This window comes from Peromyscus maniculatus, chromosome 20 (assembly GCF_049852395.1).
Source record: "Peromyscus maniculatus bairdii isolate BWxNUB_F1_BW_parent chromosome 20, HU_Pman_BW_mat_3.1, whole genome shotgun sequence".
In the NCBI taxonomy this organism is placed as follows: Eukaryota; Metazoa; Chordata; class Mammalia; order Rodentia; family Cricetidae; genus Peromyscus; species Peromyscus maniculatus.
Window position 1 is genome coordinate 24,348,612 of NC_134871.1, and position 71,734 is coordinate 24,420,345.

The 71,734-nt window shown below is 48.5% G+C and overlaps 1 protein-coding gene, 1 long non-coding RNA gene and 1 pseudogene across 2 annotated transcripts; 1 reads left to right on the forward strand and 2 right to left on the reverse strand.

Moving 5' to 3' along the window:
• LOC121826796 (uracil-DNA glycosylase pseudogene) overlaps positions 1–6,791 on the reverse strand; it is a 9,244-nt pseudogene extending 2,453 nt beyond the window's left edge.
• Positions 6,792–13,945: 7,154 nt separating this feature from the next.
• Positions 13,946–50,324, forward strand: LOC143269733 (uncharacterized). Its single transcript, XR_013046373.1, has 2 exons — positions 13,946–15,126; positions 47,187–50,324. It is a non-coding gene; the product is annotated as an uncharacterized LOC143269733 (long non-coding RNA).
• Positions 32,703–41,916, reverse strand: Odf1 (outer dense fiber of sperm tails 1). The gene is made up of 2 exons (XM_016001391.3): positions 41,455–41,916; positions 32,703–33,285 (listed from the first exon to the last, which is right to left on the reverse strand). Exons 1-2 carry the CDS (start codon positions 41,775–41,777, stop codon positions 32,835–32,837), a joined length of 774 nt encoding a protein of 257 aa, XP_015856877.1. The 5' UTR covers positions 41,778–41,916; the 3' UTR covers positions 32,703–32,834.
• Positions 50,325–71,734: the final 21,410 nt, after the last annotated feature.

The following is a 71,734-nucleotide window of genomic DNA, read 5'->3' on the forward strand; positions in this document are numbered from 1 at the left end:
AACATTTTTAAAAAAGGAAGACCAAACACAGATATGCATAACTTCAGCCATTTAGTACTCAACAAAGATGCCAAAAACATAAACTGGGGAGAAGAAGCATCTTCAAAAATGGTGCAGGGAAACCCGGTCCACACTAAGAAGAAGAAAACTAACTCTGCATCTCTACCACCTTTGCATGGAAACTAACTCTGAATGAGTCAGTGACTTAAACCTGAAACATTGAAACTGCTAGAAGAAAACACAGGCCGTTCCTGTGTGGTACAGGAATCAGAAGAGACCAGGACTCCATTTTCGGAGAATGAAGGCCAACAATAGACAAGTGGACTGTCTAAAACTGACACGCTTCTGCGTGGCTGAAAAGAGCACTGAACCACACGAAGAGGGAGCTCACAGAATGGGAGAGAATCTTTGCCAGCAGACATCTGACAGAGGAGGAAGATCTAGACTAGAAAGAACTCAAAAAACAAACCAACCAAACGACCTATTCAAAGAACGGGCCTGCGATCTGAACAGAGGGTTCTCAAAAGAAGACAACCATGACTAAGGAATACCTTCAAAAACGTGCTTTCTCCCCAGCAATGCGGGAAATGCAAATCGAAACAACTTGGAGACTTCATCTTAACCCAATCATAATGGTAAAGATCAACAAACTACTGCCAGCCAGTGCTGGAGGGGTCTGGGGAGAAGGGGCCTCACCTGCTGTGTGGGGAGAAGGGACCTCGCCTGCTGTGTGGGGAGAAGGGGCCTCGCCTGCTGTGGGCTCACATCTCTATCACTGCATGGCTCTGTCTGCACCAGCGCCACACTGGGCTCTGTCGTCTGCACCAGCGCCACACTGCTTCTCTTTCTGGCCCTGTAATAACTCTTGAGATCTGAAACATTCGCCCTGCCAGCGCTGTTCTTTTCGTTTATCTGTTTTGCTACTTCAAACTTTTTTTTTTACATTGATTTATTGTGTGTGCATCCTCCTGGATGCACAAGTTCATGTCTCTCTGACAGAAATATGGGCTTAGCCAGGATTTCAAACTGGTACAGACACTATGAAAATCAGTGTGGAGGATTTTAAAAAGCTAAAAATGAGTCTGCCGTATAACTATACCACTCCTTGGTGTATGCTCAAAGGACTCCACAGAGATTCAGTCAGCCATAGTCATCATCGCTCTGTTCACAATAGCCAGGAAATGGAACCTAAATAGTTCCTAAAATGGAACCTTTAACTGACAACGGATAACAAAAAAATGTGGTATACATCCATTGTGGAATAAAATACAGCTGTAAAGAAAGATGAAATCGTGAACTCTCCAGGTGAATGAACAGAACTAGAAAAGACCCTGTTGAGTGAGATAACCCAGACCCAGAAAGACAAATGCCACATGGTCTCTCTCATCTGTGTTTCCTAGCTCCACGTCTTTGGGTCTCATGAGTATATAACGTGGAGTAACTGCAGAAACCAGGAAAGTAAAAAGAGACCTCAGTGGGGGATAAGGGAGAGGGAAATAGCTGGGCGTGAGTGATCTGAAGGGAGATAAGGAAAACTCAGGGGGCTTGAATTAGGGATGGCAGAGGAAGATAAATATAGAAAGAGGACAAAATAAGAGTAAGAATTCTGGAAAAAAGTCAGACTCATACTATCAACTATCTACCTTAAAATACCTATAAACAATGTAAGTTGATATATAAATATGCAAATACAGTTTACATGAAACTTTCTCATCTGGGCTGATGATGCTCCCTTTAAGAATAAAAGATCACCTAACACCAGGTATGAGAAACACTCTCTTGAGTTGTTGGGCAGCATTGTCCAAGAGACTCCCAAAAATTACAGGCTATAGCCCTTGGTTGCCCTCTAAAGGTGGAAGGTAAGTCCTTACTGCTGAAGACACCATGCACCTTGGACACTGGGTCCAGAGCATACCTCTGCTCCCAACCCCAGCTGGACCTGACCTGAAAGTCTGGGGACTAACATTCATGGTATCAGAAGGCACCGCACAAGCTTACCACACAAGCTTCCAAAGGAAGGAAGCTACCGACAGTTCTCCCTAGCTATGCCACCTACGAACCACAATAAAAACCAGCATGGCACAGGAGCCTATGGGTGCCACAGTGGCACACATACCTTGGTGGAAACCAACAGTTCTCTAACTGTGTCATTCAACAAGAGGGAAATCATGCCTGGTACTGGAAAGCTAGCCAGCTACACAGAGCAAGAAAAGCCGTGGATCTTAACAGAGAACCTACAGCTGCCACTTTATAAACCAGCATAATCCCTAATTACATTCTAAATATTTGTCCTTTTATCTGCAGATAAGTGTCCCCATCACTCCTCATCAAGGACTCTGACAATGGACAGAGACCATTAATTATAAAAAAACAAAAAACTACAACCAATCAAAATACAGAGCTGTAGAGCCCGGTCCCAACTAATACATCTACAATGCAACTCTTATACCTAATGCTCAGGGATCACTGTGGAAGAGGGGGGGGGTTGTAAAGACAAAGGAACAGGGGGTTTGCTGTGAGATTGCCTCCTAGAAACGTCAGAAGCCACACCCATGAAGTCTCACCAAGAAGGCTGCCCACATATGACCTGAGTAAGAATGACATCGATGGACGCGCTAATGTCACAGGGCCTTCACACTAGACAAAGAACTACAGTAGAAACCGTGGCCTTACCCTCCGCACACACAGGAGAGCACACTGCCTCAGGCCACTCATACCTGGTACATAGATGGCAGCGCCTTTCTACATGAGGGGATCCGTAAAGCCAGCTACGCCATAGTGTCAGATACTGGGGTGGTAGAAGCACAGGCATTACCCCCACACACCACTAACCAACAGGCTGAGCTGATAGCTCTCACCTGTGCCTTCCAATTGGCACAGGGGCAATCCCTAAATGTTTACACAGACTCCAAATATGCTTTTCATATCCCCCTGTCCCACGCTGCTATTTGGAGGGAGCATGGGCTCCTTACAGCAAAGGGAGGATCCATATCTAACTCAGGCCAAATAATGGCCATGCTAAAAGCCTCCCATATCTCCAAGGCTATAGGAATTGTCCACTGCTGGTCTCATCAGACTGACAGCTCCATCATCTCTAGGGGAAACAACCGGGCTGACCAGGCAGCCAGGACAGCGGCCCTCCAGGGCCAAGTCTCACCCCACCCACTGCAGAGATCCATACAGTGCAGTCCACACCCTCACAGGCAGCTCCTGACACCAGGCGAATCCTGTCCTATCTACACCAGCTTTTTCACCCTAATGGGCAGGCTCTGTCTCAATTCGTAAAAGCCCACCTGCAGCCCAACTCTGAGGACCTACAGTTCTTAAGAACTATTGCTGCCTCTTGTGAGATCTGCCAAAGGACAAACCCCAATACAAGGTATAGAAGTCAGCCTTTTCCCACGCACCAGGCTAGAGGTTCCCTTCCAGGGACTGACTGGCAGCTCGATTTTATCCATATGCCCACCGTCAGGAATGTTAAATATCTCCTCATGTGGTAGATTCGTTTTCAAATTGGGTGGAGGCATACCTGGTTTCTAATAAATGGGCTCAAACAGTTGCAGATCTCCTTATCCAAGAAATTATTCCTTGGTTTGGGGTTCCTGCCTCTCTCCAGTCTGACAATGGTCTGGAGTTTACCTCCCAGATTTCCCAGACACTAACTAGCTAAGGCTCTTAATATTCCTTGGCATTTTCTATTGGACAAATTATTTTGGCCACTTCACATAGTTAAAAGGATATTTATTTAATGGTGTAACTCACAAATTAAGTAATGGGTAGGTCGCAGGGTTTGGGGAAGGAGTATTGCAGTCCAGCGGTGTTCTCTGGAGCTCTGCTCAGTCAATCTCCACCGTTCAGCGTCCCGGCACAGAGAGAGCGCACAAAGAGAGCGCTGGCCCATCCAGCTCTCAGGTCTCCTGGCGCCTCCCCTGGCCCCGCCTCGTAGGCGTGACAGTTGCCAGAGTCTCAATGGGGGTTGGAACTTCCAGATCCAAGCTGGAATGGCTACCCACTACAATTTTCATATCCCATACTGTCCTCAGTCCTCAGGGAAGGTAGACTAACCGGTCTCTAAAATCTATTCTTACTAAGATGTCACAGGAATTTGACCTTGACTGGATAAAATTATTGCCTCTAGCTCTTTTCAGGCTCAGGGCCCTTCCTAAGAAGCCTCTTTCAGTTTCTCCATTTGAACTGATGTATGGGAGACCAGCTCTAACACTGGGTCTTCTATCCAGACCTTCCCCCATTCCAGACAGCCTGTTAACTCCCTTACTCTGTCATCTCAGGTCTGTCCTGTGGAACTTCGCAGACCATTCCTTACCTCAGCCATGTGACAGTCCTTGCCCACCCCCAATCCACACTGGGGATCAGGTTCTTCTTTCCCCTACAGGCCAGTGTCCCTCACCTCTTTCCCCTAAATGGCAGGGACCCTTCAAAGTAATTCTTGTAACTTCTACAGCTGCTAAGCTCGAGGGCTTTCCTCACTGGGTCTACCTGTCTCATCTGAAACCTTTTTATCTCACCTCCATCCCTCATACACAGTGACACAGACAGGGCCCTGCTCTCTCAAGTTCCAGAGGACACCAGGATCCAACGCCTTGTCACCAATTCCAGAAGAATGAGGTATCACCCCACAAGCTCTTCCTTCCTGGTTCCCACTCCTAATTAACTACGTAGCTAATTATTACAGGACCACCATAGAGCTGGAGGCTGAGGATCATCAAATAAATATATCCAGGCAGGAAGGAACAATAACAGTCCAGAGGTATTTACAACCCAAGACCCAAAAGGGTCCAGACCCAGCAATTGATCACCTGTGTCTCCTGGATGCTAAACTAATAAAAGAAACAGGTGCCTTAAAATAATCTGTCTCAGATAAGGCTTATCTCAGGTAAAAATTAAAAACATGTTCTAAATCTCTCTCTTTCTCTTTTTCTCTCACTAACACAAACCAATATACCAGAGTACTAAACATTACAATGTCATGGTCACCAGCCCAAGGCTTTAAATTTCCCATGGCTGTTTCTTAAAGTTTAAAAATTCTTCCGAGTTCCAGAAACCAGCTTGAGTCCATTTGGACAGGTCAGAACTGCTTCAGATAAGTATAACCCAAACTTTCCTGGTCCCAGGATGCCCCCCTTTTTTCCTAAGCTTTTCTCTGTCTCCCCAGCACCCTCTCAGACACAAACAGCCAGAGTCCCAAGCCGAGAGAGATGGATGGTTCCAAAGCAGCAGGTGACAGCCCACCACCCCAGGACACCTGGCTACCTCAGAAGCCCCCTTCCCTAGCTCCCCAAGAGTCAACTGACACCCACCAAGTCAGCCAGAAGCAGTTTTCAGGAGAAACAAATGCCCCCATACCCACTCATCTGCCATCTTTTACAAAAAGAGTCAGGGACAACAGGAATTCTAGCCACGCCCCCATGACCGGGCATGCCCTGGAGAGACACTTAGTCATTTCCACCTAGTCATTTCCGGGCCCTCCGTCCTATGTAATCTGTGCACAGCATGATCATGTAATCTATGCACGTGTGTGGAGTAGCCACGTGGGCCCATGTGTGCATACGCAGGGTAGTCCTTAAAAGGTGGGTCCCATGTACCCTCCTCCTCCTCTCCCTCCCCCTCCTCCGCACCTGTCTTTTCAGCAGGCCTAACCACACATCCTGTCCTGTCCCTCCCTCCTCCTAATAAAACCATGATAGTGGGTTTTGTTGTGTTTCATGACTTTTCTTTGCAGGGTAAAAGCGCCGCGTAAAACCAGCAGTAGGCAGCCAAGGGATTCTGAGAGCAGGGGAAATGTCTTCCCTAGGAAGAATACACGAATTGGCTATTCAGATACAAGTCACATTATATCGGCTAAGAAGGCTGTATTTATGGATTTAGGAATATAATATAACATATATATTTAAAATGTACATAAATGTAACAACAATTAAAGAAAAAGAGACCATGAATTTGAAAGTGGGGGTACATGAGAAGTTTGGGAGGGAGGAGAGGAGGGAGAAAGGATGTAATTATAATCTCCCGGGAAATATTTTTTAAAATTTAAAGTAAGAACCGAAAACCACATGCAGCCAGTCAGGCACAGTGGCCACGTCACTGGTCCCACCTACTCAAGAGGCTGAGGTCAGGGGACACTCACTTGAGCCAGGAGTTCTGGACTAGGTTAAAAAACACTGGGGAAGTGCCACACTCCCCAGGGAGGGGTGCCACGCTCCCGGGAAGGGGTGCCACGCTCCCGGGGAGGGGTGCCACGCTCCCGGGGGAGGGGTGCCACGCTCTCGGGGGAGGGGTGCCACGCTCCCCGGGGAGGGGTGCCACGCTCCCCGGGGAGGGATGTCACGCTCCCGGGGAGGGGTGCCACGCTCCCGGGGAGGGGTGCCACGCTCCCGGGGGAGGGGTGCCACGCTCCCGGGGAGGGGTGCCACGCTCCCGGGAAGGGGTGCCACGCTCCCGGGAAGGGGTGCCACGCTCCCTGGGAAGGGGTGCCACGCTCCCGGGAAGGGGTGACTTGGCAGAGCTGTAGGAAAGAAGCAGTAGGGGGGGGGGGTCTGTTCTCAAAACATCTGGGCAGTGCCAAGAGCGGAGGGAAGCCAGCTTTTAAAAGACGGTCTGGAGTCCAGCTGAGGGACCGGCTGGTGCTTACCCAGCAAGGTCAGGGTGGTCAGCCCGGAGTTACCAGGCCCCACCACGATTGCCTTCGGTGTCTGGAGGAGCGTGGGGCACTGTGGCCAGAAGAAAACAGCGATCTCAGCCACTGTTCTTAGTCGCCCTGTGAGGCCTTTCATCTTTCCCAGTGGCCTGCGGGGGCTTCCTCGGGGCACAGCTCTCCTTTCCCTCCACTGCCACCACTGCCTCCCCATCTCCAGGACCGCCCGACCTTTCTCTTGTTCAGTCTGACTGGTCGCGGTGCTGGGTCAGACGCTGCCGCACTAGCTACAGGCTCCAGTCTGGATCCACGCCTGAAGCCACAGCCCTTTCCTGGCTGATAAGAACTGTAACAAAGGCTGGACGGCAGTGCCGGACTGAAGCCAACGCCACCGTGAGTCGCCGAGTCTGTGTCCTGCCCCAAAGACTGGAGGGGAATTAGTCACGTTCAGCTGAGAAACCACAGTGGCCCCGGGACTGTAAAGGGAGAAGTCTCTCCATTTCGGAGCATTTCTGAGAATTCCTAGACGTCTGGCCCTCTCACTGCCCCTCTGGCATCTTCTCCCTCCACACCTGCTCTCTCCCTCATGTTCTGAGCTGGGTTCCTCATTGAACCGCAGCCAGGCTGTCTACCGTGTGCATCACCTCGATAGGCTTTGGGCTTTATACACAACGCTGGCATCAAGTCCCATGGGCTCAGGAGGCAGGCATTTTACCCTCTGTGGTGGTTTGAAAGAAAATGTCCCCAAAGGGAGTGGCACTGTTAGGAGGTGTGGCCTTGTTGGAGGAAGTGTGTCACTGTGGGGGCAGGCTTTGAGGTCTCCTGTGCTCAGGATACCTCCAAGTGTCTTAGACTTTCTGTTGCCTGCTTCTCAGCTTCTCCTCCAGCACCACATCTTCCTGCACGCTGCCATGCTCCCAGCCATGATGATAATGGACTGAACCTCTGAAACTGTAAATGAGCCATTCCAATTAAATGTTTTCTTTGTAACAGTTGCCATGGTCATGGTGTCTCTTCACAGTAATAAAAACCCAACTAAGACACCCGATGAGCTACCAGCCCCAGATTATTTCCTCCTCCTCCTCCTCCTCCTCCTCCTCCTCCTCCTCCTCCTCCTCCTCCTCCTTCTCCTCCTCTTCCTTTTTTCCTTCTTCTTTGAGACAGAGTCTAATTATATATCCCTGGCTGGCCTGGAACTCACTATGTAGATTAGTCTGGCCTCAAACTCCCTGAGATCTGCCTCTATGTGCCACCAGGCATGGCCCAGAATATTTACCTTTTTGGTTGATTTAATTATTTTTGAGACAGGATTTCGCTATGTAGTTTAGGCAGATCTGGAACTCACAATTCTCCTGCCTCTGCCCCAGAGTGCTGGCATTACAAACTTGTACACCTGGTTAGAACAAAGTTTTTTTTTAAACAACCACTGAGCTGAGTGTGAGACAGAATATATTCAGATGGAAGCTTACTTCAAAGAATTGCTAAGACTAGGCCATAGAGAAGGAGAAGGGAGGAGAGGGAAGAGATGGAGGGCCTTGACTGCCCAGGTGGGGGTGGAGTCCATCTCCTGGAGCCGCTGCCCTCCTCAGGTGCCCTCCTGTGGTCTACCCCAGTAGTCACACTATGCGGGTTAGGACTGGCTGCAGCCACACAGCAAGCACACAATGTCATAGTCGCCCATGAGGAGAAGCATCCTTACAGCCTATCATCATCGAGTCCCTGATGATTGACAGCTTTGTGGGACATACCCCATCTCTGGCCACAGGAGGCCTTGCCAGTTGGGCAGTTGATAACTATCCCTCATTGCTCAGACATCTGCCAACCCAGGCACATGGCATGGGGGACTTTGGAGCGAGAGATGGAGAGGGTGAATCACGGGGTGGCAGGTAGACTGTTCGGGCCGTGTTCACACTCCGGCTGTGTGGCAATGAGTCATTTGCTCAATCTCTTTGAGTCCTGCTTCCCCCCTCTGAAAAGTAAGAAAATGTCAACAGCTCACATGGAGTGTGAGGATTTGATAAAATGACATTTCAAACACAGGAAACTTCTAAATGGATACATGCTCTTCCTGTAAGCAAGGTATAAGAGTTCTTGACTGGCTCCCGATGCCTAAAGGAATCCTGAGAAATGGCGCCAGTGTGGCTGCCATTTGGAAAATAGCAAACAGAAGCCCTGCTCCCTTCCCTTGGATAAGACCAGAGAGAGAAAGCATTCTCTTCTTCGAGCAGGGAAAGCCTTCCTAGTTGGACATGACAGAAAATCCAAAGCCTCAGAGGTAAAGAAGATCAATTTTCACAAAGATGAAAAATATTTGCCTCAGAGGAAGCTGTGGGAATAGTGGGTGAATAATGACAAATTGCAGAAAATCTCCACGACCATATCCCAAACACACAATTTCTATAAATTCCTATAAATCAATAAAGAAAAGGCCTAAAACAAGGGGTGGTGGTGTGCAGCTATAATCCCAGAATTCAAGAGGGAGAAGGAGGGGGCTCTAAAGTTCTAGGTTTTCCTGTAAGATTCTACCTGGAAAATGGCAAAGCAAAACAAAAATTATAATTGAATGCTGCTCTAATCCATTTTATTGCTGAGATAAGACACTATGACCAGCACTTCCAGGGAAGAAAGGGTTTATTTCCGCTCATAGGTTTCATAGGTCACTGGAGTAAGTCAGATGACTCCCGCAGGGACGGAAGGAGGGCCGGCTTGCTAGTCCACAGGCCTCACCTCCAGCAGAGGAGTCTCTTCCCAGCCAGAGAGGCACAGCAGGAATCACAGAGGCTGCTGCTCCCTGGCTGGCTTGCAGGCCAGCTTTTTCTCAGCTAACTTTCCCTGTACTGCCCAGGACCACCTACCCAGAAACTGGCGCTGGCCACAGTGGGCTCTGCCCTCCTCCATTAGTGAACAACCAAGATGATCGCCCACAGACCATCCACAAGCCAGTCTGATCTGGGCAAACCTGACTTTAAGCCTCCCTTTCCAGGCATCCCTAGGCTGGGTCAAACCCTTTCATATCTGGGGCCAGTGAGATGGCTGGGTGGATAAAAGCTTCCCACAAAGCCTGATGGCCTGAGTTCAATTCCCAGAACCTACATGGTAGGAGAGACCCATTTCCCATAAGTTGTTCTCTGACCTCCACAAACATGCTCACACACATATCCACATACACACATAATAAACACATATGCACAAAACAAACAAGTAAATAAATGTAAAAACAAAAAACACCCACAACCTTCAAGTTGATGAAGACCCCAACTTTGGTCATACCATTAGTAAAGTCCGGGGAGACACATTTTCCCGTACTGGGATGGAAGTTAAAAACACGTTCACTCTTTATAGAGGGCAATTTTGTAAGTCTGTCAAAACCTAAATTCCATATTTTTTGCTTTAGCAGTGACTCTTTGGGACTTTATACTTTATATAAAAAAGCCGAGAATTACCAGCACCTGCACCCTGTGGACGACACAGAGCGATAGTGTGATCACACCACACCAGTGAGTTCGGGGTGGCTTTGCACGTGGTAATATGGAAAGCATCTGCTGATGTGAGGACGGAGCAGTGACCACGTGCTCTCATTAGTGTTTTAAATGAATAAGAAGGACCATTTCCACGCTCCCGCTGGCCGCTGCCACTCACAGTCAAAGTGTTGTTTGAAGTCTGGACCAGGCCAAGATGTCTCTTCTTGCTGGTCCTAAAATCCTGTGGTTGGCAGGGAGATCAGGACCTTACACTCTAGCCCGGACTGCCCCGGAACTCACTATATAGCCCAGGCTGGCCTCAAATTCCTTACAGCCTTCCTACCTCAGCCTCAGAAATGCTGAGATTACAAGTAGGAGCCACCATGCCTAACTAAAATTCAAAGTCTTGCACTGCGCCCCAAACCTTCCAGGTTAAACTGGGTTTTCCCACTCCTCCACACTCTCCCCACTTTGTTCGTGTTCAGACCTAGACTGAGTGCCATCTCCTTCCTCCTGTGAACTCTGAAGTACTTTAACCATTTCATGGACTCTTTGGGGTGAGCTCTGACGGGAGGAAAGGGGAACGGAAATTGATAGTGTGGGACTACTGTGTGTCTGGTATAACATGGACTTTCTTCTAGTTTTCTAAGTATTTATGATTCTACCGAGCAGCATCCATCGAGAATAGGATCCAGGGGAGGTTTCTGTGGAGCTCTTCAAAGGCTCTGTGCATCCAATGCAATGACTCGTGGACCTCTCTGACCCATAGGATTTCTGTGTGGTGCCGGCCAGACCAAGGCAAGCGGGGCAGGCCCTCCAGTCTTCTCTCTGCTGGGTTGCAAACTGCATGACCTCAAGGCCCACACGATCTAAAGAGGTGAGTGGATGAGGCCGGCAGCCTACCTCCTGTTCGCCAGGGCCAGCCGCTAGGGGGTGATGGCGCTCTCCTTTGAATTCTAAATAAAGCCAGCCGACTGACAGCTCCCAGGACTCTCTGCTCCATCCCCACAACGTCAAAACACAACACAAGAAACATTCAGAAAGGAATGCAAGCCATGCAGATGGCATGGTCTACACCCATTTCCAGGTAGAGTGAACCAAAACAGAAATCAAACCAGAACCCCCACTCCAAAGGTAAGAGATCGCGTGTCTCTATGCTACTGTCTGCTCTCCATGAAAATGCTCCTCTAATAATGGTCCGCAGAGCCCCGGAACCTTGCCTAGTAGCCGTTTATTCTCCAGGAGGCATTTGACCAGGAAAAGGCAAAATGCTTTCTTTTCTCACTCCCTCCGCAATCTCTTTTATTGTATTTGTCACGTGCTTTAAGGTCTAAATTAAGAAGTATAAATCCCTGGCACGACAATTAGCATGGCTTCCAGATTCAAAGGATCACGGTGGTGCCCCCTAGCGGCGGAGCCACAGACTGGGTTATGACCGCGCCTTTTCCCCTTTGGCAAGACAATCTAGTTTTTACCAGAACTGAAAATGCCCCCAGCTTTCTGTGGGGCTCTCAGCTCTTTCTGTGAACGTTCAGTTTATCCCGTCTTTAAAAAGTAAACGCTCCAGTGTGTCTTCATACCGACCCGGGAATGGTGGTTCGTTTTAAAAAGCCCTTCTTCCTTCTGTGTGGGCCTACCTTGACCATAAGGTGAGGAGGAACCGAGTCGTGCCTGCCCTTGGCCTGCACCTCTCTGTCCCCCACACACCACATGCTGCTTCCATGCACAGGGAGAAGGCCATGGTGGGCAGAAAAGGCCTTGTTTGAGTCCTACGATCCTGGCTTGCTTGGCAGACATACCACCGCCCCTTGGGGAGAGTACTAGGGGGGATGGGTAGAGCTAAATCTGAATTTGCTGTTCAACCCCCCTCGGGGGCTGCTGTGTACAGTCACGTTTCACACCCCCTATTTCCTTAACTTCCGGCACTGTCTCTCTTCCGCAGTTCTGTCCAGTGTCTACACCTGGCCCCTGGTGGAGAAGGACACGCTCAGGCAAAGTGCTCAGAATGGGATCAGATCCCAAAGTGCAGGGAACACACTCCAGCCCCTCCCAGCGTCCCCTGAAAGCTTTCTTGGCTAGCTGATGGGATGGGGTCCTTCCAGCTCACCACTAGCTGCTCCTACCACCGGAAGCATCTCCTTGGATGAGGGATACAGACAGATAGTTTCCTGGTCTCTCCAAGTCGTGCATGGTGTGTGTGTGTGTGTGTGTGTGTGTGTGTGTGTGTGGTGCATGTACATATATATGTCTGTGCACATGGAGACCAGAGCAGAAACCTCAGCTGGTGGTCCTCTTGCGCTGACCACTGACCATCTCTCTCTGGTCTGGTGCTTCAACGGTAGGCTAGGCTGTCTGGCCAGGGATTCCCAAGGACCCATCTGTCTCCAGCTCCCCATCATGGGATTACAAGTAAGTGCCTCCACACCTAGCTTTAAATAAATAAATAAACAAGTTCTGGGGATCAAATTCAGAAATCCAGGTCCCCAGGCTTGAGTGGCTTCCCCGACAGTGCTGTCCCAGCTCCCCCCAAGTCTGGTTCTCTTCTGCCCGCACCCAGACTTCCCGCTGAACTGCTTTATCCTAACCATTGTCCGCCACCTTAGTTTCTGCTGTTATGGAGCGAATCAGACCTCTCCCCAAATCACATGTTCCAGTCCAAACTCCCATACTTCAAAACACGACTGTATTTAAAGACAAGTTGTTGTTGTTTGTTTGTTTGTTTGTTTGTTTGGAGAAGATTTCATGTAGCCCAGGTTGTCCTCGAACTCACTATGTAGCTGAGCCTGGCCTTGAATTCATTTCTTAAAAAAATATTTTATGTGCATGGATGTTTTGCCTGCATATATTTCTGTTCACCACATGTGTGCAGTGTGACCCTAGAGGCCAGACGAGGGAATGGGGTAACCTGGGACTAGTGTAACAGAGAAGCAATTCAGGCACCTGTAGCCTGTGCCTCTGCTCCAGACTCCCTCCCCAAGCTGCTGCCAAGATGTCCTGTGGGACTGTGGTCATCTAGAGACTCCACTGAAAAGGATCTGCTCCCAGGCTGCCTGTGGCTGCCGAGCCCTCAGGGATGAGTGGCCAGAGCTGATGTCAGTATCTCCAGGGGGCAGTCCTCGGGGATAGCTGATTCGCCTCAAGCTAAGGAACGGATGGGCTCGGTAGAACACAGTCTTTTAATTTTTTTCACTTACTTATTTTATGAGCTGAGTATGGATGTGTGGGTGCTGGGCAAACACTACCACTGAGCTACATGACCGACTCAATCTTCTTATATCCCAATGTCATAGTGGCAACCATGACATTTGGGATATTCTACTCAGTAGAGGCAAGTCAACACCCGAGGGAAGGAAAGCTCTCTCTCTCTCTCTCTCTCTCTCTCTCTCTCTCTCTCTCTCTCTCTCTCTCTCTCACACACACACACACACGCACACGCACACGCACACGCACACGCACACGCACACGTACACGCACATGCACACACGCACACGCACATGCACACATACCCATACCCACGCACACATGTCCTCGCTCACACACATTTCGAGACAACTCTGATCCCCGGGTGCTGGCTGCTCAGCAGTGCAGAGCATCCCACATAGGAGCTTCTTGGCTCACTTAGCGCTAAGGTTAGTTTTTTTATCATGATGTCCTCAATCAAAACAGGATCAAGGAGCCGGTAACTGTTCTACTGCACTAGCAAGAGCGGAGGCAGAGTGTGGGCTCACATCTTGACAGATTTGGCAGCGGAAAGGGAACAGGATGTCTCGATGGTAGGAAATGTGGTCGCTAGCTAGAACTGAGTCATCTAGGGTGTGACAAAGATGGCAAACTGAAACGAAAAGCCACATTCCCTGGGGTTCCCCTTTCAGTTCTTAGAGTGGCCCGGCCAGGAACTACATTTCCCAGAATCCTCTATACCCGGGGCACCACGTGAGTAGTTCTTGCCAATAGGGTTGGCGGAGGGTGACCCACAGCGTTTCCTGGCCAGGGAGAACAGGAAGCAAGCGTCGTCTCTTTCTGCGTATAGGGGGTTCTGAGGCTTCAGGAAGGGGTCACAAGAAAAAAAGGCACCAACCAAGAAGACCCGCTCTGGGTTTGTACACGGGCGAGGAACAGGCGTGATTTCTGACGCCACTGTGAATGCAGTTCGATGGTGGCAGCAGGTGGCGTCACCCCAACAACCCCATCTCATGGACTAGAAACTGGAGAAACAGCACACGCCAGCCGACGAGCGGACACAGCTGCTGTCAGTGGGCCTGAGTCTCAGCGACGTCGTCAGGACCCTGGGAAGGCGACCCTGGCGTGGTTCCATAGCCAGGGATGGGCGAGCTGCCTAACAGTGGCCGCAGGGCCCCAGTACAACCCTAAGAGAAGGGAACCCTGAAAATGGCTGGACCTGGACTTCCTGCCACACACAAACAGGTTGGACATGACTGTGGTCGTTCTTACGAATGCCAGCGGCAGCGCGCATTCTCCACCTCTGCAGCCCGGCAGGTCAGCAGAAGGTCGGTTCCAGGGCTGCTGCCTCCTGTCCTCCAAGTCGCACGGCTCAGACGAGGGCAGGCCTGTCTTCTGATTCCGCATGAGCACTGGCCACCGGAAGGAGCCACCAGGGGCTGCCCCTGCTTTCTACTCGGCAATGCTAAGAATCTGGCCAGTTTCCCTGACTTCTTGGGAAACCCACCACCTTTAGGGCGGACGGACACACACACACACACACACACACACACACACACACACACACACACACACACACACTGCCCAGGACATACTTTTGAGGCTGAGTGTTGAACGAGAGCCTCCCACATCTCTGGGAAAGCACAGCCTTGGTGAGCACCTGCTCCCGCGGGATAAAGCTCCTTTGGAGCAAAGGGTGAGCGCAAACCCGAATGACCTGTTCCAGGGGTGATAAACAGCAGCGTTGGAGGCACAGGGAAGCACCCCAAGGCCGCCTGGGCCAGCATGTCAGCATGCCCGGTTGGCGACTGTTACCTGTAGAGATCTTTTCAGGTAATGAAGTCTGTCCTCTGTCTTCCTCATCCCTCGACCTCATCGCACAAAAGTTGAGAGGAATTGAGTCAAAAGTTTCCGACAAGTCCTAGCTCAACCCTACCAACCTCCCCGTTTACTTCTTACTCCACCCCACCGCACTCCGTTTACTTCTTACCCCACCCCCACCTCACTAGTTACCCTCTCATCAAATGAGAGACGTCTCTAGTTCCCAGACACTTGGCAAAGTGGAGAGTCTTGGCAGCTGTGCATACACATCCTCCAGATGTTGAAACCTGTCACACCCGGGCCACGCCTCCCACAGGGTTTTTCCCGGCCAATGAGAGGGCGTGGCAGGGTTACGGAGGTGACTGAAGGAGCCGGGCAGGTGTGGGTCCTATGCCTCCTCACTCAGCCTCTCTGCCTGCCTCCCGGGCTCCCCTCTGAATTTCTTATGCATATGTATCACGTCTGCTTCTGGGTCTGATATATACTCTGATATACTCTGTTCTCTTGTGTTTCCTCTTCAGTAAGAAAGCAACTAGTAGTTGAACTGGCTTCCTGTATTTAGACTACATGTAGGAAATGTTTGAAGCATATCTTTTCTCCTTCCTTTTTTTTACAATTCATTTTGTCTGGCCTTAAACACACTGTGCAACCAGTGATAATAACCTGATCTTCCTGCCTCCACTTCCAAAGTTCTGGAGTTACCACGCGTGAGCCAACAGGCCAGGTCTATGCTGTCCTGGGGACTGAACTCTGGGCTCTGAGCAGGCCTGGCCAGCCTACCAACTGAGGTACACTTCGAAGCTTGTTGTAAAAATGTCTTAGGAAATTATAACCCTTGGTAGAGTGTGGTGCCAGACACTTTTAATCCCAGGCATACAGAGGCAGGTGGATCTCTGTGAGTCTGAAGGTCTACACAGTGAGCTCCAGGTCAGAGCTCACAGAGCTACACAGGGAGACCCTGTCTTAAAACAAGACATGGGGGTGCAAGCATTTAAACCCAGCCCTCTGGAGGCAGGGGCAGGACAATCTCTGTGAGTTCAAGGCCAGCCTGGATATATATAGGAAGACCCTGTCAAAACAAGAAACATACAACCAAGCAGAAGTATAATCCTCTCCAAGTGGCTCACATCTCTAATCCCAACACTGTGCGAGACTGAGGCAGAATTGGCATGAGTTCAAAATTAAATGAAACAACAACAACAAAAAGAGAAAAGAATAAAAGCAAGATAATTTAAAAAGCGGGGAAGGAGAGCTGGTGAGATGGTTCAGCAGTCGAGAGTCCACACTGCCCGCGCTGGGGACCTGAATTCGGTTCCTGCCACATCAGAGGTCACAGGACCTGCTTACTATAATCCACCTCCAGGGCGGCTGACGCCCTCTTCTGGCCTGTGTGGGCACCCGCACTCACGCGGACACACATCCACATGATTCCCCTTAAGGAACCACTGAAGTCTCCTTCCGCCCTTGGAGCACCAACTCTTCTTCAGCTGCAGTTTAAAGTAGATTTTTGCGCAATTTAGCACCTACAGCCATTTGTTATGAGCTTTAAAATCGTAAGCAGCTGCTAAATTCTTTCAAGGCTCTTAATTCTCCTTAGAAATTCAGAACATCCTAACAAGAACCCATGGCATTACGACATACAAAAAGCAATAATGACCATAAAAGTGGTCACAACTGGGCAGGGTGTTGTAAACACGTGACCCCTGCACTTGGATAGCTGAGGAGCTCTAGACCAGTCTGGGCTTTCTGGTGAGACCCAGTCTCAACAGCAAAGGAAAACACACACACACATGCATGCACACATGCACGCACGCATGCACACATACACGCATGTACACACACAGGTACCAGTAAGTTTTTCCCACAATAACATAGAAGCTGCCTACCGTTTTAAGGATCAGTGTTTCCCCTGCTTCTTACTCTGTCCATAGCCCCATTCTGTAGAAGGCTGTGGGTTTTTTGGTTCGTTTGGTTTGGTTTTTTGAGACAGGGTTTCTCTGTATAGCCCTGGCTGTTCTAGACAGAACTCTCTCTGTAGATCAGGCTGGCCTCAAACTCAGAGATGCACCCTCCTCTGCCTCCTGAGTGCTGGGGTTAAAGGCATGTGTACTGCCACACCCAGTTTAGAAGGTCGTTTAAGCTCTGCCTGTGATAGGCCTGAGCTATCGGCTTAGAGGCACATCAGTGTCACCTCCCAAGTATTTAAAGATGGCTGAGGCTCTAACCTGAGCTCTGCCTTCTCTGAAATACAGTTTTGGGGCTGGAGATCTGGCTCTGCCGTTAAAAGCACTGGCTGCTTTTTCAGAGGTCCTGAGTTCAATTCCCAGCAACCCTGAGGTGGCTCACAACTATCCATAACTCCAGTTCCAGGTAACCAGACACCCTCTTCTGAGCTCTGCGGCCACCAGGCACATATGTGGTACACATGTACACATGCAGGGAAAACACCCAACACATGAAGTAAAGAAATGTGTCTTTCCTTTTGGTAGCCCTGGTGCAGAACTGCATGGGTCAGACTGCTCAAATGGGGTGATGCTAAGTTCTTTCACAGGATCTCCTTATTTTATGTATTATTTCCATAAGACATGGTCTCATCTTCATTCTTAGCCTCTTGCTGTGGGTTGCTCCACAGATTTGACACGTCTGAGATGTGCATTGATCCTTACACATATATAATGTTACTTAGGTTATTTTTTTTAACTTTATTTGCATTTATTGGATGCTTGTGCTGGCTAGTTTTATGTCAACTTGACACACGCTAAAGACACCAGATAGGAGGGAGCCTCCATGAGATCAGGCTACAGGCAAGCCTGGAGGGCGTTTTCTTAATTACTGATTGATGGGAGAGGACCCAGCCCATTGTGGGTGGGGCCATCCCTGGGTTGATGGTCCTGGCCATATAAGAAAGCAAGCTGAACAAGCCATGAAGAGCAAGCCAGTGAGCAGCCCCCCTCTGTGGGTTCTGCATTCTCTCCTGCCTCCAGGGTCCTGCCCTCTGTGGGTTCCTGTCCTGACTTCATGATGAACCGTGGTGTGGAAGTGTAAGCCAAATAAACCCCTTCCTCTCCAAGGGACTTTCATGGTGTTTCTTTACAGCAACAGGAACCCTAACTGAGACAACGCTGGATGTATTCCCATGCCGTGATGTTGGTTCTGCAGTTTCTCAAGGATGTCTATTTCTTCTGCTCAGCCTCCCCTTCTGGCTTTGGAACAGTTTGTTCTGTCTTAGCGAGGATCATCTCACGGTGGTGGGAGTTCATGCATGTGTTAACCAGCTCTCAGTTGAATGGCTCATCTTAGGGGCTTTGTCTACCCGGATATGTTCAGTGACTAGAGGATCTGCACCCTGAATCCGTAAATTCAGCATTACTCTCTGCATTTCTAAGCATGTGCAGCAAAAATCGGCAGTCTTTTTGGGCCTGGGCCACCAACCCCTGTGTCCACCCTTTATTTATACATACATTACTTCTTTTTTCTAAAATTCTTCTATTCATTTTACATACCAACCACAGATTCCCCCTCTCATCCCTCCTCACACTCCCCGCCCCATACATTACTTCTTCTTTTTTTTTTTTTTTTTTTTTTTTGGTTTTTCCAGACAGGGTTTCTCTGTGTAGCTTTGCACCTTTCCTGGATCTTGCTGTGTAGACCAGGCTGGCCTCGAATTCACAGAGATCCGCCTGCCTCTTGCCTCCTGAGTACTGGGATTAAAGGCGTGTGCCACCACCGCCCAGCACATTACTTTTTATTTCCCCCCCACACCCCCGAATTAGTTATTTTATTTTATTTTAATTTTTTGGTTTTTCGAGACAGAGTTTCTCTGCATAGCTTTGGAGCCTGTCCTGGAACTCACTCTGTCGGCACATTACTTCTTTAAAGTGACATTGTTCAGACACTTGGTTGTTTTGAATTTCTAAATGGTCTTATTAAGTAAAAAACACGGAGCCAAATATAGTAGTGAAAGCCTTAGAGAGATCAGGGAAATAAGAATAGCCACCAGCCAACCTTACTTCACCAGCTCTGCAGCTTCCAAATGTGAGCTACTTCCTGTCTTACCTGCACCTTTATTGCCTTGCTTTTCTGCCATCTCATTGGCTCTTAGCCCAGCTACCTCACTTCCTCGTCACTGTCTGTCTATACAGACCTCCAGGTCTCTATGGTTGGTACTGGGATTAAAGGCATGTGTCACCATGCTTAGCTCTGTTCCCTAGTATGGCCTCGAACACACAGAGACCCTGCCTGTGATCCTGTGATCGGATTAAGGTTTTGTGCTGCCTGACTTCGTTTATTTAAAGTGGCTGGACTTTTCCCCTGATCTCCAGGCAGGCTTTATTTATCAAAGCACAAATAAAATATCACATTTCAGCACAAATAAAATATCACCACACTTGGTGGCCTTTTGGATATGCATACCGTACCATTGATGGCCTGGGCAATTTCACAGACATTCTTAAAGTGAACACATAGATTTAAATCTATTGATTTTTGTGATTTCTGTAGGGTTTTGGTGATTAAGAGAGCAGTGAACCTTTTTCATAGGTCACCTTGGGCCTCTTACAAGAAGATGTGTGTGTGTATTTTTTTAATGGATATTCTGTTTCTGTTTTTAGTTTTAAAGACAGGGTTTCATGAATCCCAGGATGATCTTGAATTTCTGATCCTCCTCCCACTGGGATTGCAGACTTGAGTGAGCATGGCACCCCTAGGCTCATCTATTTGAATGTCTGGTTCTCAGTTGCTCTGTGTAGGAAGGATGAGGGGTGTGGCCTTGTCAGAGGGAGCCTGTCACTGGGGATAGACTTCGAGGTTTCAAGAGCCCTTGTCTCTCTGCCTCAATCGTGCAAATCAGATGTGAGCTCTCAAGTCCTGCTCCAGCGCTATGTCTGCCTGCATGCCGCCATGCCGCCATGCCGCCATGCTTCCCACCGTGATGATCATGGACTAACCCTGGGACTGGCCTGTATCTAGCTGAAATCTGAGGCTCTCTGGCTACTTTTACTCCACACAAATCTCACTTCTGAGCCTCAGAATTGCTAAAGAAGAAATGAGGGGGTCCTCTTGCAAGAAATTAAATGAGTCTTTTTTATCAAGTACTATGACACTTGTGTTTAGGACAAGGAGTTCAAATCTATTATCTCCCCACCTAGTAAGACTTTTGTGTATCAATCTACCCCACCCCAGTAAAACTTCTGTTTGTACAAAGACCCCAGCTGTATTCCTGGAATTTGACAGCCTGGAGCAGAACCTTTCCCTTCCTTCTCTGTCTCCTGGGCTCCATTCTTTTCAGACTAGCCAATTGAGTAAGATTGTGAGGTGGACCCCAGCCAGGGGGAAAAGACAGCTACCACCTGAGTTAGAATAAAAACCAAATGTGCTTCCAACCTCTGTGCGTCCGCTAGGTCAAGAGCAGAGTTTGCCTTGTCTAGACGCTTCCACTGGAGAGACATTCTCGTTCTTTTCTATGGCACACTTGTTTCTAACACTGGTTTACTGGATCATGGACCTTAGATGATGTCTTGCGTTCATTTTCTGTTGTTACTATAGCAAAAGGCCACACATTTAGCTCATTTATTTTCTTCTATTTCACCAGCATGCCAGAGTCCCCTTCGCAGACTCTTGGTGGTAGGGTGCCTTTCCTTGCTTTTCCCAATTGCTGAAGTCTACCTCTGGTTTGTGACCTTCTGGGTGGGATTACTTCAGTCTCTGCTTGTCACGTCCCTGTCTCTGGATGGACCCTCTTCCCTCCCTTTACTTAAGGATCGTATGATTGCACGGGTCCACATGGATGATACCTGGTAACCCTCAATCTTAAAATCCTTCCACTAGAATGTGGGCCTCTTGGGGAGGGATGTTGGTCAGACTGTGAACTAGACTCTAGTGCCTAGGCACCACTACTGTGACTCCACCCACTGAGAGGCGTTGTGGTAATTTGTCACAGTCTGCATTCTGTCCTGATACCCCTGTGAGGGGGTTCTACAGGTCCCCTGATAGGCAGGCAGATAGGGAGAAGGGCCATAACTAGGTAACAAAAAATAGCAAGCTTCCAAGATGGCTTCTTCCTCACCCTCCTGACCTGAGACAAAAGCCTGGCAGCTTAAACAAAGGCCTGGAAGCTTTTTCTCCTTTTAGTAAGGTCCCCTGCTGATGACCGGGCTCAAAAGCTCAAGGCTGGATTAGGGCACATTTATAGCTGTGTTGGGCCAGTCGGCCATCCTGTCTTTCTTCAGACTGACCAACCCTAAACTGGGAGGAAGACCCTTCAGAGTTTAAAAACTCCCATCCCTCAGGAAGACTTCCGCCTCTGCTTTGTGGAGAGTCCGCCTCTGTGTGACTGCTGCATGTGTGTCTCCTCACCCCTAACAACAGCTTCTCTTCAACTGCTCACCTGTCAGCTCCTCCGGGCTGTCTTTTCCATTGTTCTGCTGCTACCTGCCATGCTCAAGGTTTTTCCTGCCTTCTAACTCCTTCACTGGCAGAGAAAAAACGAACCCACTCAGGACCCCTGGATGGTGGCTCCTGAACCTCCTAAATGAGCTGTGAGCTCATGTGTGTGCACTGTGCATGCACATGTGTATTTGTGTGGATGCATGTATGTATGTGCACATGTTGAGGCCAGAGGCTATCCCGAGTGTCTTCGTTAGTCACTCCATGTTTATTTAACGAGGTGCAACTTCTTACTGAACCCGGAAATCACTGGTTCAGTTAGGATAGCTAGCTACCCAGCTTCCCTCAGGGATCCTGTTTCTGCCTCCCGAACACTGGGATCACAGGCTGCTTACCACATGGGCCTAGCACTAGAGATCCAAGTTCTGGTCCTCACGTCTGCGTGGAGAACTCTAACACAGAGCCGTCTTGCCAGTCTCGCAATGACTTTCTAAAGGTTTGTACACATTAGGTTTGTCTATGCCGTAAAGTTCTGTGTGAGTGTGTGTGCAACGTGTGTGTAGCAGGCTTTCTCAGACCACCAGCCCCAAATCATGACACAGAAACTTATCCAAATCATGACATGGAGACTCATTATTAGTTATGAATGCTCGGCCTTATGCTTGTCTGTAGATGTAACCAACCGTCTTATTAAATAAGAAACACAGAAACAATGTAAAAGAGAAAGCCAAGAGGTCAGAACTCAGAGCTAAAATCTCACCCTTCCTCCTGTGGTGTCCCAGCTTCCCGAAAGAGAGCTATTTCCTGTGTGTAAGTCGTTTTTCTAGTCATTCTGCCTTCTCATTGGTTGTAAACCCAAACACGTGACTGCCTCGTCACTGTCTGAATGTACAGCCCCCTAGGTCTTAAAGGCATATGTCTCCAATGCTGGCTGTATCCCTGAACACACAGAGATCTATGGGATTAAAGGCGTGTGCCACCACCGCCACACTCTGTCTATGGCTCTAATAGCTCTGACCCCCAGGCAACTTTATTTATTAACATACAATCAAAATCACATTTCAGTACAATTAGATTACCACCACACTTGTCCCACTAGCTCTTATAATTTATTTTAACCTGTTTTTATTCATCTGCTTTTTGACTTGGGGCTTTTTACCTTTCTTTCATTCTGTGTGTCCTCCTTTCCTGCTTCCTCTGTGTTTGACTGTCTGGCAGCTGCCTGGCTGGCTGTCTCCCTCTGTTTCTCTCTCAATCTCTTGAGCCCAGACTCCTCCTCCTACTTATTCTCTCTGCCCACCCCCCACTTATTGCCTAGCTATCAGCCATTCAGCTTTTTGTTAGACCAATCACATGCCTTAGGCAGGAAAGATAAAACAAACGCAATGCATCTTTACATAGTTAAACAAATGCAGCATAAACAAATATCCTATTCCACAACATGTGTGTGAATGTGTATGTGTGTGTGAGTGTGTATATGTGTGAATGTGAGTGTGTGTGAGAGTGTGTACATGTGTGAGTGTGTGTGTGTGTGTGTGTGTGTGTGTGTGTGTGTGTGTGTGTGTGTACCTGTCTATGTATTTAGAGGCCAGAGGAAGATTTCAGGCACCCTGCTCTGTCTCTCTCTGGTTCCCCAGAGTTGGGGTCTCTCACCAAATATAAGACAGTGATCCTCTTGTCTCTCCTCACTCCCCAGAGCTGGGGTTACAGCCTTGTGCAGCACCCGGATTTTCCATGGACACTGGGGACCCTACCTGGGGTGCGCAGGCTTGTACAGCAAGCGTCCTTCACCCACCGGGTCGTCTCCATGGCCCCGTTTGGGTTTTCACAAATGTACGGTGTCCTGTGGGATATTAAAAGCTACACAGTCTTTACAGTTTGGCCCTTTCCGGAATGTCAAGCAATGACATCACAGACCACTGCCTTTCATTTCACAGCGTGGCTCATTTCCTTGTCACATTATTTCCCTGAATATGTGTGTGACCATTTTGTTAGTCCATTCACTTAATGAAGGACATCATTTTTGCCTGGTTTCTGAAGAATGAATAATAAAGATGTAATGTAGCTGGAGATTTCTCCAGTCCTGCCCAGCCCCACGGACCCCACAACCGCTTATAAAATAATCACTCAGAATATTAATTGACCTGTTCAGCCATTAGCTCAGGCCTACCACTGTCTAGCTCTTACACTTAAACTCAGCCCATTTCTATTAATCTACACCTTGCCATGTGGTTCGTGGCTTTACCAGTATCTTACATCTTGCTCCTCATGGTGGCTGCTGGCAGCGTCTCCTGACTCAGCCTTCCACTTCCCAGCATTCTCCTCTCTCCTTGTCCCGCCTACACTATCCTTCCTGCCTGGCTACTGGCCAATCAGCATTTTATTTATCAATCAATCATAGCAACACATATTCACAGCAGACAGGACATCCCACAGCAGATGCAATGGCCATTCTTGTCCATTTTAAAGTTGTTTTTTTCTCTTCAACTTGTCTACTAAGGATATAGACTGAAATCTCAGCTAATTTTTGTTGTTAATATAAGATTTCTCTATTTATAGATTTTGCTTCACAATATATAGAAATGTAATTGAAAACATCCGTTTTCTGTCGTGGCTTCCTGGTGTCTTGTCTCGACAGACTGTTTTCCTGGTAGGGGCTGCTTCTTCAGCATTGAGCGAGCGCCTCCGGGAGGGAGGGGAAGCCATGAAACTCACGGGGAGCTAACAGGACAGGGGGAGACTTTAGTGGAGGTGTCTGCAGGTAGCATTCTGGAGTTGTCGCCCACACTGGGTGGACTGTTAGGTGTCATCTGAGTCACCTGTGCTCTTTCATGTAGCCCCTCCGTCATGCTCCTGTAACTAACCAAGACTCAGGCATTTCCTTGGTTTGTGATCGGTGTCCCAGCTGGAGTGGGAATGTTAGTTCTGTCTTCACCCAACGGGCCGTCCTTCTGGGAGGCTCAGCATCACTTCACAGCTCAGCTCTTGTCAAGAAGCCCCTGTCCGGGGTTCCAGCATCCACTTAGCATCTATTGCCACCTTGTCCCTGTCTCTGAGATCAAGTGTGAGAGCAGCTCCTGTCTGTGGGCAATGGTGGTGTCAGCACCCTTTGTCACTCACTTGGGTAAACTTTTCCACACCTCTGTGAAGTCACTGCACTCAAAACACCTTCAAAAATTCTGCCTATTTGCCCTGAACTCAGATCCCTAAGGGAGAGAAACTATGATAAGAAGCAAACAAAACCTGGGACCGTAAGGGGCTTCTCAAAAAGCTGAAAGGAATCCAGAAGGACTCAAGCCCCCAGGAACTAAGGAACAAATTCTATTAGAGTTTGTTTGAGACTTGCTAAGACTCAGTAATGACATGGTCCACGGTACCCATGACCCTGTATTGCTCTGTGTTTTGAATCTTTCATAGGGTAGAATGGTCACTCATCAGCTTATGTGTCCTTATCCTCATGGGGTTGGGAACATCCAATAGGCAAATATTTCATTTTGGTCATTTCTGCATCCTGCCTCTCTTCTCTGTGGACATGGTCTGTACGTGAGCTCATGATGCAAGCAAGGCGCAGTGAAGCTACTGACCTGGACCACTCCACGGGTAGAAAGAAAACTTTATTTGGGGGAATCAAACTGCTGGGCTGCCTCTCAGGGGGCAGAGAGCAGCAGGTGGCAGGGAAGGTCTTGTCAGTTTTAAGGGGGGTGGGGTAGCCTCAGGAGGAGAGGTGCAGGCTGGAATAGCTTGGGATTTAGCATGGGAGCTTGGGTCTGTAGCAGGCTGTTCAGAATCTCACCGCCCTGGCCCAAGGTAGTTGACTGTTGTGGGTGGAGAAGGGAAGTGATGTCTTTTCTGGCAGACAGAAATTCAGCTTCCTTCTGTTTGCCCGGTCGGGGTCCTTCTGTTTGGGACATTGTCCGAAGCACTACCATTTGGGGGCCCTGCTTTGGACTTAACTCGGGGAGGAAGAAACAAAAGCTTCTACAGTTGTTTGGGTCTACCCTTCTCGAATTCACATTCGTGTGAGGTAGACCCTCCTCACAGGCCCGCAGTGAGGCTGTGAAGGCTGACACACATTTCTGATGCCAATGACACAGGAAGGTAGAGACTCAAGGAGACCTCTTCACTGGGTGTGCTGGTATACACTTAAAATCACAACTACTTGGCATGCTGAGGAAGGAGGTCAATGAGTTAGAAGCCAGTTTGAGCTATATAGTAACCCTCCTCCCTTTAAAAAAAAAAAAAACAGTTTGGGTTAATATTGACAACTGGACAGGACCTAGACTTACCTAGGAGATGGGCCTCTGCGTACCCTGTGAGAGAGCGCATAGACTAGGTTAATCAAGGTGGAAAGAGCCACCCCTTGACTGTGAGTGGCCGCATCCTATGGGCTGGGGACCTGGGCTGAACAAAGGAGAAAATGGGCATCTATCACTCCCTGCTTCAGCGATGGACACAATGTAATCCTGAGCAGGCTCAGGATCCCCCTGCCAGACTGCCCCACCATGACCCACTGTGTCCTGGAACAGTGGGGTAGACTAAAGGCTTCCTTTCTTCATTACATAGCTCAGTGCCTTTGTCAGGGATTTGTTGCAGCAATAGTAACTGATACAGAGTATCAAACAAAGGAAGCCTCCTCCCAGATGCAGCCTGACCTGTGTCAAGTTGTTGTTTGGAGGATTCTGGGCTCCCACGTTCTGACTGTTAGGCTGTCTTCCTCAGGCTGCCAGTTAGTCCCAAATGTCTTTTGTGTCCCTCCCTCTTTCTCCTGCTGCTCTCAGGACTTCCGGAGGGGTCTGTGCTAGCTCCTTACCCCTTTCCTCAATCTTGACGTCACACAGGTGACCCATGGGGACCACATATTCTTGTCCCAAATCACCATGCCACTGAGATCTGGTTGTTCCTGAAAATCTAGGGTGTTCATTGTACCTGTAGAAATATTTCGGCTGGGCAGTGGTGGTGCACACCTTTAATCCCAGGAAGCAGAGGCAGTCCGATCTCTGTGAGTTCAAGGCCAGTCTGATCTAGAGAGTGAATTCCAGGACAGCCAGGGCTATTACACAGAGAAACCCTGTCTCAAAAAAACACAACAACAACAATAACAAAAATCAATGAAAATGGTTTTAATAACTATAAACATATTTTTTAAAGAACAAAGTTTGTTTATGTCTGACTTTGTTTCCACAAACATGGTAATCATATTCCTTCTCAAGAGATATTAACTACAAAAGTTGTCAATGAAAATGGCCTTAATGTTCTATGTTTGTTGTGATTCTTTCTATATTCCATCTTAAATAAAAATGCTCCTTTCTTTCACACACACACACACACACACACACACACACACACACACACACACGTTTTATTTTGAGACAGGAACTTAACCCTGTAGATCAGGTTGGCCTTGAAGTTGAATTCTCCTGCTTCAGGCCTCCCGAGTGTCAGACACAAACCCCCAACCCAGAAAAAGTAGTTCCTTTATATATAATAAAGTGTGTGTTTTTGTACCACTGTTAGACTTTTCACTGAAGATCACAGGCCAGATCCACCTTGGATACACACAGGTGCAGGACAGGGAAGAAGTCTTAGAAGCTTCTAGGTGCTCAAATGAGGACAAGGAACTCAGCAGCCAGCCAGAGGGACGCGCTGCCTGGCTCTTTGCTGAGTTTGGTGTATGAAATGCAGTTCCCACTGGAGTTTGAGTTGAAGAGGATACTGTGCAGAACCTTAACTGGAAATCCTGGCCGGATTTAAACACCAGCCTGGTGTCCTGGATCCAGAACCCTCTGACGCAGACGCTCAGAAGCACACTCGGGCTCTCGTGCTGATCACAGACCTTGCCCTGGCTGAAGGTCAAGGCTTACGAGCCTCCAGTGTGTGGTGGCATGTGGGCCAGGTTTGCAGACATTTGTGCCCCTAACACTGGAAGAAGGGCTTGATGTAGCTTAGAGGGAGAGTAGTTAAGTCTGATAAATTTTATCTAGACACCTATGATGGATGGGTTCTGGTTTTGTGTTTGTGATGTTTGAAAGAAAATGGCCCCCAAAGGGAAGTGTGTCACTGTGGGGGTCAGCTTTGAGATCTGTTTTTCTCAAGCTTCCCTCAATGTGACAGTTGACTTCCTGTTACCTGCCAAATGTAGCCCTCTCAGCTCCAGCACCATGTCTGCCTGCAGGCTTCCACACCGTCCTTCATGGTCATAACGGACTGAACCTCTGAAACTGTAAGCAAGCCACTCCAATTAAACTCTTTGTAAGAGTTGCCGTGGTCATGGCGTCTCTTCGGAGCACTAGTAAACTCTAAGACAGTGTTATATCTTGTTTTGTTTTGTTGTGTAGGGTCTTCTTATGTAGCTTAGGCTGATCTTCAACTCCGAGTTCTCTGCTTAGCTCTTTAATGGCTGGGGTTGCTGGGAGCACACCACATACCTGGTTTTATTTACCAAACCTCTCCAAACTGGAAAGATGCATTTCTTTCAAGGGTCATGTACACTCTCCTCATGACCATAAGTCATGTGACACCCAAGCATCTGAAGGCCCCGCAGAGTCATGGGAGTTAATCTGGGTCACCTAGCAACACCCTCCCCTGCCCCCAGTTTCCTTTAAAATCACTCTTTCTGGGTTAGTAGGAACTTCTGACATCATTTTACATTGTTTCCTGAGCTAAAGGGTTAAATCAGAGTCAAAAACTTGCCTAGTCTGTGACACTCATGTGCAGGAGAGAGGAAGACAAACACAAAGAGACAGAGGCAGAAAAAAGAAGTGGTAGAGAGCTACATCCCCAGTCCCAGAAATTAAGATATTTTTTCTGTGAAGTTCACCAGTTCTAGATATAGGAACAGTTTCACCAAATCAAACTATTTTGGGAGAGAACAGTCAACTGAAGGGGATTGTTAGCACCACTTGTTATAGATTTATTTTTAAGCGTATGAATGTTTGCTTCATGTATGTATGAGCAGCACATCTGTGCTGTGCCCCTGGAGGCCAGAAAGGTGTGCTGGGTGCCCTGCAACTGGAGTCAACAGCTGTGAGCTGCCATGTGGGTGCTTGGAACCGAACCCCGGTATTCTGCAGGAACAGCAAGTGCTCTGAACCGCTAAGCCATCTCTCTAGCCCCTTTAATATCATTTTATTAGACATTTTATAAAACCATGTAGGTTTTGAAAGAAATTAAGCAGTACTAGGGAAAGACGACCTTCAGTACTAGGCCTGTGAAAGTTCTTATTCCTGACTCAGTTAAAAAACTCTTTGGCTCTAGAATATACTCCATGAACACTAAGAAGTTCAGGCACCTTCATCTCCAACCTTGACAATGCTTGGTGACCATGTTCATGTTCAGAGGTTGCACATTTACCTGGTTTATACATCCACTCATTGCACACACATGGACTGTGAACTCGGGCCTCTCTCACCTGTCAGTTGTAGCTGTGACCATTAGTGCAGTGAACTTGAGAGGATCTTGAAACATCTAGAAGATGGGCCTCTGGGCATGCTTGTGGGCATTGTGTTCACTGAGGTAGGAAGATCTGCCCACTGTGGGCGGTACCGTTCCCTGGCTGGGGTCCTGGACTGTGTAAGAGGAGAAAGGCAGCTGAGCAGCCGCGGGCGTTGATCTCTCTCTGCTTCCTGATTGTGGGTGTGATGTGACCAGAGGCTCTAGGCTCCCGCTGCCTTCATTTCCTTCTGTGATGGACTGTACCCTTGAACTTTGAGTTGAAATAAACCTTTTCCCCTTGAGGTACCTCTATCAGAGTAGTTTACCACAGCAACAGGAAAAGAAACTAACACCATCCAAGCTTCTTTCTTCCTCTGTCCATTCCAGCCTCTTTCTTGTCCCCCTCTCCCTTCAGGAATACATGAAGTAGAGTATTAAGTATTTTGCACTCTGTTCTACAAAACTGCTTTCAAGACCATGGTAGAGCTGTGCAAGCCCAAGGCTCCGTGAAACCATCCAAACACAACTTTGGAAATGGCAAATGCTTGTTTTCTCTATTATCCATTTCCTCCCTGGTCTCTACTAGTTCATGGAGAAGGCCGTACCACATGCCTTTGCCAAGGCCCCAGGTGAGGCTCACACATTCTCCCCTCTCCTCTGACTTCACCCCACACATTCTTCTCTGATGTCAGAGGTACACGGACAATGCCTTCTGAATACACAGTCAAGCATTTCAAAGTATATTGTGGGCACCAGTCTTGCCTTCTCTACAGAAATTTCCAGAAAGGTATCTATTAACAATAGCTCTTGGCACTGTACCTCAACTCAGGGCAAGTACTCAGTCTATAAACCCTTGTCTTCTTAAAACTTTGTTTTATTATGTTCCTTTAGTGGGTGTGCACTCGTGCGTGTGTGCCCTGGCATGTATGCGGAGGTCAGGGGAGACTTGGTTCTCTCCTTGCGCCATGTTTGTCTCAGGTTGTCAGGCTCAGTGGCAAATTCTCCATCCACTGAACCATCTTGCCAGACCCAAACTCTTATTTAAGGTTGTTTTTCCCCCTGTGCTGATGGTGAGCAAACAAAGATGGCTAGTAGTTCTCCTGAGGCCGGGTTCAAGGCAGTGATGTTCACAGCACCCACCATGGCAATGTTGGGGACTGGTCTGAAGCACTCTGGCCTTTCCTACGCATCGTAAGTGTAATGTTTTCGGCATCTCCCCAATCTCCACCTCGTACCCTTCTGATGCGCCCTCCTTGAGTTTACCACCCCTGTGAAAGTGTCTTTTTCTCCATTCACTGTGGAGCAGAGTATCTGGCGTGTCTGGCCAGTGGGCTGGTAAATGAGTGGGTGAATTACTGCATCAGCAGGAGAAATAAAAGCGTGACTCACTCCACGAGTCCTGGAGTAGTGCCCTTGGGAGGGCTGAGGTTGCTGCTTGTTCAAGGGGTCACATCCCATGGGATAAGCTGAATAGGTGAAATTTTTTCAAAGGCATTTTCAAAAGTTTATGACTTAGAAACTAGAATATATATGTCAACATTTAGTGAAAACTTGGCAAGACAGAGGGGTGAGGATAGAGTTTGGTACACTCAAATGGATAGCTGTTAGGTAATTGACTTTGGAAATGGCTCAGTGTTTTTATTCAACGTTTATATTAGAGGCCAGTCCTTCCCTCGGCTGAAAGCCAGATATGTCTGCTGTCACTCTTAGAATTCTCAAACCTTGAACTTGAAGGAGGCTTTGAAAGAAAGGCTTGCAGAGCTTTATGAATGCCCAGAGCTTCTAGCTATAAGGTACATACTTGAATTACCTGGGGAAACTTTTAAAGATCTTGCTGCCCAGGCTGTCTCATGAGTTGATTAGCATTTTAATCTCTGGAGAGATTGATTGCAGGGAGAAAGATTGTACAGACCGGACTCTGGGTCCTGATCATGTGAGGCAAGCTCTACCACTGGACATACATGAACATTTAATGTGTGTGTGTGTGTGTGTGTGTGTGTGTGTATGCATGTGTACTGTGGTGCTGTATATGTGTGGTGTGGTGTGTATTGTGTATGCACATGAGTGTAGGGATGTGTGTCTATGTGTGCATGCGCAGAAGCCTGAGGAACACAAGGGTGTCTTCCCTTGTTCCCCACTTTACCTCCTTTAGAGAGGTGTCTCTCACTGTCACGGCTAATCTTGGATGTCACCTTGACTGGATTTGGAGGCAGTTGGAAGGCAAGCATCTAGGCTCACTTGTGAGGGCTTTTCTCCATCTGTTATGTGGAGTGTGGGGACCCACCCCACACATGGGCTGTGGCCTCTGGTGGCAGTCCAGAAAAAAAAGTCCAATAAATAAGCTTTGCTTTCGAATGCTTGCCTTTGCTCTGGCTGGCGCAGTCATGTGCGCTGGCTGCCACTGTCCCCGCCATGTTTCCTCACTGACGTCAGAACCCTGCTGCTGGGGGGGGGGGGACCACCTTCCAACAGGGGCTGAAGACCACAGGCTCCCCAGGACCCTTCAGACTTTAGCATCTGAATGGGAGTGCTGAGACAGTAAGCCTCGTGGACTGAGAAATGGCCGCGTTCTCTGCGGCTTTGGTGTGAGGCAGCCATGTTAGACACCCAGACCGTATTGTGTAAGCCAACTGAATATGTTTCTTCAAATGTGTACTCACTCTCCCGGTTCTGTTCCTCTAGAGAACCCCAGTTAATACACTGACTGCACTGGGAGCTCATTACTTAGGCTAGGTCAGTGCTGGGGTCACAAGTCATGCCCAACTTTGAGTGGGTCCTGGGGATTTGAACTCAAGTCCTCACACTTGGGCAGCCGGCATTCTTACCCACTGAACCATCTTCTTAGCCTGGCATCCATATGTTTACAGCTCCTCAAGTAACTCCCAAGTGCAGCTCACACTGGGAAAACGAATCCACAGGCAACGACAGGACTCAGCTTTGCAAACAGGAGTTTGTGTTTCCTCTAAGAATCTGAGACCAGCTTCAGCCAGTTCCTCCTCCCCAGCATCCCTTCATTCTTCCTTCATATGTCCCTTTTCCCTAGCCATCAAGAGCCAGGCGTGGTGGCACATGCCTGGCCTTTAATCCCAGCACTCAGGAGGCAGAGACAGGTAGACTTTGTGTGTTTGAGGCCAGTCTTATCTTATATAATGAGTTTTCCAGACAGTCAGAGTTACACAGTAAGACCAGCCTCAAAAACAAACAATGGCTCTTGAGCTACGTCAGTAAGGACCCCAATGCAAGTGAACCACACCATCAGTTGCTGAAGCTGTACTCTCCTGCTCCTGAACTTTGCATTGACCGTCTGCCTAAAACCGGTTTCAAGACTTAGAAAAAGAGAGTTGCAATAAATCCCCAGGAGGCTGCAAACGACCTTGAGCCGAGGGGGAGAGTCGAAACTACGGGAATGCGGAAACACTGAAGTTCAATGGCTGCCCTGCTCTCGGACCTGCGGACGTGCCGCACATTGCTCTGTTCTTTTGAGGGTTGTCTGGTCCCCAAGTAAAATCCACAGTCCTGGTGGGCTTGGGAAGGAGGTCACATCACCACCAAATCCTCACTGAGGGTTATCTTCCTCCTAAGCTACTCTAAGAGTGCTCTTTCCAGGCAGGGCCACTTCACAGGATTACTTACTGTCGAGGGACGTCTGTGAGTTTAGAGGTTGCTAGGGATGAAGGATGTGGAGGGCAGATCTCATCTTCCATCCTGTCCTTCAATCCTTCAGTCAGCTAACTCTGGAGGGGGTCACAGCAAAAGACTAGCACACAATGGCGTCAGATTGCAGTTGTGTATTCAGTTTCCTACCTACTTGAACCACACGGGCTATGGGAAGGGGAAGAGAGGTGCCTAAGAGCTGCCTGGCTGGAGAACTGACTTCTGCTAAGACATAGGTTCCTACACACGCCTTACAAGATCATCTTCCTACAGGAGAATCGGCTTCCACAGGGGTAGCAGGGGTTACAGGGGTCACAGGGGCCACAGGGCCCGCAGGGGCCGCAGGGGCCGCAGGGCCCGCAGGGGCCGCAGGGGCCGCAGGGATTGCAGGGATTGCAGGGAGATGTGCAAGGGTAGCATGGGGACTCGATCTTGACGCAGCTGCCGAGCCCGTAGGAGTAGGTCACGTCTTTCTCATCCACGCATGGCGGCAAGCTGAACTCCTTGCAGATGTTCATGTAACTGTACTTTTTGGATCCGAGGCAATCATACCTGTTCTCCCTCTCGGCTGACACACAGACTTTGCCATCCTTCACTCGCACCTTGACTTGATCAGGCTCAAAGCCGCACACGTTCACTGACCCTAAAATGTTGCTGCTGCAGCAAGAGGAGGCCAGAATTCTGTTGGTCGTCCTTCTGAGTCTGTGGTTGGAAGGGGGGGAAGGGAGAAGAGAGATTAGACCTCTGGACCACACACAGCCCTACCCCCACCCCTTTTCGCCTCAAAACAACCCGATGGAGATCCGTTGGCCGTTCGGGTCTTTCTCTAATGCTGCTGTAAGTTGCGGACACTTGGCCTGCCCCTGAGCCTCCCTAGCCTCCCTGTCACCGATCAGTGCCCTTCCCTGGGATAATGGTGCTAATGCATCACAACACGGACGGAGGGCTAAATGAGATGATGATGTTTTACTCAGCACTGCGCTTGGTTCATGAAACATCTTGCTTGATTACCACCGTTAGCATTCCTGTTATTTCATCATGTAGTTTTGGTTTTCTGATGCTGAGGTTTGGGCCTCATCCATGATAGGGAAGCAGTATCAAGTAGGCTACACCCCAGCTCAAGGCTCTTTTTTTTTTTAAATGAGACACAACCAGTAAGCTAGCATTTGAACGCTGCATCTTAAAGATCAAAGCCAGATCCAGCAGATCTGCAGATCCAGCTATCCAAGGTGAGGCAGGAGGATTGCTTGAGCCCAACAGCTGAAAGATAAGCTGGACACCAAAGCACGATCCTTCCTTTTAGACCATCGTGGGGCAGACAGACAGACAGACACCCCACCAGAAAGCTCATTGGCAAAGGACAAGGCAAGAGAGCTCTGGCCTGGTTCTTCCTTGGGCCGGGAGAGACCCTGGACAGCTCCTGTCAGTGGAAAACCAGTTGTCCGGCTGCCAGTGTGGATCAGATTGCAGTGATCTCCCAGGGGCGTGCTGCAGCGATCCTATCTTCTTGCGAGAGTTTGCTGTGTGTGTGTTTCCCCAGCTCCTCATTCATCAGAGGGACATTCATGCCGGGGTGAGTGGAGTAAGCTACAAACTGGAGTCTGAAGAGCTGGCTGCTGTGTACATCCTTATTACCAGCAGCTCACACTAACTGAGCAGTTAGGATACACCAAGAGATAGGGAAGCTGGGCTGGACAGTCTGCTCAGCAGGTAAGAGCACTTGCAGCTCTTCCAAAGGACCCAAGTTCAGTCCCCAGCACCCTGTCAGGCAGCTCGCACCCCCCTGTAGCTAGCTCCAGGGGATCTGGCGACCTCTTCTGGTCCCTTTGGGCACCTGCACTCATGCACTCATGCTCACACAGAGATAAACACATAAATAAAAATAACTCTTTTTGAGAGGAAGGGGCAAAGTACCCAACCCGAGCAGTGCCCCCAGAACTGGGCTCTCTTCCCTCACACCTCGGCTCTGCTGTGCAGACAAGTTGTTGAGCTTCCTATGCCTCAGTTACACTGGGAGAGTAACGAGTAACCCACCTCCTGGATGGTTGTGCTTACCCGAGGCATGGAATGCATTTAGTGTTGCTTGACACCCAACCAGGAGGGGAGGCCTTTGTTTTCTTTGTTCTTAAAATGCTCCTTCCAGGTGCTAAGGGTGCCAGAGGTTGTGTTTTGTTTAAACTTCACTACAACCCTGTGGTGAGATTATCATTGTAGCACTTCAAATTTTTTTTGAAGATTTATTTTTATTATATTTTAACTATGTGTAGGGGTGTGTGTGTGTGTGTGTGTGTGTGTGTATTTGTGAACATGAGTGTAACTATCTGAAGAGGCCAGAGTCATCAGGTACCCTGGAGCTGGAGTTACAGATGATTGTCAGCAGCCTGAAGTGGGCACTGGGAACTGAACTCAGGTCCCCTGGAAGAACACCAAATGCTCCTAACTGCTGAGTTCTCTCTCCAGCCCCTGTATCCCTCTTTATACTGAATTTTATTTAAATACATTCTTCTTTTCTTAAGTTACACAACCTCATTGTAGAAGATACAGGGTATATAGAGAAACTAAAGTATTTTTTTAATTTATTTTATAATTAGTTTAATTTTACATATCAGCCATGGATTTCCCTGCCCTCCCTCCTGCAGCCCACCCCCACCTCCCCCAAGCCCATCCCCCATTCCCATCTCCTCCAGGGCAAGGACTCCCCTGGGGATTCAGCTCAGCCTGGTTAACTAAAGTATGTTTTAAACACTCTAACACATATAAATATTTTTGTTAGATTTTTCTCGTGTGTGTGTGTGTGTGTGTGTGTGTGTGTGTGTGTGTGTGTGACAGAGAGAGAGAGACAGAGATTTCTACATACACATATGTACATTTATGAGTGTTCTTATGGAATCATGCTATACATACTGCTTTTTTGTTTTTTTTTTTTTTTGTTTTTTTTTTTTTTTTTGTTTGAAACAGGATTTCTCTGCGCAGTTTTGGTGCCTGTCCTTGATCTCACTTTGTAGACGAGGCTGGCCTTGAACTCACAGAGATCTGCCTGGCTCTGCCTCCCGAGTGCTGGGACTGAAGGTGTATGCCACCACCGCCTGGCTTACATACTGATTTAATTTGTATTTCTCACTTGATAAAATTTCATGGGACTGACTTAACGATGTGAATTACCACTCTTGTATTGAAAATTACAAACTAAGACTCGGCTAATTACAAAATGACTAATAGAACTCCTTTCTGGAAGACGTCAAAGCAAACAACCTGAGCAATAGATCAGATGACGCAGCCAGAGTCCTTCCTTCATCTCCCTTCTCCCCTGGCCCTGGGGAAACTGAGGGCAGCATGGTAGTCCTCCTTGCCCTGTGTGTGCCAGAGTACCTTAGGTCATACCAAAAAGAAAGGAAGAAGGCTGGCCTCTCTGAAGTCACTGTATCTGTGAGATAACTAGACTCGGCCCCATCTCCCTGGGTGGGTGGAGATCTCACAGAGGTGTGGGGAACTGGCCTAGACACCAGTCCTCTCTAGCTGGACCATGGCTGGAGAAGCAACCAAACACTATGTGAAGGGCCTCTCAAGACTCATTTATGGGGGGTGTGTGTGTGTGTGTGTGTGTGTGTGTGTGTGTGTGTGTGTATGTGTGTGTGTGTTTGTGTGTGTGTATGTGTGTGTTTGTGTGTTTATGTGTGTGTGTGCTCGTGCATACAACACAGGGAAAGTCAGTCTTGTTTAGATGAGAAGCATGGGATCCTGACATTAATGATAGTGATGGTGGGCTAGGACTAACAAAAGCAAGCCAGCCGAGAATCCCAAGCAGGTTCCCTAAGCCTCAGCTGATTCTTCTAGGAAAAGCTTGGCCTGTTCACCACAGGAGCTAGAGCCTAACCTGGGAACCTGACTCGTCAATCACAGCCAACTTTCAGATCTGTGTCCTCTTAGACACCTGAGTCCCAGCTACAGTCAGATGTATTCTATTGCTGGCCCTCCCTGCCTTCCTCTGTTCCTATCACCTCGGCTCCTTTGGCCTTGCAGTAGCTGTCCAGGGGTCCCTAGCTGTCCAGGGGCCCCACACTGTCCAGGGGCCCCACACCATCCAAAGGTCCCACACTTTGAGTCTTCAGAAGACTGCCTAAAACTTTCAGCCAGGCCAGGTTTCTTATCTTTTCTACATTAATGATTATGAGTAGGAATGTGTGGTTGTAGGAGAATTTGCTGGGGCCACATTTGACTCATCAAACTCAACTCTGAACTTGGGACATGCTTCTTGCCTGGTGGGTTACCTACAACCTCAAATGGGTTTTTCCATGACTGTAAGGTTCTGATCAGGGGACGGGGCCTCCTGTGCCCTGCCCCCTTGGATTAAGGGGAGCTTGCCAGCTTGTGGGGGAACTACGCCCGTGCACAGAGCTCCCCTCTTTCCTCCTGGTCGCGGCTGTATTCACTCCCATGTCCAACCACACTCGAATGCAAAACACCCTGCCTTTCTTGTAGAGCTATATACTCAGCTGTTTCCAGAAAGATCAGTTCCAACCCAGTGAGGGAGAACGTCACAAAGACGTGACTCTGAAGAGCACAGAGCCCTCTAGACTTCACTGGAACATTCTTTTTCTCTTGATTTTAAACCCATTCCAAAGAGCTACCTAAACTCCGCTCCTCACATCTTTATCTTCAGCTGCCTCCTTCTGCCCCTGCCCGGTGGGTGTGCACATGTTTGTGTGTGTGCACATGTTTGTGTGTGTGCACATGTGTGAGTGGAGGCCAGGTTGACATCGGGCAACCTTAGATTTAGACAGGGTCTCTCTCTGAATGTGGACCTCACTGATTAGACTGCACTGGCTGCCAGCACCCTGAGCTCCTCCTGTCTCTACCTTCCCAGTGCTGGGGCTCTCGATGCCACAGCACCCAGCTTTACGATGTGGGTGCTGCAGATCTGAACTCGGGTCTCCGTGCTTGTGAGGCAAGCACTAGCCACTGAGCCGTCTCCTCAGCCCCTCTCTGCTCTCTTTTCCCGCTTTCCTGCTTTCCTTAGACTTGTGGAGTAGACGAATGTCACTCTGCAGCAGGGGGCAGGTTGTGGGGTGCAGGGGCATCCTTCTTCCAGCAGGGCTCACACAACACAGTGTCTGGCTCCCGCTGAGCTCTAGCTTCCCTGGGTTCGTATAGAGCTGAGACTCTGCCTGTCTAGTAAGTTCCGGGTGATGCCGCTAACACTGGTTCAGGGTCACACTAAAAACTGATAGGTTGCTATGCACATGTGCTCTGGACTCCGGCAGGTGTGGCTTTCTTGGCTCTGCCACCTCCTAGTCATCAAGAACACTGCTCCTTAATGTTTCATTGTCAGAAAGTGACAACAGCCGACCAGGGCATTAGGGATATGAAACAGGAAATGCTAGGTATCTGGTGTTTACTCCATGAGCTCTAAGTCCTCTTTATCAGGCTATGTAGGCTCTACCTTAACAGCTTTACCGTAAGTCTGAGACCTTCAGTGAACAACTCCCAAGCCTGTATCATTAAAGAAAAAGGTTAAGCCAAATAACACTCATCTAAGACTGGAGGGTAATTCAGTGATAGAATACTTACTTAGCATACACAAGGACCTCGGTTTTATTTCTAGCACAGAAAATAAAATTAAAAGCTGCATTTGACCTACATGGGCATCAGCTCTCCCCTGTGTAGTCAAATGATGAAGGATTCTGAGACCTAGGGGTTTGAAAGAGTAGAACAGACACTGAAGAGGCAGCTTACTCCCACCTATCAGTGGACCCAGAAGCAGCAAGCGGAAGGGGAAATCGACTTTTTGGTAGCCATAAAACCTCTGCCTTGCATCAGCCTCATTGACTGAGTAGATTCGGTGAAAACCTCAAACTCATAGTGTGAAAGTAAAAGAGAAGAGAAATAGTTGAGGTTTTAAGATGGCATATTTTGTGTGGGGGATTTTCCAGGGAATTTCTTATTAAGAGTCAGGCTAACCACAGATGCTTGGGTGAGCGGATGGAAGGCCGTCTTGGGACTGGTCTCTAGGAGAGGGCACAGAGGTGGAGCCCAGTGCAGCTCAAGGGCACAACTGCCAGCTGAGGTGCACCAGCTGGCAAGGACCCAAGCCAGGAGTCAGCGGCACCACGAGCGTCCAGCCGTTAGACAGGACCGAGGAAGGACAGGGTTTGTTAGTTTCTCTAGCTTAAGCACAAGAGACAGGGAAGCCCACGAAGTGTGGATGTACAAGCTTAACTCAGGCTGGTGGCATGGCTTCATGAAAGAAAACCCAATTGTCACCACCATCCCTTTGAATCCAAAAGTGAGGGAAGAGACAGGCCACTGCCAGAGCTTGGAGTGCAACAGGCGAGACCAGGAAAATCGGGAAGTGGCTAAGGAGACAGAAGAGCTGAGTCTGGTCCCTGCTAAGGAAGACACTGTCTTTTAAAGTAGCTGCTTAAGAAACAATAGTAGTGAGCAGGACTTTTAAATCCTTGTCTAAAAACAGCCCACTGCACACACACATCCATCCAACAGCAGATACTTGTGGAGGGCGTTTTAAAACTGTAATTCAGTCATCTTGACAAGGAGACACTGGAGACATGGAAGACTTGCACACAGAGGAAAAAAAGTCCAATATAGCTGAGGCAATTACAGATCAAGAGAGAGAATCTTCTGGACAACATAGTCAGACATCTGAAAAGACATGTCACAACTCACTGATGCCCAGTCATCCAGTCATTCTTTTTTTTTTTTTTGGTTTTTCGAGACAGGGTTTCTCTGTGTAGCTTTGCACCTTTCCTGTAACTCGCTTTGGAGACCAGGCTGGCCTCAAACTCATAGAGATCCACCTGGCTCTGCCTCCCAAGTGCTGGGATTAAAGGCGTGCGCCACCACCGCCTGGCACCCAGTCATTCTTTAAAGGGGCAAAAGGTCAGGCAAACATGAATTCTAAACTCAAAAAGCCTTGAGCACAGTTTCACACCAAAGATGGTTTAAAAAAACAAAACAAAACTGAATGGAGATTGATTATTTTGAGACCTATTCAGCCACAGGTCAGGAACTAGATTAAAGATAAGAAAAAAGAAGGCAATTCATTGGAAGAAAAATTGGTCATGAGTCCTTTGGGATTGGAGCTCAGATCTGGGCTTTCCTGCTTTTACCTCCATCAGGAAAACTGAAGCTGTAGGGTTGGAGCTGACACTGAGTCCTTCCAGACAGTGAAAGGTCAGGCTGATGGAAAGAGAGCGCAGGACTTTTTCAAGGTGGCGTGAACTGGAAGAAAAGTGCTGGGGAAGAAAAGAGAATTGGAAGATAAAGGAGGGCAAACCTGAGGGTCACAGGTCCAGGAACTAAGTAAGGGCACCGCCCACTTCACACAGGGAAAGTACCGCAGGCCGAGAAAGCGCGGCTCTCACAGGCCGGAGAAAGCGCGGCTCTCACAGGCCGGAGAAAGCGCGGCTCTCACAGGCCGAGAAAGCTTGGCCCTCTCTGGATCACTCTACTGAGAGTAAGGCTTGAGGCCGAGTCTACTGTGTGCCAAGAAACAGCCCTGTGAAAAGGCAAGAGGACACAGTGGGCAGAAAAAACATCTGCCCTGGAAGTGGGGGCAGTCAGATGACATAGAGCCATGGAGAGAAGACACAGACCAACTCACAAAGAGCAAATAGTAACTAGACCCTATTTCACAGTGTGAATGTAAGAACTTGACATCCTGAGGAATAAAAATAAACATTGGTTCAAATTTGTAAATAAATTTGCGACTACTCCATCCCAGATTGTCAGGTAGGTCTGCTTCTGACCTTGTAACTGATGACATCAGCAGCAATTGTCCCATTACCCTTCTCAATAAAACATCACAGTCACTGTTGTCAAGGGCTTTGTCCAGGCACACACCCATTAATCCTTCCATTCATCCATCTGTTCATCTTCCTATGTATCATATCTGTTTCTGCTCTGTTTTTAAGACTAGTCCCTTATTAAACATGATTTTTCTGCCTCTGGCCTTTTCACTTAATGTATCCATATATAAAAGAACTTTCCAACTTTTCAATCCCATTTTAAAAAAATTTTTGAAACAGTCTCACATAGCCCAAGCTGACCTCATACTCTATGTATCAGAAGCTGGCCAAGAACCTGTCATCCTCTTGCCTCCACCTCCCAAGTGCAAGGATCTACAGGAATCAGCCATCCACCTGGTTCTTTAATCCTTTCTCCGTATTCAGTAAACAGTGTACAGTCATTTACATAACCAGGGGCAGTGCCCCTCATCTATATAGGATGTAGGTATATGTGAAAAGTTGGGAAAGGGTTAAAGAAACATACCAACTCCCCCGTTAAATTACCCAGTTCAGTGAAAACCCCATTTGAATCTTCTGTGAAGGCTGTCACACATCCTTTCTGAGACTGGAAAGGGAGGCCAACAGAGCAGCCCTGAGACTGGATAAGTGAAAGGTTTCCACGCACAGAGGAAATGCCTCTGGCGTTCAGTCCACTCTCTACTCCTGAGGTTTCTGGCAAACATTAAGGGTTTGGTCAATGATTATGACTTCTCCTGCAGTCATTTCTGCAAGCCCAGAAATACTCACTCCAGTCATACCCAGAAGAAACGTTGAGCTTGCTGCTTCCAATAGCTTTTTAACGACACCTGCCACTTCTCTCCCTCATTGAGACCACCTTCTCCATCACACTGGCACTCTCGCTGTAGACGCCCACCAATTTTGCCAGCCCACCGCCTCACGCCGCCTCTGGAGAACCTTGATATTCCCCCCAGGGACCCACCTTTCTTACGCCTCGCCTGGATCCCTTTTCCCGTCTGCTCAGCTGTCCCCGTCCCCTCCGCCCCCCTCCTCCCCGCTGCTGCAGCTGCTGCGCTGGCTGACTACGCAGGCCTAGATCACACCCTCTCACTTGGCCAACGCTCTTTTCTCATCCTCAAGGGCGCGGGTAGCTTTCCTCTCTAAGCTGCGGAGTGACGGGCGAAGGCAGTAGAGCTTGTAGTCACACAGGCAGCAGGGGTAGTAGAGGTCGCACAGGCCACAGGAGCGGGACCGCTTGGAGTAGCAGAGGCAGTAGGGGTAGGGGTGCAGGTCACAGCAGCAGTACGGATGCATGTATAAGTCACACAGGCAGCGGGAGCTGAGTTCGTCGATACATCTCAATTGCCTTAATTCTCTGTCCACCTTCTTTATGTCCCTCCTAACACTGTCCAAAAGACAACTCAGTGCAGCCATTATGGTCACACCTTATTGTTCTGTGAGTACCTTTGGGAAATGGCACTCAGAGGAAAAAATTGTTCTAAGCTCAGCTCAGAGTCCTCCTTTAAAATTAAATGAGCCACACATGATTCACTTACTTTAAAGCTTGTGTTCTGTGACCCCGCCCACCCTCAAGTATGTCATAGTCTCCTGGTTACCGTGCCAACCGCAGACACTTATGGTCCCCAAAGACCCTCCTCAGGGCTACTCCCAGGATCATACTCACACTGAGTTTCATTCACCTGAGTGGTGGCGGGGCTCCCCAACAGTCACAGCCTTTTGGGGTTCATGAACCAGCCTTTAGTGTCCTTGACTTGTATGTGTTAAGAGGCTATGGCATGGATGTGAGTGTGGTTTTGATCTTGGTGTAGAAATAGCAGGGGTTGCCTGGCTCTGGTCTCTGTGCCTTCTGGTTCTAGACCTGAGCCTTCTTGTAAGGTTTATTTCGGCTGCAGATTGTGAGGAACTTTGCTGTCTGCTCTTTTCTCCTACCAAGTCCGCCACAAGTCTGCCTTTGTCGTTGACTTTCTCAGTCCCAAATCTCTGAGTCCCATTCATGATTATTATTATTATTTTCCTGGTGCCAGGGATCAAACGCAGGACCTCACACATCATGGACAATGCCCATCCTTTATCAGCTAGGGTTCTAGCTAACTAGGAACATCAGTTCTTCACTAGTCCAGGGCTCATATGCTCTCGTCTCCTGCCGCTCAGGGTCCTGTCTTTCAGGCACCCCCTCCCAGCAAAGATGGTCTTGTTTCTAAGCCTCCAAGTGCCTGGCCCCTGAGTGCCTCCCAAGCATTGGCCCTGGTCCTCTTCCATTGGTCTGAAACCCCTGCTTCAGCCGCTGCCTGCGCGCTAATGTGGATTAACCTCTTAGACCGCAGACTCGGCCTCAGATTTGACTTGTCCTTATCTACTTCTGTCCCTCAGACCACTTCCATCTCTCAATTCCCCTTTTCCTAGACTAAGACCCAGGGGAGGCACAGGATGTCAAGTGGGCGTGACACCAGAGAGGGAGCTAAGGGCGAGGTTTGAAGGCCACAGCAGGGGGATGGATTATTTTGAGTTCAATAAAGGATCCATCCTCTCCTAGCGATAGATGTTAAAGTAGGTCAGACCCCTTGAAGAGGCAAGGGCTGGTGGTCATGGTTCGAGGAGTACTAGAAGGAAGTTGGAGTTGGAGCGGTGGCTCAGTGGTTAGGAGCATTTGTGCTTGTGCAGAGGACCGGGGTTCGATACCCAACACCTACATAGTGATTCAGAATCACTTCAAGTCCAGTTCCACAGGATCTGATACCCTCTTCTGACCTCCACAGGCACCAAGCATGATCATGCACATAAATGCATGCAGGTAAAATACACATGAAACAAAATGAATAGATCTAATTTTAAAATAAGGAAGCCAATAGGCTTTTTCTCCCTCACTCCCCTCAAAATCCACCCAATCTGATTTCACACTGGAGCCAGACTGGTTTTGCATATGAACCTGTCACCCCTCAGTGTCCTTACTTTTCACCTTAAAATTCACCTGCTCACTCTGGGAGGCCTTAGCTCACACTTACCACCTCATTTGGACTGAAACAGAGTTGCTCTGCCTGCTTAGAAGCTGAAATCTCTGACCTCGCCTGGGATCCAGTTCATTACTGCTCCCTCTTGCATGGCTGTCCTTGGGAAGTCTTCTCTGTCCTGCCACCAAACATTCATGACATTCTCTCTCCCTCTCTCTCTGTCTCTCTCTCTCTCTCTCTCTCTCTCTCTCTCTCTCTCTCTCTCTCTCTCACACTCACTCTCTCTCTCTCCCCCTCCCCTCTCCTTTCTCTCTCACTCTCTCACTCTCTTCCTTCTTTGACAAGGTCTCATATAGCTTGGGTTAGCCTTCAACTCACTACGTTAGCTGAGGATGGCCCATACCTGATCTCCTGACTCCACCTGAGTGCTGAGATTTGAGTGTGCACCACCACGCCTTGTTTATGAGGGGCCGGGAACTGACCGGAGCCTCGTGCATGCTGGGCAGGCACTCTGTTCACTGAGTTACAATACCCCCCGCATGCATGCTGGGCAGGCACTCTGTTCACTGAGTTACAATACCCCCCCCACACACACACACATGCATGCTGGGCAGGCACTCTGTTCACTGAGTTACAATAACCGCCCCCCCCCCACATGCATGCTGGGCAGGCACTCTGTTCACTGAGTTACAATACCCCCCACACACATGCATGCCAGGCAGGCACTCTGTTCACTGAGTTACAATTACCCACACACACACACACATGCATGCTAGGCAGGCACTCTGTTCACTGAGTTACAATACCTCCCCCACACATGCATGCCAGGCAGACACTCTGTTCACTGAGTTACAATACCCCCCCACATGCATGCTAGGCAGGCACTCTGTTCACTGAGTTACAATACCTCCCCACACATGCATGCCAGGCAGGCACTCTGTTCACTGAGTTACAATACCCCACACACACATGCATGCCAGGCAGGCACTCTGTTCACTGAGTTACAATACCCCCTCCCCCGCCACATGCATGCTAGGCAGACACTCTGTTCACTGAGTTACAATACCCACCCCCCCACACACACACACATGCATGCTAGGCAGGCACTCTGTTCACTGAGTTACAATACCACACACACACATGCATGCTGGGCAGGCACTCTGTTCACTGAGTTACAATACCACACACACACATGCATGCTGGGCAGGCACTCTGTTCACTGAGTTACAATACCCCCAGCCCCGACATGTTCCGTGTATGACATTGCTTGTCTGTTTCCAAAACTAAGCAGGATATTGACTGATTTTGCTCACCGACAGCCACCTAACACAATGCCTGGTGCATCGTCGGAGCTTAGCATTTACCCAGTGAGCCACCAGATGGACAAATAGCAGAACTTAGTGAGCAGAATGAAAGTGGAATAAAGGAGGAGTCAGTAGTGACGCCCGAGTCCGTAGCTTGGCAGGCTCATGGCGTCACTGAGGCGATGAGCTGGGGGTAGTGTGGTCAACGGGGCGAGTGGCAGCTTCCAGGTGAACTGTGGAGGGGACTCGTGGATAAGCGATCCGGAACTCAAAAAAAGAAAGGTGGAGGTACGAACCAGGAGACAGGATATGCATAAACAGCTCATGCATGGGGACAGGATGGAGACAAACGACTGAGGAAAAGAACCAGAAACAGGGGTGCCACAGAGCTCATGAGAGTCTCTCAGTGGTCACCAGAGAGTATGCCTCAGCATACTCAGAGTATGGCTCAGCCTTCCGCAGCCGTGACCTAGAAGCCCCGCTTCTGTGAAGATGAATGTCTTAGACACTTAGGCAGCCAGCACCCACAGAGGAGGGGAAGCCGGCCACCTGGGTCAGGTGGGATGAGTCAAAGGTCAAGTTCTGCTTTTCTAGTGACCGAAGCTAATGCCCTTTGCAGGTAGTTCTATGCAGTTCTGAGGGGTGGCCTCTGTTACCAGGAACACGACCTGTAGGTGTATCGGGATTTCTCCAACACCAAGTGAAAGACTACTGAATTCTCATATCCCAGTGAATTCCGTGATTAGCAAATGTCAGCAAAGGTTTGAACAGGCCGTTCTTGTTTTAACTTGTTAAATACACATCTTGCAGAGCTTAAACACACATCTCAGTCTACATGGCATGTTATTAAGAAGTCCTGACTTCATTTCACTGGGATTCTCACGTTACCCCACCACCCTAGCAATTTCACTCTTCCATCATGAATACATTTTTTACATCATTTCAAGTGACTGAATAAGTATATTTACAGATTCGACAGAACAATTGTGCTGCCTCACACGGGTAGTATATGCTGAAGAGGCATATGCAGAAGGATTGTGAATTCAAGGCCAGCCTGGGCTACATTATTGCTGGGTGTGGCGATGCAAGCCTTTAATCCTAGTAGTTGGGAGGCAGAGATAGGTGGATTTTTGTGAGGTCGGTGACAGCCTAGGCTACATAGTGGGATGTCTCAAATCAAAAGAAAACTGAAGATTCGGTGGAACTGTGGTCTGTTCACATCAGAAAGACAAGGCTGAAGTTAATTAGAATCTGCTAAAAATGCGTAAGGACGAGCTACAGGCACAGCTCCGGGAACTGTTAACATGAGCATGTTCACAGGCTCTAATGCAGAGGTGGGGGCCTATCCCTTACACCAGATTAAGTCATGGACGTGCCCACTCCCCTTGGCTGGTGCCTGACAGACCTTCCTCTGGGATAGAGGGCAGGGCCAGCAGCTTCCCAAGCCAGGCAGCACTTGCCTGGTCCCAGCGTTAGCAGAACTGTGTGCCAAGAGGGGCCTCTTCTGCTCCTCCACCGGGCAAGGCAGGTGCAGGCCAAGTCCACTCACTAAGCCAAAGCTACAGAGGTATTCATTCATCTAGAGGTGATGGGATCAACACACAGTGTGAAAACACTAAACCCCAAATTATGCACTTGACATGGCTTTCATTCTGTTGGAAAGAATCCAGTGAAGGGGAGCCTGACCCTTAGAAACTGTCTGTGGTTACTTCTGAGAAGTAAGGTATAGTGGCTTTTAAAATTCTCCTTCCTAGGGCTGAGAGTGCAGCCCAGCGGTAGAACTGTGAGAGGGTTGGGTTCAATCCCCCCAAAACGAACAAAAAGTGTAGTCTATTATTTGTGTGTGTGTACATGTGATGTGTATGTAGTTACATGTGCCTGTGTGCGTGTGTGTGATGTGTATGTATGCGGTCACATGTGCCTGTGTGCGCGTGTGTGATGTGTATGTATGTGGTCACATGTGCCTGTGTGCGCGTGTGTGATGTGTATGTATGCGGTCACATGTGCCTGTTCCACATGCAGAGTGCTCAGAGACACCTTTGTGGAGTCAGTTCTCTTTCCACCTGTGGAAAATCCATGGACTGGATTCAGGTCACCAGGCTAGCCTCACCCCGGAGCCATCTCACCAGCCCTGAAATTCTTTGCCTGCCACGTGTCTAGCACTCACATCTGGTCCCATCTCAAAAATCCAGGCGAGAGGCTGAGGAGACGGCTCGGTGGATAAAGAACTTCTCTGAAGGTTGAAGGCCAGAGCTGGGATCCCCAGCTCACACGTAAAAGCCCGCAGGGATGAGAGCTCACCTGGAATCCAGAGGCAGGGATTCCCGGGGCAAGGGGACCAGCTGGATTAGTCAAACTGAGGAGTTCCAGGTCAGAGGCAGGCCCTGCCTCAGCACAGTGGAGAGCTCGAAGAGGACACTCAGCATCGCACACAGTCAGGAGAACTTTTCCACCATCCCCCAGCAGGCCCTGGGGGACTCTTCCGTAAGACACGTCTTTGGCCTGTCCATCACCCATGAAACCTGCTTTTAGGTGAATAACCGTCTCCTTCTCCCGCTCCCCACCATTAGGTACTGTCAGTGAAGTGGCCTAGCCGAAGGACGGGCACCTAAGCTGGCCAACCCGCTGTGCCTAAACACAGTTCACGTTTCCAAATTGGTCCTCAGCTGCTCTCGGGGCTGTCAGCTCCTCAGGCATTTCCGACAACCTCATCTTTTTCTTCCTCTTCTCTTTGCCTGCTCTGTATTTTAGTTTTTAGACAAGGGCTTCACTACGTAGCCTAAGCTGGCCCAGAACTGACTATATAATAGCCCAGGCTGGCCCTCACCTCTAGACAATCCCCCTGCTTCGGCTGAACTCCCCAGTGCTAGGATTACAGCATGTGCCACCAGGCCTGGCTCAAACCCTCGGCTTCTTTTCACTTACAGAGGCCAACTGAGGCACTGGCATGGATGGTAACACAGGTTGGGATTCCAGCCTTTCAGAGGCACTCAAGTCTGAGGCCAGCCTTCTACACAGAAGTCTTGGGGAAAAAAAACAAACAGCCAAGACAGGCCTAGTGCTCGGTGGCTCAGGCCTGTGATCGCAGCTCCCCAGGAGGATGGCCAAGTTCAGGGGAGCTGAAAAATTGAAAGAACTAGAACACAGAACATGGATAGCGCACTTGCCTACTGTGAATGAGACCCTAAGTTCCAGCCCCAGGACCAGAAAAATCAAACATTTCAACAAACAACCGTGGAACTCCACCGGGGTGACAGCCTGCTCCCTTCGGCCGACTCGCAGAGACCGCTCCAGGCTGAGCTTGGAGGCGAGGCAGCCGCTGCCCCGGAGGACATCATCTCCTGTGAGCTCTTCTTCTCCCCCTTAGCCCGGATCTCAGGACCTCCAGAGCAGCTGTCACGCCGAAGGCCTGTGGGTGTGGAACAACGGTGACTCATGGGAGGGAAAACACCAGAAAATGCCAGAAAGATCATCCAAGAGCAGCACCCCTAGGGCAGCAGAAGTTCCCATGGGGCCAGAACCTCAGGAAACATTCTGGAAAAGCTCTTACGCACATCGGCCTCCCCTGGCAGAGTCTCCGCTGGGAACCCAGGGCAGGTGAGCCTGCAAGACAGGCCATTCGGGCTTCGAGACAGCCATGACTGCTTTGAATGGCAATAATCCTATGACTGTATTGGCTCGCGTAGTTTGATCTTCCTTTGCTCTTCCAGCCCCATGAGGTCTTTATAAAAGAAAGACTCATTTGCTTAGATATTTTATGTGTATGTGTCTGTGTGCCTGAGTGTACGGATGTGGACCATGTGTGTGCAGGTGCCTGCCAGTCCTCAAGAATCCTGTTCTTTCCATCTACCATGGGTTCTGGGGCTTGAACTCTGGTCTCCAGCTTTCATGGCAAGGGCCTTTGCTTGCTAAGAGTCTCGCTGGGGCCCCGTGGGGATCTTTAAGGAATTCCCTGCTGGGTAAGGTGAGAGAGGGAAGGAAGTGGCATGTTGCTCCTGCAGCTGCAGCCAGCCGGCTCCTTTGGCAGCAGGGAGGCTGCTCCAGGAGGGTGGGCAGCTTCTAAGAGCAGAAGGGCCGAACTGAGCGAGTTTTCCTTTGGCTTTTGGAAAATCTGACGACTCTGACATTGAGGAGTGATGGGAATTTTACACATCAAATAAGCAGAGGCATGTCTTTGTTAAGATTTGAGAAGCAGACCCAGGTGTGGGGGTGCATGGCTGTAATCCCAGCACTTGGGGGTCAGAGGCAGGATCAGTGTTCCAGATCGTCCGGCTACATGGTAAGTCTAGGCCAGCCCCTACCTTTAAAAAAAATGATGGAGGGGGGCGGGAGGAGGAAGGACAGGGGAATCTGTGGCTGATGTGTAAAATTAAATTAAATTATAAAATTAAAATAATAATAAATGCTTTAAAAATGATGGAGATTTTAGGGTGCTTAGTCTGATTTTCCTGGGGTGTAAATTGGCACCCTCCCTTCTGACTCTGTGTTCTAACGACCCCCCCTCTTGGTGTTCCTTTCCCACCTCCTCTCTTTCAAGCTCATGAATTCTCCAAGAAAAAGGTCGGCAGCAGTCTGGATTGTTCTTGGTGAGGAGAAGAGACTCAAAATGTCCTTGAATTTCACACTAGAATCATTCAAAGATCAATGCAGGTGTTCATGTTCACCTGAGGCACTGGAGGCCTTGCTTCTCTCCCAGAGGGTGACTCGGATGGGATTGTATTGAACCCCAATGCCGGAACAGAAGCCCTGTTTAATGTGTGGTCTGACTGGCTTTCCAGGGGAAGCTCCCAGCCGCTGAGGTACACTCGGGCTCCACTCTGTCTCCACCCACTGCTGGAGAAGGAAACATGGGACAAGATAGGGTTCCTGATGCCAGCAGCTGCAGGGACACCCGGACCCACCTTTGGGCAGCAAAGAGGAGGAAGAGTTAGAAAAAAGGAAGAAGGTGGGTGTGAAGTCCGTGAAGTGCTGGGTCTAAGGTCATGCTATACTTCACACGGATCCTGAGGAACATTTTAATAATCCAGTTTTATTAATCAGTACTTACCATATTAGAAATTACTGCCAAGAGCTGGAGGTGTAGTAGGGTATGTGTTTTCTTTTTCTTTTCTTTTTAAAGATTTATTTATTTTATGTATGTGAGTGCTCTATCTGCATGTATACCTTTATGCCAGAAGAGGGCATCAGACCCCACGATAGATGGCTGTGAGCCACCATGTGGTTTCTGGGAATTGAACTCAGGTCCTCTGGAAGAACAGCCAGTGCTCTTAACCAATGAGCCATTTCTCCAGCCCAGGGTATGCTTTCATTCGCAAGGCCCTAGGTTCAATTCCTTGTACTACAGAAAGAAAATAAAATTAAAACAGGAATTCATAAAATGTATATTCGTTTAAAAACTGATTATTAATAATATAACGGAATGTGGTGTGCATGCCTGCAAGCATAGCACTCCAGAGACCAGGAGAGGTGGGCCAAGAATCTCAGAGTAGCCTCAACTACTGCTAGGAGTCCGTCTCATGGAGCGAAGGAAGAGGGGCTGGAGAGGCGCATCAGCAGGAAAGCATTTGGTTCCAGTGACTCCTACCTTCCTGTAACTCCAGCTCCGGAGGGTCTGACACCCTGGGTTCCTAGGGAAACTGCACTCACTTGCCCATGCACTCACACAATTAAAAACAAAACATATCTGAAGAGAGAGAGAAAAGGAAAACTCTAACAACAGTAGCTCCAGTACCTGTTACTACCAATTGTATTTTAATTTTAAATTATTTTTTTATCTTTTTGCAATTTTTGCAGTTCTGAGGGTTAAACCTGGAGTGTGTCACATGCTAAGCAAGCATTCTACCTATGTAGCTGTGGACACAGCCCCAAATGATTCGGAGTGTATGTACACATGCATGTGTCCACAAGAATGTGGACGGCAGAGGCCAAGGGTGGGTTTTACCCCTCAGGATACCCTTGCCTTCCATCCTGGTTTTTGAGATGGGACCTCTCACTGGAACCTGGGACCACTGATTTGGCCAGGATGGCCGGACAGCTGAGCCCCTGTTCCCACTCCCACCTCTAGCACAGGGGTTACAGACACACGTCACTGCACCCACTTTTTACATGGGGCCAGGGTTCCAAACTCAGGTCTTCCTGCTTGCACTGTAGGTCATTAATTGACTAAGCCACCCTACCCCACCCTAGCCGCCAAAGACATTTTTGATGGGACATTTTTTTTAATTAGCACACATACACACACACAACAACAACAAACAAAAAACAAAAAAAACGAGCACATGCCTTTAATCCCAGCATTTGGAGGGAGAGTTGAGAGGATCTGTGTGAGTTTGAAACTGCTTGGCTCCAGCACAGCCAGAGCTCCATTACACAGAGAAACTCTATCTCAAAAAACCAAACCAAATCAAACCAAACCAAACAAAACAAAACCCAAAACAGCAACAACTAAACCACTAGCACATGGGCACTGATTTACAGTCCTCCTAATGTCTGGCTTCATACAGAACAGCCCGAATATCTCCTCTTCCTCCAACCCACTGCAATGCATTATTAAACAGAAGAATCCAGCTGTGCACAGATGTGAACTTCACAAGGGAGCAGTCTCTCAGACTCCTCATGGTCATGGCCATTTCGTGTCGAAGATGGCTGCTTTAGTTCAAGGTTCTAGAAACACACAGTGCCTCAAAACGGCAATAGCTATACCGTTCTGGGAACGTGGAAATCAACCTCACATCTTGGTTTGTGGAACTTTTGGGAAATCTTCCCACTGATTGATCCCTTTCCCTGAGAACTGCCAGGACCCCTTCTAAGACACGGCCTGCCCCTTCCGTGGGCATATGTTTCTGTACCCAGAGAAGAATCTAACTGCAGCTGGATCTGCTGGGTTCTTCCCTCTGGGAATTTAGCATGGGGTGGGCTGCAGGGAAGCATGACCTGGGCTCCGAGGCTGTGTGGGGAGTCCCCAGCTCTTCCTGCTTCAAAGTCCTGGATGAGGACCCTCTGTTCACTGATTATCCCATCCATTCATTGGTTTAGCAAATGCCTCAAAGATCAATACCAAATATGAATCTGAAAAGCAAAGGAAGTAGAACCTTGGAATTGGACCTGGAATTGGCTGACAGAGTGCTTGCCTGGCATGCATAGAGCCTTGGGTTTAACCCAGCACAGCATAGAAACAATTGTGTGGTATATGGATCTATGCATCTACAACAGTCAGGATGTGGAGGTAGGAGGATCAGAAGTTCAAAGTCATCCTCAAATATGTATCAAGTTTGAGGCTAGCCTGGGCTATATGAAATCCTGTCTCAGAAAGCGGTGGAGGCTGCAGCAATGGCTCAACAGTCAAGAGCACTGGCTACTGCTCTTCCAGAGGACCTGGGTTCAATTCCCAGAACCCACATGGCAGCTCACAACTGTCTGTAACTCCAGTTCCAGGAGAGCTGAAGCTCTCTGACCTTGTGGGTACCAGGCAGGCATGTGGTGCACATACATACATGCAGGCACTCATCCATAGTCATAAATAATAAAAGTTTTAAAAATCTTTTTTAAGGTGGGTAGGAAGCTGATTGTTTATGTTTTTGACTGGGGATGTAGCTCAGTTGGTGGATATTTATCTACCACACAAAGTCCTAGGTTTGACCCTACCACTGCATGAACAGGCCATGGCAACATGTGGCTGCAATCCCAGCATTTAAGAGGTGGAAGTGGGAAGATCAGGAGTTCAGAGTCCTCTGCTGCTACATAGTGAGTTCAAGGCCAACTCGAGCTACATGTGAGTCTGTCTCAAAAACAAAAGTGCAAGAGTCTGTGGTATAGTTCAGTGGTAGAGCACTTGACTTTGTTACTGTGACTGGGTTTCATACTCAACATCAAACAAACCAACAACAATAAAAACCATGTGGATCCTGGCCCCAGCCAAGCTGTGACCCCTTTGGGACTGATCTGGATGTGGCCCATTGTGTGGGCTGGATTAGTGGGTCTGGCTAAGATCCATCTGCTCTTTGAGAAAGAACTGTATAAAGCAAGGGGATGAAGCTTGGGTGGGGGCCACCCTCTGTGGCCTGCCTTTTAGTCTCAGTCCTAGAAAAATCTCCCCATGGCAGGACTGCTTTCTGTTTTTGTTTTGTTTAAGCTAAATTTTGCAGAAAAGAGGAAACATTGTAAACCTAACCTGGTGACTTGTCATTCATAGTAAGAGATACCAGAAACCCCTTTATTCCTGAAGGCATTGACCTCTCCACGAGGGTCCACTGACCTGTGTTCTAGAGCCTTAAACAGGTTCCCAGCTCTGGCCCTGGCTTTGTATAAATGCCGAGAGGTAGAAATCCGCATGCTGGTGCCTTGCTTCCCTTCCTCGGTAGCAGAATTGTTAGGGTCATCTGTGCTGTGGAGTCTTACACATTTCATCACGCTGTAAATACACTCCAATGTATTCATGCTACTTACGTAGGTGGACATAGCGGGATGTTTCCCACTTGAGACTGTGGTGAGGAACAAGGCTGTACATGTCACTCTGGTACCTGTCACTCTGGTAAATAATCACAGCATTTTTGTGGTCTGGAGTCGCCTAGTCTTGGGGCATGCATTTGTTCAGCCTCCCTGGGCTCGGGTAAGCAGCCTTCCAAATCAGTGTGTTTGCATATAGGGTTGGCAGTGAATTACTGTAGGAACTAAACGAGGTCGAGTCTTGTTTTGAGTCTGTGCTTCTATGATAGGATCTTCCATGCCTGACTCAACATTCAGCAAAGATGGCATCCCTTACAGGTCACCTATATGAATCAAGAGATTAGTGAAGAGGCATCACAGAACAAGATGCAGTTCGTGCCGTGTGGAAAGTAGCACATGGATAGTGTCCAGAGGCCTCCCGGGACAAGATAGTGTCAGTGGGAGAGAGACAGAGAGTGCTGGCCTCCCACAGGGATCTCACTGAGTGCCTGGAGCCGCAGAGAAGGCTCTGCCTCTGAGTGGCCAAGGCCAGGGACACTCTAGCCAACACTGGATTGTGTGGTGTAAAGAAGGAATCTGCCCCCCACTGCGATTCGAAACAGTGTTGGTTTTCCAAAGTTCTAAAGAATACCCCTTAGCTCCCCCACTCCTGCCCTTCTGCCCGCTGCAGTGGACCCAGGTGCCCCAGGTGGCCTGGGGGATACCCAGATGTTACCCACAGTGGCATCCTCCAGAGATGTACTTCAGCAGGGACATCAGGGTTCTCACTTGAGAACTTCAGCAGGGACAGGAGCAGAAGCCTGTAGGTGACTTCTAGGCCAGAGGACCAGTGACATCATCAAAGCCAGGCAGGGGAGCAGTGCAGGGGAAAGGGTGCTCCTGAGGGGCAGCAGCAGGGACCTTTGTGAGACACCTGCATCTAGAGGCGCTTGGAAGAGCTTGAGGGAGCACTGGGGACCCCCAGCAGAAACAGCAGCTCTCAACCCTTATGCAAAGAACGTGGCTTCTTCCATCTAAATTCCCTCAGAGGTCCCTCTGAGCATGTCAGAGACCCAAAGCCCTGAAGGGGCCTAGTTCTTGTTTCCCTTATGATCTTATTCACTCCTAATTTTGCAAACGAATGTCTTTTACATAAATAAAATTGGAGGGCTGTTTCCCAGAAGTTTCTCAAAGCCCAGCCCCCTACACTATCAGAGGCAGGGGTTGGATGAAGGAGCATGGGCCGCAGCTGGAAAAGCCACCCATATGACATCCCCACCTCTCAAATAGTGACCACGACCACCGGAGGGGCAGGGGTCCAGGACATGGCCTTTCAGTCATTCTGTCTATCTCCTGCCAACTGCTGCCAGCCGATAATCTGCTGCCTGCGTGGGTCTCCAACCTCTTGAATGACTTGTCTTCAGCTGTCTTCACCTTGGCACCCACCCCAAGGTAGTGACAGTTTCTGTCACCTCCCCTATCTTAGGTTTGGGCTCCTCCCTCCGGTGAGAGCACACTGACTTGTTTATTACAGAGGACTCTGGCCTCAGGACAAGGCCTGCCCTTCTCCCAGGCCACAGCTGTTTTATCGCCCACCTTCCCACGGGTTGGAATTCCAGACGCCGGGACTGGGGGGAGAGAGGCTGGACTTCAGACCGTGCCCAGCCCCTGCTCCCTCACCTCAGTGCTCTCTCTGAGCCATGCTTAACCTTCTCAATTTAGTGACTTCTACTCAGTGCTCCAATCTCAGCTTAAATGCCACATCCCTGGGGACGGACTCGTCAATGCGCCTGAAAGATGCTTCAGAGTGAGCCTACGTGTGTCCCAGAGTCCCTGTCATGGTGTTCATGGTGTCTACATGTCCAACTTACCCTAGAGAGGATTGGGCCTGTGCTGCAAGTCCCCATCCACAATGCAGAGCACAGTGCTAGGTTCAGCAGGTGCCGATGGGCTCAACAGATGGGTTGAGGACAGCCAGAGGCTGCGAGGGACAGACGGGTACCGGTGAGGCGGAGCTTGGGAGTCCCTGTCAGGATATGACCAGACGGCCTCCTGCGTGCCTCCTCCTGCCCGCCATCCCCTTGTGTTCTCAGTAGCTGCCCCTGGTCCCCAGCTTAGAATTGTCTCCCTCCTGAGGTCCTAGCTTGTTTTTGTCGCTGTGATAAACATCATGCCCAAAAGCAACCTGAGGAGGAAAGGCTTTACCTGGCTTGTACATTCCAATCACAGTCCATCATCGAGGCAAGTCAGAGCAAGACCTGAAGCATGAGCTGAGGCAGGGACCGTGGAGGAACACTACTTTCTGTCTCCTTCCACAGCCTGCTCAGCTCCCTTTCTTACAGGACCCAGGTCCTTGGTGGGGAGGGTGGCGCCGCCCACAGTGGGCTAGGCCCTCTGGCACTAACCATCAATCAAGAAAATGCCCCTAAAGACATGCCCACAGCCAACCCACAGAGGTATTCCTCCACTGAGGTTTCCTGTCCACAGGTGACCCTGGTTTGTGTCAGAGTGACAGATACTGATCAGTACACCTGCTGTGAGCTGCCATGCCTGCCTTCCCCAGGCCTCTCCTACCCAGGGTCTCCAGGGTCTTTCACAAGGCAGCTAAGGAGGCGTTCTCCAGTGCTGTGGCCACGGCCAGGGTTGCCCGGTCCTTACAGCATCCCCACCCTCTGTTAAGGCCTCCTGTGTGACTGTAAATGAAGAAATGGGAACGGAAGGCTACTCGGATGTGAGAGGATGTGAGAGGACAGCCGTGACACATTGAACCCATGCAGGCAGCACACACATGCTCTGCCCGTGCACGACAACATGCACACACAGAACCCTCATCACCACCAAGATGACCTTCCCTCCCTCCGTCCTCCCTTCCTCCTTTTTTCTTTCGTTCTTTTTAAAACTGTTTCAGTTTGATGGGACTGGAGAGATGGCTCAGTGCTTAAGACTGCCTACCTTTCCTTCTTACAGAGGACGTAGGTTCCACTCCCAGTACTGACATGGTGGCTCACAACCATCCATAATTCCAGTTCCAGGGGCTCCAACAACCATTAAAGTCACAGGCACACATGTCATGCACAGACATACATGTTAGCAACACTCATACGTACAAAATAAAGTAAACCTAAAAAATAAAATTCAGTTTGAGGCAGCCTAATTAAATGTATATATAACCCCCGCTGTCCTGGAACTTACTGTGCAGGCCAAACTCCCCCAGGTTTGCAGCAATCCTCCTGCCTCTCCTGAGTGTTGTGAGTTCAAGTACACATCAAAAGCCTGGTTACAGTGATTCTGCTATAAAGAGAGCCAGTGAAAGATGAACTATACAACAAAATGAGCTCACTGACTATGAATAGTCCATTTTCTATTCTAAAAGCCCAGTACCACCGACTGAGCACCCCCACACCCACTCACACATACACTCACTCACACCCACACTCTCACTCACATTCACACATATACTCACACACTCACACACACACACTCAAGGTTTATTTTGGTTCAAGGGTCTACAGGTGAACATGGAGGGCCAGCATCTATTCCTTCTTGAAAGAACCCAGAGATGGCACAAAGTGCCACCAGGCAAATAACAAGCAGAACCCATACATCCACTCTCTCCCCTTTTATAAAGCCAAGAAGAGTCAACCAAAGAGGCCCCAACTTGACAATCTATCTGATCTTGTCCTATCCTAAAGGACACCTCTGACTGTCCATGCCAGACCGAGTTTCTACCATCTTAGTATCTCCCCCACGATGGGAGTGGAACTCCAACACAGGGAGTCTTCAGGGATCTACGCCAGAACCAGAACCGCGTCTCAGCTGCAGCATTAACACACAATCAACGCGTCCATACATCAGGCTATAGGCATTGTTTTCTTTTATTGCGTTATTTCCTTGCCTTCCTCAGTGTTGGCTTTGCACTCAGGCTTGTTTCCCTCAACCTGCAGACAGCTACCAGCGATCATCACAGTTACCTGTGACCTAAGTGACATCTGGATGAGAGGCAACAGCTACCATGCACTTATCAAGATAGTCTTTCTGGGTGTGGTGGTTCACTGTCTGGAGCAGGAGGATCAAGAGTCCATGGAGGCCAGCCTGGGCCACATAGCAAGATCCTATCCCAAAGGAGAGAGAAAGGGTGCCGGGCTTCCTCTAATTGCAGCAGTTGATGTCCTGGGCTCACTCCTGATTGCTGTGAGAGGTCACTGCTGTCACAGGGCTCAGCAGGGCCCAAGCAAATACTTGAGCAGAATATTTCAAGGCTGCAGTCTCCCTGTGTTTTTTGTCTCTGAGAGCAAGTGGTTGTGGCCCCTCATCCTCACCCAGACCCGCCCATCCTCAGGGCTCCCTAGGAGATGACAGCCGAGCTGCTAACAGGACCCCTGAACCAAGACCTCATTACTTCAGAGAATTACCAGAGTGGTCTCTGCCTCTAGAATGCTAGGATTAAAGGCGTGAGTGCCACCGTTTTCTGGCCTCTATGTCTATCTGGGGGCTGTTCTGTTCTCTGACCCCAGATGAGTTTATTAGGGTGCACAATATTTTGGGGAACACAATCTCACCACACATGGCACTGTAGACTAAATTGTATTCCTCCAAATAATTACTATGTTGAAAACCTAACCCCCAATGTAATGTATTTGAAGACTGGGAATTTGAAAAGATTAATTAATGCTGAGTGAGTTGTATTCAGACTACAGAAAAGAAGATATTCTTGTTGATTGTTTGTTTGCTGTTTGTTTGAGACAGGGTCCCTCTATGTAGCCCTGCCTGTCCTTGAACTCACTATGAAACCATCTGCCTGCCTCCGGCTCCCAAGTGATGGTATTAAAGGCACACCATCTTTAAAATTCTAAAGAGACACTTGTGTCTCTCAATCTGACTATCAGGCTATAAAAAGGACAGATTCCCAACTAAATGGGAATTTCCACATGACTCTCATACTGGGAAAAGCAAAAGTCATCAGCCAGAGGGGGCTTGTCACCCAGGAAGAGACTTCACACCATTCTAACAACTTGTCAGATCCCCTAGCAGGATGAAACCCAGCCTAGACAGAGGAGTCAACAGTGGGCGGAACCACACTACAGCTGGAACTCCTTAAAGGTTCCTATCCTTGGTCCTTTATTTAAACTTTTATCTCGAGACTTCAGGGACCCTGTTGCAAGGCTGACTTGAGGGGTTCACTTCATCTTTTTGCCCCTGTTTCCAATATGACCACATTAAATAAATTTCCTTTTTCTGCTTTCTATTCCTTTAATTGGCTTATTGAGGTAGCTGGACCTGACTTGGGACACAAGCTGTGCCCCCAAGTTTGATAACAAGGTCATCTGGGAAAGACGCTGATCCAGTATGACTGAAATCATGTAAGAAGAGGAAAGCACATGAGGATAGACTTGCACAGAGAAGGGACCACGTGTGCTTCAGTGAGAAGGTGACCGCCTGTAAGCCCAGGAGAAAGGCTCAGGAGAAAGGAGACTCACTGACACCTCCGTGATGAACTTCAAGCCACAGGACTGGGAGAAACAGATTCCTATTGTTTCAGCCACCCAGCCTGAGGTATTTCGGAATTTCACCGTGGTGGCCCAGCAGACTAACGCTCATGGTTGGTCACGATCCATCCATCAGCAAGAAAACTTGCCCACAGTTTTGCGGTGAGAGACTGTTAGCAACCAGCTCTCTAGAGACAAACAGGCTGGCGGGTCTGATTTGCCAAATTACTATGGTGTCACCACTCCCATGAGGGCCGGCATCAAGCACCAGTATGATCTCACTGAACACCCAGGTGAGAAGAAATGCCCACCATTGGCTTTTGCCATCCAGGGCAAGCTAGCTCCAGACCACCCTGCTCATCTGCCGATGTCAGAAGCAAATAACCTTTAGCAGCACAGTGCACAGTGATATTTTTCATAATAAAATAGGATTTTCCTAGTTCCCTAACATTTACACACAAACACCACACACACACACACACACATTCATGTACATATACACACATATACACACATACACACACACACAAGCTCAGCCAAGGAACTTGAAAATACAATAGTTCATGGGTTCTGCTGTCCTTATTTTTCAATTCTAAATCTATGTAACACATTAATAAAACATAGGAAACAATAGTACAAACTGGCTTTTCTTTCAAAGGCAAAGAGCCCCCCACTAGGGCCACTAAGAGGAAGAACGACGTTTCCCACAAGGCTGGGCAATCTGCCGTCTTCAGGTTCCTCGTGGTTTCTTCAGTCATGCAAATGAACTATTTCCCAGAAACCTTTGCCTTCATTCCTATTATTTTCCTATCACACTGCAATCTACTTAGGAAAATATGTGTTAATTTCATCTCTATCACGGGTTTCACGTGTCTCTCCAAAGCGGTTTTTAAAGTACTTGAAATTCCAATCTGAGGCTCTGGTTCCTTGGGCACAAACTTGAATGATTAATTAGACATTTCCACTCCATTCCGGCTCAGGAGGTACAGGACACTTGCGCAGGGGGTGCAGGACACGTGATCAGGAGTGCAGAACACGTGATCGGGATGCGGGTCACGTGATCATCGGGTGCAGGACATGTGCTGGGGGTGCAGGTCACTTGCTCAGGGGGTGCAGGGCAAGTGATATGTAGTTGTGTCGTGTGCACCCCGCCCCACCCCACCTACTTCTGCTGCAGCTCAGTCGGCACTCTGCTGTCATTCTGGGACGGCAGGCAGGCTTCTATTCCTTTTCTCTGAACCCACCTTCACGGAGTGGCCATGAGCAGAATTCACCAAGAACCCTCTGCTCCACTTCAGACATTCTTGGTTTTTTTCTATGTCGATCTTGAAGGCTGTACTCTACACAGCCTGGGTTGGCCGCAAACTTGGAGCAATCCTCCTCGCTTGCAGCGCAAGCGCAGGGCTTACATGTGTATGTCGTCACATCCGCCCTCCTGCCCTAAACTCCCAGCTCCTTCCAAAGGACGCGGGGTGAGCTGGCCTTCAGTCCAGGGAGGAGAAGCTGGCCATTGCAACAGCCTCTCCTTGGCAGCGCGCTCCACTCAGCACACCTGGAGAGATGCTGCTCCACCACACAGTCCGGGGGCCTGTGGCCCAGACGCTCTGCTGCTCTGGTCCCCCCTGGGAGTCTAGCCTGGATAATGGCAGGAGGATCTTCCCGGAGGATGGAACTCTCCAGAACCGTGATGGAGCAGATGACCGGGCACCAAAGCAGAGTCAACCGTGTGCACCGCCTTCCAATCCCATCTCACGGTGGTGGTGAACCTGCCGCAGCAGCGGGGCGATGCTGGAGGCCTTGGCACACACATGAAGGAGGAAGACACGGAGGAGGGAAGGAAGGAAGGAGGAAAGCGGGGGTGGGTGGGGGTGGAGGAAATCCACCACACAGGGAGTATCCATCCCAAAGAAACCAGAACCACCACAAATCGGGGCTGTTTCTTTCCCTCACCCCTCCCACACCTGCACGCTCACCTAACAACCAAACACAGACCGATCTCCTCAAGGGTAGGCCCCTCTCCGGTTCCCCATAGTTCCTTCTCTCTTTTCCTTAGTGAATCTATGTTCTCTCTGCTCAAAGGAAACAGAAATTAATTCTGCTTTCAAATCTTTCCCAAGGTAGCTGGACGTGGTGGTAGCATACATCTGTAAGCCAGGGGACGATCTTGAGTTCGAGGTCAGCCTGGGGTATGTAGTCTGCCCAGGTGGGACTCTGCACGACCCGCCCCCAGCCTGTGGAATTAGACTCTTCCCCTTCCAGCCTTACTCTCTAGGAGCTGCCGTGCTAACTAGAACAAGAGGTACAGAGCCTCTCCTGAAGGAACCTCCTAACGCCCTCCTTGGTAGGGATGTCCTCTGGGCGCAGCTGGTTGACCTCCCTGGGGCAGGACATTCCTATTGCCAGGCGTCTCCCTCCTGTGCTCCGCGCCACCTTCTCTGTGAATCCATTTCTGTTAACAGCGTGATCTAACAAGCCGAACTCTCTGCTCACAATGGTTCCCAAGTGCCAGGGTCAGTACACACAGATTTCAGGGTGCAGCCTCAAGCTACTCCACAATAGTGCGGACAGCGGTATTTGTAATCGTCTACCTGGGAGGCTCTGGTGTGCCCAGCTCAGCTCTGGTCTCCACTGAGCCGCCCTGTGGAATCTACTGAAACAAAACAAAACAAAAGAAAACAAACAAACAAAAAACCCAGCAAATACGCTAGGCTTTTTCTCGAAATTTCTGAGTCTGAACACAGCAGGGGTGAGGCTAAGAGACTCGTCAGTGGCCTGCGCTGCTCTGGGGCTGACAGCCACACCTGGGGATTCCTGCTTGTCACCCTCCAGCCCACACAATATGGCGTCTTACTGACTTGAACTACCCAGGGACAAGAAGGCTGGCTCTGAGGTACTGGAGGGGATGAGCTAATTAGCTGCCTTGTGAAAAGCTTAATTGCACCTCATTTTCTACTTTGTTATTTTCAAACAGAGCACAGTCTTCCGGGTGTGATGTGCTCAGCTGCCCGTAATCAAAGGTGAAGCACAGTCATTCCCTGAGTGACTCGGGGTGACACCCCAACTCCACTGATCTGTAGATGCCTCCCACCTCCGTGGCTCCTGAACTACAGGGTGCAAATGAGTCACCCAGGGAGCTTGTTAAATGGCCAGGGTTCTGAGTGTCTGCCCCTCCCCCCAGGCTCACCGGGCGCAGCGTGGGATGTAGGAATCCCCTCATCTAACGAGCTCCCTGGGTGAATTCACTTCACAGCGCTGTTTTCAAGTGCAAAAGTTGTCCTATGAAATGTCTGCCCTCCTTCCCTGAAGGGATTCCTCTAGAGGTACAGTGAATCAGCTTTTTCCTTAGCTCTTGGTGAAAATAAATACTCGGTCTCAGAAACCAAACCGTGCATGTCAGCAGAGGAAAGTGAAGATGGGGGGGACGTCTGGTCAGCCATACTTCCTCTCAGAAAACCTGGATACGGTGAGAGACCAGGAAGCATCCCAAAGCAGGTGGGCTCTTCTCTTAAAGGGAAGGGGAACTGGGGTCTGGGGGCAGAAAAGACCCCAGCTGTAACAGCTGGGTGGAACATTCCCCCACCAAGACAATTCCAGCAGTTTCTTTTTGTGAGGGTAATCACCAAATTAAATGTTTTAATTACTGGAATTGCATATGCATTTCTTTTGAGACTAGAGCATCATAAGCACACGGAATTCATTCCCCAGAGGGCCAAGCTGCTTGCTTCCAGGGAAGGGGCGTCAGAAAGAGTCCATTTTAATTTCATTATAAAACAGGCTTGAGAAATAAAGGCGCAGGCTGACGGTGTATTCCCAGCCAGCTGTGATTTAATGAGCACGATTCGAGGCCCGGAACCCGCTGGCCACATCCATATTCATATGTCTCTGGGAGAAACAAACGCCACAGAGAGTGATAAACTGTTATTCCTCGTGTTTGTTGAAATGGCTAACGTGATGAGCCTCACGGCGAGGCCGCCCAGCTGTCTCCTCCCTCAGATCAGCCCGTCCGGGGCAGGAGCCGGGTCGGAGGGGCTGGAAGCTGAGCTGCAGCCGGTTTGTCTCTGGTTGGGAACCAGATTCCTCCCCCAAGGCCCGAGTCAGGAGGGGCCTCTCCCTTCCCAGACTTCATCGTGAACTCTTCGCTGCATAATCACCAGAGTCATTATGATCAGAACAGTCTTTGTGATTTCCATTTTTCCAGTCATGAACACATGAAAATACGAAGAAAAAAATGTCTCTCTGTTTTGAGGTCCTAAAAAGAAAAGGTGCTGGCTGGGTAAGCCTGCGTGCTAATTAAGTACCAGGAGATGGGGAGCAAGCAAAGGGAAAGAGGGGAGGGGCCGCAGTCAGGCTGCTCTGGAAGGGCAGGATGCCTGGGGAGATGAGTACCTGGGTGCCTGGGGTGCCAGCGGGAGAGGCGACTCCTGAGAGCCGGAGTGGGGGGAGTAGAGGAGGGGGATAGGGGAGATGGGGGTGGAGGGAGGGGTCGGAGGTGGGAGGGGGCGCTAATCCTCTCCAGCTGAAGGTCATTGTGCTGTTCTGAACCGGAGCTCTGCTGAGGGTGTGCTGTTCGGTGTGTGCCGCTGGGAGGCTGTGGCGCATCACGACATGGACTTGCCCATCACCTACGTGAGACTCAAATGAACCAGGAGTTCTTTTGACTGGAAGCAGAGTGGAGATACCAAAATGTATTAGGCACTGTCTGGGAGCCAAATTGAGGTCCATGCGTAGAATGGGGTCCTGGTGGGGTGGGAGGAGGGGGTGTGTCATCTCTGACACAGCTCCCTGGTGTGGATCCTCCAGATTGTTCCTCAGTTAAACATGACACTCAGCGTTTGGCCTCCTGGACACCAGCATTTCATATTAGCACCGAGTCATGAAGCCCCGAGAGCTTACCACTGTCTGCTGATGACTGTGATGGAGAGGAGAAACACTTCACTTCTGTTTTCCTATGGTGACCATAGTTAAATCTGAGCAACCATGTGACCCAGAGGGGACTGTCACCATTACCACTGATTGATTGACGCCCCCACACACATTATTTTTGTTGCTATGTCATAACTGTAGTTTTGCTGTTATAAATTGTAAATATCTGACGTGCAGAATATCTGATATGTGACCCCTGTGAAAGGATCGTTCACCTGCCAAAGGGTCGCGACCCACGGGTTGAGAACGGGTTAGCGCTTTGACCACCTTGCAGATCCAGAGCTGAGACAACGGCCTTGACAGGCCTGCCCCGCTATGCACATCGCTGGCGCCTTGCTCCGGTCCCTCCTTGATTTAAGCCTAAAGCTCACAACAGCACCCCAAAGACGGACTTGGATCACCAGACCCCCGTGCAGATCTATGCCTCTTTCCCATGCAGCTGCATTGAATATAGGTTTCTGCTCTTCACCCACCGCTTTAGCTGGCACTGGGGATGCATGGCTAAACCAAGAGTGGGGGGCTGCTGGAGTCCAGGCTTTCTCCTCAAAACTCAGACAGCATTGTCACACACATGCATATATATGCATCTATGTGCTTAAACCTAGGTTTTCATACAGAGGAAGACATTTGATATTTTTCTTCCCACCCGCCATCCCCCCACTTCCCCCCCCCCCCAGAAGACGGTTTCTCTGTGTAGCTTTGGTGCCTGTCCTGGATCTCACTCTGTAGACCAGGCTGGCCTCGAACTCACAGAGATCCACCTGGCTCTGCCTCCTGAGTGCTGGGATTAAAGGCGTGAGCCACCACCGCTGGGCTCCCCTTTCTTCTTTTATTAAAATTTTTTTCTATTTTTTAATTACACTCACGACATTCATTAATTACACTCATGATATTAATTACATTTGTGGTATTCATTGATTACATTTGCAGTATTCATTCAATAATTATATTTATGATATTCATTAACGACATAAATTGTATTGATTTATTACATTCATGATATTATGTCCTGATATTACTGTCCATTTGTGGGGTTTTTCCATCACACAAAACAGAGATTCTGTACTTAGGAAATCATTGCTGTGTATTCCTTTCTTCTCCATCTTGAGATAACGTCTAGTGTAGCAGGAATCTTAAAAGTTCTTATTAATAAAATCAAACCCGAGGCGAGTTATTGGGGTCCATGCTGGTAGATCACAGAGACAGAACAAGCCACAGCTATCTCACCTCGCCGGATCCTCAGCTGGTCTTGTCTCCTCAGACTGGAAGCTTCTGTGTCCTCATCCCAATGGCTCTCAGCTGAACTGTGTTGCTCCAAAGCCTGAAAGCTTAACCAGCCAAATACTTAACCAGCCAAATCTTCTAGTTTCTGGTCCTCACGCCTTATATATCTTTCTGCTTTCTACCACCACTCCCTGGGATTAAAGGCTGGCTTTCTGGGATTAAAGGTGTGTGTCACCATGCTTGGCTATTTCCAATGTGGCCTTGAACTCACAGAGATCCAGAGAGATTTCTATCTCTGGAATGCTAGGATTAAAGGTGTGAGTGCCACGGTTTTCTAGCCTTTGCATCTAGTGGCTGTCTGTTCTCTGACCCCAGATAAATTTATTAGGGTACACAATATTTTTGGAAACACATTACCACCACAGTCTAGTCTTTCTGTCTCTAAGAATTTGTATATTCTATATATTTCATGTAATACAATTCTATAGTATTTGTACCTTTTTTTGAATGTAAAAACATTTTATGGGGTTGGGGATTTAGCTCAGTGGTAGAGCGTTTGCCTAGCAAGCGCAAGGCCATGGGTTCAGTCCTCAGCTCCAGAAAAGAAAAAAAAAATTTATGTACAATTGCAGGAGAAATAATACTCAGCCTGCCTGAACATAAAAACAGGTTATAATTTAAAAGTCCAGGGTTATTTCAAACAATAAAGTATTTCTCTGTAGAAAATACTATAAATGATAACATTTCCCAATAAGCCCTTTTAAGCCAAATGATAGCTGAATTATACATATAAATATTGATTAGATTCTGGGATACAGAAGAAACCTTTCTTCATCTGTTCAGAGAGCTATGTTTTACTTAAGTTGTGTAAGTGAGATTCCTATTCATATTCTCCTTCACTGTTTGATTTATGGCAGACATTTTTCTATTGGCTAATCTATAATCCAAAAAGATTTTAGCTTCCCCTCCTGATAATTTGGTCAGCATTTTTTTCATCAGCTTGATAGAGTACAAATTCTTATCCTAATAGTGAAACATTTCACTAAAGCTTGCCCAATCTTGAAACTGAGAAGCTTTTGTATGGCAAAAGACACTGTCAGTAAGACAGAAAGACAGCCTAAAGAATGGAAAAAGATCTTCACCAACCCCACATCTGACAGAGGATTGATCTCCAAAGTATATAAAGTACTCAAGAAACTAGACATCAAAATAATAAACAATCCAATTTAAAAAAAAAATAGGCTACAGGGCTAAACAGAGAATTCTCAAAAGAAGAATCTCAAATGGCTGAAAGACATTTAAAGAAATGCTCAACTTCCTTAGTCATCAGGGAAATGCAAAAACGACTCTGAGATACCATCTTACACCCGTCTGAATGGCTATGATCAAAAACACCAATGACAGTCAATGTTGGAGAGGATGCAGAGCAAAGGGAACACTCCTCCACTGTTGGTGGGAATGCAAGCTTGTACAACCACTGTGGAAATCAGTATGGCGGTTTCTCAGAAAATTGGGAATCGATCTACCTCAAGACCCAGCTATACCACTCTTGGGCATATACCCAAGGAATGCTCAATCACACCACAAGGACACTTGTTCAACTATGTTTATAGCAGCTTTATTTGCAATAGCCAGCACCTGGAAACAACCTAGATGCCTGTCAACTGAAGAATGGACAAAGAAAATGTGGTGCATATACACAATGGAGTACTACTCAGCAGAGAAAAACAATGACATCATGAAATTTGCAGGCAAATGGATGGAACTAGAAAATATGATCCTGAGTGAGGTAACCCAAACCCAGAAGGACAAACATGGTATGTACTCACTCATTAGTGGATACTAGATGTAAAGCAAAGGACAATCAGACTGCAACCCACAGATCCTGGGAGGCTACCCAGCAGGGGGACACTAGGATGACTGTGGCTTATAGTAAGTTTTGGGTTTACCCCTTTCTTATTTTCAAGGATTATTTCTACCCTACACGAGACAAAGGACTCACCCAGCAAGTAACATCTACAAGCCACGGAATGCCAACGGTAGCTAGCAAACCAAAAGCCAGGGAGGTGGGGTGCTAGGGAGGGTTCTCTGATTTTTGGCCTCCAGGCCAGGGAACAAATCAGCTCTGTGGTCTCCAGTTGCCTGCTTTGCACCCTGAGTTACCAGTCCCGGGAAGTCCCACCTCTCGGGGAACCCATCAGCCAATCAGAGGAGGAGTATGTTTTGCCCAAAGGTGCAGAAACACTCCTTTCCAGACCGCCATCTGAAATCTCAGGGTTCCTTGCAGAATTTTGTATTTTTTTTCAATTTACATTTCTTTTGTATGTTACTTATTGTGCCAACTTTTAATAGCAAGCCTTTGTCCAGTTGTATTGCTACCACCCCCACCCCACCCCACCCCCCGCCCCAGTTTGGTCTTTTAGACTTTCTTGAGCTTAAGCACTGTGGGATATGTTGGGTCTTGGTTCAGAGGGATAGGGAACAGTGGACTCTTTCACAAGGTGGCCACGCTAGCAGAGTCTTGGGTACTTGTATGTGGGGACAGGGGTGGCCTTCGGTTCAGGTGTGCGTGCCAGGTGACAGAGAATGAATGACAGATTCCAAAGACCAAGGACTCCGAAGAAAGGATGACCCGGAGGCGACTCTGAGCTCAAGCATCGGGTGAGGAGCGAGGGGTTGAGCATATGACTATGTCCCTAACAATTTCCATGGTCTCTTCCACGGGCTGTGGGTCAGCTAGTAAGAGAAGACAATGTATTTATATGCCTTGGGCAGTGACTCACTAGTCTGGGGATTTGTTTTTTTTTGGTTTTTTTTTTTTTTTTTTTTTTTTTTTTTTTTTTTTTTTGGAATCAGGGCTTACTGTGCATCTCATCCAGGCCTCGGACACTTGGAATCTGTCCAGGACTACAGGTGTGCCACCTCTTGGTCCCGCCACTGGAAATCATTGTGGTTAGGCACTGTGGTATGTGCTGCGTTTCAGGTCAGTGGGATAAGAAGCAAAACAAGCAAAGAAAACTGCCGCCATCCAGGGACGTGAAATGACAGATGACGCGTTTAAAAATGGAACTAACACAAAACGGGTGCTGCTCTGATCCTCAAGGCACAGAAAAGTTACCTGGTTTTCTTTACGCAAAGCCACATAGCTAGTACATGGTAGAGCTGGAGTTCAAAACCAAAGAATCTGAGTCACAAACCTCTATCACTCTGTGAGTCTCTGAGACTCAAACACACACATGCCACATGCACACTTATGATCTGTGTGACATGTTGACAGGATGGGGTTATCACAGCACACACTTGTGCTCTCGTTCATTTGCTCAGTTGGCGGGAGTTTATTGAGGATGTACTATGTACTTCTATGCCTCGCTGTGACACCATTCATTAGGAACGTCGCAGTGCTACTCTTTTAAAAAGAATTCAGGGCTGATGGTGGTGGCCCACACTTTTAATCCCAGCACTCAGGAAGGCAGAAGCAGGTGGATCTCTGTGAGTTCAAGGCCAGCCTGGTCTACAGAGCAAGTTCCAGAACAGCCAGGACTATACAGAGAAACCCTGTCTCAAAGAAACCAAAAAAGAAAAAAAAGAAAAAAGAATTCAGGTCTGTTATGCAGTCCTTTAAAACCAAATGTAACATAGAAATTAAAAAACAAAAACAACGGAGCTGGAAAGGTGGCTGACTGGTGAAGAGCACTTGCTCTTCCAGAGGATCGGTTTGCTTCTCATATGACGGCTCACAAACATCCCTAGCTCCAGTCTATTGGTAAAATTATTAAGGCCACTCCACATAGTTAAAAGAAAGATTTGTTTAGTGGGTGACTTACAAATGAAGGAATAGGTAGATTGCGGGGGTCTGGGGAAGGTGTATCGCAGTCCAGTGGTGTTCTCTGGAGCTCTGCTCAGTCAACCTCCACTGTCTAGGGTCCAGGAACCAAGAGAGCACTCGCCCATCCCAATCTTGGGTCTCCAGATGCCTCCCTTAGCCCCGCCTCGTAGGCGTGACAGTTGCCAGAGTCTCAATGGGGGTTGGAACTTCCAGATCCAAGCTGGAATGGCTACCCACTACATCTCCCCCTTTTTGTCTACATAAGAAGGTTCTAAACCAGTACAAGACTATATACAAAGGAATGGTTATCAAATATTGTCCAGGAATAATGAGGGATAATGACCTAGATAAGATGGAACTACAACCAATGTAAACAATATCAAGCAAGAAACACATACTAAAATCCAGAGAAGTATAGAGCATAGGTAAGTGGCATGTTATAAAGATCATTCCAAAAGGTGTCCTATCCTCAAGAACCTGAATCTAATACTTAATATGTTCTATCTAAGATATTATATATACTAAGTTCTAACTATAACTGCTAGTCTTCAATCCCATCAAAGACCTGAGAAGGAGCATAATGGTACCTGAGAAATGGAAGATGAATTCAAGCAACTTTCGGGAGTCTTGCAAGATTAGACAGAGACAGCTGGCAGCCTGGACAGTCACCTAATGTTTCTCAGCATTGTTGGTGCATTCAAATTGGCTACATGTGGATTGTGGGACTGCGGGGCTTGATAGAACCTGGAGAGAAGCCCTCCAGCAACACCAGTCCAGCAGACAAGATGCCATCTTCTGACCTCCGTGGACACCAGGCATGGTGCACACATTACATGCCAACAGACATTCCTGCACGAAAATAAAGATAAAATCTTAAATACCCAGTGAAACCCACTGGTGACATGCGTCTGTTAGTTCCATTTCTGATGGCCGTGATGAGGTGGCCCCGACAAAAGAAATTTAGGGGAGACTTCCAGATTACAATCGTCATACTAGGGAAGCCAAGGCACTCGGCACCACCTCAAGACCGTATCTTCACAAAACCCACACAAAAGTGATGCTCTGGACAGAGTGTGTCATTGTTTACTTCTGGTGTCCTGGACAGCTGGTGTCAGCCATTTGTGCTGACATAGGTCACCCCCAATGTCCAATGCCAGCCATTGTGGCCCGTGCCAGATACCTCTATCGGCCACGTTGTCTAACCATAAAGGAAACCATCACAGCTACTGCTGTGCAGCCTCTAGGTCTGTTAAGAGCTGGGTGGAAAACATCAGAGCTTAGTTCTCTAAAAGATACAGCGGAGTTTACTGTATAAGTGCTGATAAGACAAATTAATGCATCTCCACAAAGTTTATGCTGACAAAATTCATGATGTAATTAGCATAATTTTAAAAATACTTTTTGTCTACTAATAGGAAGAATGACATTCTCAGAGAGGAAAATATTTTGCTTAACTGGCTCAGAGTTACTGCCTCCCACCATCAGAATCAATGCCAAATTAGCCGTCTTTTAATAATGATCTGCTGTGGGATGGTCTTTCTGTATGCTGTGAATATGTGTTGCTACCATGGGTTAATAAAGAAGCTGCCTTGGCCTCTGGTAAGACAGGTTATAGCCAGACAGGAAATCCAAGAGAGATACAGGGAGAAGAAAGGCAGATTGGGGGTGGGATGAGGTGGGGCAGTGTTTCCAGCCACGAGGGGAGTAAAATGTAATAGAACACAGGTAAAGCCATGAGACACACACATAGATTAATAGAAATGGGTTAATTTAAGATGTTAGCTGACAATAAGCCTGAGCCACAGACCACACAGTTTGTAATTAATATTAAGCCTCTGAGTGATTATTTTATAAGCTGCTGCAGGGCCAGACAGGACCCAGAAAAGCTTCTGGTTACAATGACCTGCAGTGGAATTTTATGTGTTTTGTCTCTTCACACTAAAGGGCATTATAAAACTGACAACAGAGTAGGTCCTCTGTACCCACAGTTTCTGTATCCATGGATTCAACCAACCAAAGATCAGAAACATTTTAGAGGTTGGGATATAGTGTAGCATGAGGCCTTTGGTTCAATTCCACAGACAACAAAGAAAATAATAATAATTATTACCATTATTTTGAGTTTTGGAGACAGTTTCTCTGTGTAGTTCTGGTTGTCCTGGAACTCACTCTGTAGCCCAGGCTGGCCTTGAACTCACAGAGATCCTGCCTCTGCCTCCTGAGTGCTAGGAATAAAGGTGTGCTCTACCACCTCTGCCCAGTGAAAATTATCTAAATTCTGTGGTGGGACAGGAACAAAGCTGGATACATGGTTCAGCCGTCCAGTGGCTGCTTTTCTAGAAGGCTGGGGTTCGATTCCCGCACCCACATGGCAGCTCACAACTGTCTGCTCCTTCAGTTCCAGGGGACCCAACACCCTCTTCTGGCTTCTGAAAAAAAGATAATAAAAAGTTTTGTTCATACTGAACATGTACAGATCCCTTTTTTTTTTTCCCTTGTCACAATTCCTAATGACCCCAATGTAATAACTATTGACATCACATTTGGTCGGTGTGATTCTTGGGTAGACTAATCTAGATGATTTAAAGTGTATGGTAGTATGTACATGGGTTACATACAAATGCCCTGCCATCTTTATGCACTCTGTGTGTGTGTGTGTGTGTGTGTGTGTGTGTGTGTGTGTGTGTGTGTGTGTGCATTCTTTAGCATGGATATTTGTATTCATGTATGTAGAGGCCAGAGGTGGATATCAGACCTCTTCTTGGCCTTATTTTTTGAGATAAGGGCTTTGAAATAAGATTTACTGGCCAGAGAGCAGAGGGTCTGTCTCTCTCTGTACCCCCAACATTGGCACTACAGGTACACGTGGCCACACCCACTTTTTTATGTGGGTGCTGGGGGTCTGAGCTCAGGACTCACCCACCCAGCCACCTCTGCAGCCCTGTGCGCCCTTGGTTTGGGTACTTCAGGGATCTTGCAACTGATGTTCCTTAAACTGCTAAATTTTTCCATGGGATCTTTGAGCCATTCAAAGTGGAAACTAAGGAGGTGTTTGTGGGAGCCTCTGACTCATAGGGTGCTGGGCAGAAGTACCAGAGGCCCAGACTGTGGCTGGCATCTGAAGCTGAGGTGTCCTGTGGGACTGAGCACGTAACCCGTGGGCTCTGCCATTACGTCCAGGTAGCAAGTGTCAGAACCAAACTCAAAGTCACAGCGATAACCACCCCAGCCCCGA

Excerpts from the sequence above, each read along its gene's own strand:
- Odf1 (XM_016001391.3), bottom strand. The coding sequence starts at position 41,777 with ATGGCTGCACTGAGTTGTCTTTTGGACAGTGTTAGGAGGGACATAAAG. Across the intron at positions 33,286-41,454 it reads GAGAAAAGAGCGTTGGCCAA|ACTCAGAAGGACGACCAACA; the intron begins GTGAGAGGGTGT and ends TTCCAACCACAG.